This window comes from Megalobrama amblycephala, linkage group LG22 (assembly GCF_018812025.1).
Source record: "Megalobrama amblycephala isolate DHTTF-2021 linkage group LG22, ASM1881202v1, whole genome shotgun sequence".
In the NCBI taxonomy this organism is placed as follows: domain Eukaryota; kingdom Metazoa; phylum Chordata; class Actinopteri; order Cypriniformes; family Xenocyprididae; genus Megalobrama; species Megalobrama amblycephala.
The window spans coordinates 21811324-21883412 of NC_063065.1; the positions used below are offsets into that span (position 1 = coordinate 21811324).

A 72089-nucleotide genomic window follows, 5' to 3' on the forward strand; every position below is an offset into this window, starting at 1 on the left:
TGTTTCCATCCAGTGTTTTTTTTTTCATCCGATATCCCAAAACGCACATAAAAATATTGTGGAAACACAGCTTATGATACATGAAATCTTGTCAGCATGACAGCATTAAGTGTTACCTAGTCACTATGCAGGAACTACTAGTGATCTGGACCATTATTTTAAAGTGAAAAAGATGTTTTTCACTTTAAAGGTGCCCTAGAATCAAAAATTGAATTTACCTCGGCATAGTTGAATAACAAGAGTTCAGTACATGGAAAGACATACGTTGAGTTTCAAACTCCATTACTTCCTCCTTCTTATATAAATCTCATTTGTTTAAAAGACCTCTGGAAAACAGGCGAATCTCAACATAACACCGACTGTTGCTTAACAGTCGGGATTATTAATATGTATGACCCCAATATTTGCATATGCCAGCCCATGATCGAGGCATTACACAAGCCAGTATTAACGTCTGGATCTGTGCACAGCTGAATCATCAGACAAGGTAAGCAAGCAAGGACAACAGCGAAAAATGGAAGATGGAGCAATAATAACTGACATGATCCATGATTACATGATATTTTTAGTGATATTTGTAAATTGTCTTTCTAAATGTTTTGTTAACATGTTGCTAATGTACTGTTAAATGTGGTTAAAGTTACCATCGTTTATTACTGTATTCACTGAGACAAGAGCCGTCACTATTTTCATTTCTAAACACTTGCAGTCTGTATAATTCATAAACACCACTTCATTCTTTATAAATCTCTCCAACAGTGTAGCATTAGCCCGTTAGCCACAGAGCATATAGCCTCAAACTCATTCAGAATCAAATGTAAACATCCAAATAAATACAATACTCACAGGAATCGATGCATGCATGCAGCATGAATGACGAACATCTTGTAAAGAATCCATTTGAGGGTTATATTAGCTGTGTGAACTTTGTTTATGCACTGTACAACTGCACTTATAGTCGAGAGCTCGGGAGGGCAGGGAGCGAGAGATTTAAAGGGGCCGCAGCCTGAATCGGCGCATAGTTAATGATGCCCCAAAATAGGCAGTTAAAAAAATTTATTTAAAAAAATCTATGGGGTATTTTGAGCTGAAACTTCACAGACACATTCAGGGGACACCTTAGACTTATATTAGATCTTTTGAAAATATGTTCTATGGCACTTTTAAAATAATGGTCCAGATCACTAGTAGTTCCTGCATAGTGACTAGGTAACACTTGAGTAATTATGCATTTCATGATCACGTTGAGAGTAAAAAAAAAAAGACAATTGCTCACATCTCAGACACTTTAATGTCGTGATTAGTAATTAATTAGTAATTCTTTTTGTCAATAATTTGTCATAGTTACCTATAAGTTATTAATGATGCCAATCTCATTCTGTAATTATTGATCAGCTAATAAGGAACTAAATTTGTTATTACTTACTGATTAGTTAAGCTTGTTTCTATATTAGTTAATAGTAGGTAGCACTACTCATTTGTCCTGCATTACTTCCTGCATAGTTACTTATTAATGACGGACCATTATTCTAAAGTGTTACCATTTCATTTAAAGGCTAATTTAATTATCCTAAATAACATCCAGCATAATATGAATGTAGTTTGATTCACATTTCACATTTCTAGTTTGATGTTGATAAAGAGGGCAATAAAGCTGAAAAAAAAAAAATATCTAAAAGGCTGAAGTAAAAGCAGAAAGTGCATGTCAAAGTGATGTAACAGACTCATGCCTCCAGCACGTCATACTTTAACATTTCACAATCAGGCCATCATTATAAGGATGCTGATTCAAAGTGTTCATTCCCAACACAATCCACAAGTTCTTCAAAGCACATTAACAACAAAACGACCCAAAATGGATAGACTCAGTTTAAAGACAATGAACAAACCATGTTTTACAAGCTAAAGTAGGCTAAATATCGATGTTTTGTTTTGTTTTTTTTCTTTTTTGAGCACATGGTAATTGCATTCAGCTCAAGACGATCTATAGCTGACTCATTACATTCTGTGCGGCTCCAGCTGTTTCAGGTGTAATTAATGCAAACTCTCTCAGACCCTTTAAGAACTCTCCATGTGGAGCGAGCAGAGGTTTTGAAGGACTAGCTTGAGGATCGCCTTTCCTGCATGCTAATGGGGAGCATGCACTTGTTGACTTGAAAGGAAAGGCAAGCATACGCTAAAGAGGTAAACATGATCAATCCAATAAATGACCCCGGACCGGAGAGCAAGAGCCAAGTAATCTCAGACAACAAAAACCCAAGTGGTCCCACCGGTACCATCACTGTCTGACATGTCTGTAATACACGTCTTCCGCTCCACTGCAAGTGTTGAAGATATTAGGGTGGGCACCGAGGGACCTCTGACAACCACCCCCCTAGCGAAAACAGTCAAGCTGAAGGACTAAATCAATGTGAGAGATGCTGCAGACATATTGAGCAAATCATTTCTGGCTCATGCATCTTTCATACAAAATAGGATAAATCATATAAGATATGACAAATGATAATCTCCTGCTTTTAAAACACATAGAAAGCATGCAATGTACATAAAAAAACCTGTTTTTATATAAAGATCCTGATTTGTCTTCTAAAACCCCTTTATAAGCATGACAGTGCTCTTTTAATGAAACAGGTTCTCTCCTCCTCTCTGGATATAATGTGGTTCAGCTTGATAAGCCTTAATAGGGGCATGTAATTAGACTCTTTGCAGAGGCTGTCTCTGCACAAAGAGCTCCAGCAGGTTCACCACAGCATTTTATTAACTTGACAGGTTAACTTTAAGGGAGGGGGGAAAAAACAGCATCTCAGTGTAAGGCTCAAATTAGCCCAACAGCAGTAAACACAATTACCCACTTTAAAACAATACTGACACTAATTAGGCCACCGATGAATTACTTAAAGTTCATGCTTTTTTTCTAATAACACTGCAGCACTTAGAAAAAAATAAGACAGCTATCTGACAAAATATTCATTAAAATAGTCAATTAAATAATAATAATGAAAAAAAAAAAATTGTCAAACACTTAAATATATAAAAAAAAAATGTTTATGTGTGTTTGTTATCATCATTAATCAGTTTTTAATACCTACCCTCAGAGCAAGACACTGCTGTGCATGGGGGGGAAAAAATACTGAATTAGGTGAATAATTCAATGAAAATTATACAAACCCGATTCCAAAAAAGTTGGGACACTGTACAAATTGTGAATAAAAACAGAATGCAATGATGTGGAAGTTTCAAATTTCAATATTTTATTCAGAATACAACATAGATGACATATCAAATGTTTAAACTGAGAAAATGTATCATTTTAAGAGAAAAATAAGTTGATTTTAAATTTCATGGCATCAACACATCTCAAAAAAGTTGGGACAAGGCCGTGTTTACCACTGTGTGGCACTCTTCTTTTTATAACAGTCTGCAAATGTCTGGGGACTGAGGAGACAAGTTGCTCAAGTTTAGGAATAGGAATGTTGTCCCATTCTTGTCTATTACAGGCTTAGTTGCTCAACTGTCTTAGGTCTTCTTTGTCGCATCTTCCTCTTTATGATGCGCCAAATGTTTTCTGTGGGTGAAAGATCTGGACTGCAGGCTGGCCATTTCAGTACCTGGATCCTTCTTCTATGCAGCCATGATGTTGTAATTGATGCAGTATGTGGTCTGGCATTGTCATGTTGGAAAATGCAAGGTCTTCCCTGAAAGAGACGACGTCTGGATGGGAGCATATGTTGTTCTACAACTTGGATATACCTTTCAGCATTGATGGTGCCTTTCCAGATGTGTAAGCTGCCCATGCCACACGCACTCATGTACCCCATCCCATCAGAGATGCAGGCTTCTGAACTGAGTGCTGACAACAACTTGGGTTGTCCTTGTCCTCTTTAGTCCGAATGACATGGTGTCCCAGTTTTCCAAAAAGAACTTCAAATTTTGATTCCACTTTGCCATAGTCCATTTTAAATGAGCCTTGGCCCAGAGAAAACGCCTGCGCCTGCGCTGGATCATGTTTAGATATGGCTTCTTTTTTGACCTATAGAGTTTTAGCCGGCAACGGCGAATGGCACGGTGGATTGTGTTCACCAACAGTGTTTTCTGGAAGTATTCCTGAGCCCATGTTGTGATTTCCATTACAGTAGCATTCCTGTATGTGAGAGGGGCTCTTTTTATACCCAATCATGTTGCCAATTGACCTAATAAGTTGCAAATTGGTCCTCCAGCTGTTCCTTATATCTGTACATTTAACTTTTCCAGCCTCTTATTGCTACCTGTCCCAACTTTTTTGGAATGTGTAGCTCTCATGAAATCCAAAATGAGCCAATATTTGGCATGACATTTCAAAATGTCTCATTTTCAACATTTGATATGTTATCTATATTCTCTTGTGAATAAAATATAAGTTTATGAGATTTGTAAATTATTGCATTCCTTTTTTGTTCACAATTTATACAGTGTCCCAACTTTTTTGGAATTGGGTTTGTACTGTTTTCCAACATTTAAAAAAAAATACTTATTATAAGCATAAAATTTGATTGAAACATTAGCATGAATTCACATGAATTTCTGAATTTCCCAAATAATATAACTGTCACATAGTCACAACCATCACAAACACCAATCAATCCATCATCACCAGATCCGCCCACTCGTTCACTTTCTCCGGAGTTCTGATTTGTCACACCTGCACCTCATCATCAAGTCACTCCTCTGGTCTCATCGTTTATACATACAGACCCCTTACCTGCTACTCACCTGAGTACTTACCTGATCCTCATTGTCCCGTCCTCAGTCATCCGTCTTCTGTTGCAAGCCTGCTGTGTGTCCATTCTCCTCTGCCAGTGTGCACCTGCAAGGACATTTCTGTTAATTGCCAGCAAGTTACCAGTTGAATCTCATATGCAACTATACTCACCGTTTGCTGCATCCTGTTCCTGTGTTTTTCTACAACCCTGAGGCCTGTACCATGATGGTAGTTGAACAAACTCGGGGTTATAGGATTAGTTTTGAGTTGACAAAACCAAACTACTCCAATCTGGCTTTGTAGGTACCATGATGCTGATCATCAACTTTCTCTGTCAACTCAGGCTTTGATCCTGAGTTTGTGGAGCACATGCACATGAATGCATGACATCAGTGTTGAACAGCCAATCACATGCCTTGCAACAGAGAGAAACTATGATTTACTTCTTGCGAGAGAGCCAGCGTGATTCAAAACTCTTTTGCTGAAGGTTAAGAGATTGACGAAAATTAAGTATTTAAACTGATTTACACTAATGAAAATACTTGTCCATGAAAGAGGACAGATAAAATACATTTTCTTGCTCTATCAGTGCAAGTGAAACTTGTAAAGTTAGTTTATACAGTTGATGATATATAGCGATAGACTCAAACATGTAAGGTCATATCATATTTAAAGTTTATTTACAGCTTATTTATATTACATATGATCTGTATATATTAATATTCATTGAAACTAAATAATTAATAATAACTGTTAAACTAAAATTGCTTGTGTAATGGATTAATGGATTAAAGTAATTATCATTAAAGCCAGACAATTTCATTGTTAAATATTTTTTTTTTTTTTTACTATACAGTGACCTTTAATTTGGAGGAAGAGAAACTGTGGGAGTGACTTTATTGCACTGGATGTGTCAGTGTCACTTTGCTCACAACCGATTGGCCCAAATTCGGTTTAAGATTTCTGAACCAGAACATAACCTGCCCCAGAGCAGGTTAGCCATGGAGCGTAAGTTACTATGGCGATGAACACCACTAAAAGCCAAATCACTTTCATGGTACCTAAAACCCAGGATTGGCGCAAACTAATCTGAAACTTACCTGGCTAGCCAGCTAATCCGGCTTCATGGTCCCTGTATAATAAATGGTTTTTACTCTACTTACCTGTCTGTAATCTTCTGTTCTGTGACAATAACAGTGTTAATAGCCATTTTAACACAATTTGTCATATTATATATTACGTGATAAAATTCTGTGTTTATTCTTCTGTGAATATAACTCAGATGTGTAGATAATTTCACATAAATAAATAATAGAGCTCTCAAACAATTAATCCCAATTAATCACATCCAAAATAAAAGTTTGTGTTTACATTTGTGTGTGTACTGTGTATATTTATTATGTATATATAAGACATGATTAATCTTTTGACAGCACTAATAAATCAATCAATCCATAAATAAACCCTGACACTCTTGACTATTTCACATAAATAATGGATACACAGTTTAATAATACACAGCTTAATAAATACTTGAATGTAAGGTAATAAATAATCTGCTGCATAGCCTATTCAAAGTATCAAACCTTGTCAAAGTCATATTATGTGATGGTTGATGCACAACAAATGTGAATTTATTTATGTTGGCTATTTATTTCACGAACGATAGATAGATAGATAGATAGATAGATAGATAGATAGATAGATAGATAGATAGATAGATAGATAGATAGATAGAACTCTGACACACTCCTGTACATTTCACATTATACATAAATAATAGATAGCTATCACAATCCAGATATAGCCTACAATAAATACTTGAAAATAATGTAATCTGCTGCATAGCCTATTGAATGTGTAAAACCTTGTAAAAGTCATGGTTTGTAGCACAACAAATGTAAATTTCACAATAAATAAATAATACATAAATCTAGTCCAGACCACTGATCTATATATATATATATATATATATATATATATATATATATATATATATATATATATATATATATATATATATATATATATATATATATATATATATATATATATATATATATATATATATATATATATATATATATATATATATATATATAGATAGATAGATAGATAGATAGATAGATAGATAGTGGTCCAGACACCCTCCTCCCTGTTGTTATCCTTTCAGAGTCTTTTCCCATAATGCAACAGTCAACAAAGGAAGAGGGAGAGGAACGGGCTGTAGCCAAAGTGGCTAGCTAGCACAAAAAAAGAGGAAGAAAGAAATGGAGATGTCATGAAAAATTAAAGGAATGTTTCACTCATCAAACTGGCAAATACAGATGAGGAGAAAACAGCCTCGGCTCTTTACATGCATGAGATGATGACAGACCATGAGCAGTGGGTGTTAATGTAGTAAAGCAGCTCTTGTTCGGGTGAGGGAGCTGTTGCTGGATTAGCTTAGCAGCTAGCAGTCTATTATTAGCACGCTAATGCTAAATGCAACCCTCGTCGTCAGATTTACGGACACGTTCGACCCAGCTCCATCTTTCTGAAGCGAGAGAGGGGGATTCAACTCTGTTTAAAGTGGTAAGTGGACGTAATTTGGTGTATGTACGTGAATATTTACACTCTATTTTTGTCCGACACGATGAAGGTCCCGTAGCCTGCTAGCTAAGTCAGCTATCTCCAGGCCTGTTTATTTTGCGAGACAAAGTTACAGAGATTGATCAAACTAAAAAGAAAAAAAGAGAGAAGAAGATTAATCTTCAGTCTTTTGTTTTTTGCTCTATGTTGCTCTATAGTTAGTTATTAATTTAGATGCTGCTGTTTCATATTCAAGTATGCTGATAAGGCCCGTGACAGTTTAGCTGTAAACTGCTTATTTTGAGGAACACTAAGGATTATTATAAGTATATGCATTCATGACTGCTTTTAAATGTTGAGAAGAATGTGTTTGTAAACTGATCTGATAGTTTTATTTAAATCAATTATTTGTAACTGTCTGGTTAACAATTGAGAATCAACTCATGTTTATTTGATCATGGTAAAATTGAACAGATCTGACAGTATAACATTATATATAATAGTCTGTCTGAATACTCGATTCTGATTGGCTGGAAGGTGTGCATTAAGACCCTTTAATGCACAGGTAGTTCCAGTCAGTTTAATCAACATTCTATAATGCACTGCTTTTATTGTAGTACTGGGAAGATAGGATCATGTTACTGACTTGGATATTTGAATCTCTTTCAGCAAAATCTTTATTCAAGTCATTTTGTTCATTTGAGTAGAATTAAATTAAATGTTAGCCTACATTTTCAATAGCCAGATTCCCCAACACGCATACTCTCGCAAACTTTGATCATATTCCAAAAATGACAAATTATGAGAAACAGAAATGATTAATTCAGGGCCTGAGTCGTTCATTCTTCTGTCATGTGACAGTTGCATAGGCTAGTATGGGAAACAGAATTGAATATTTCACCTCCTGTGTCTCTTCTCCAGTGCGAGTCACTTTTGTTCATTTGTCATGTGACCGCTACTCATCTCTGTATATAATGAGTATAATGTTTAGTAAATAAATCATTGGCAAAATATGCATGTAATAATCATTTTTGTAAATAATTTGTTTTGGGAATTTTTAACTAATTTCGGTATCCAATACAGAATATATGCAACTTTCATGTCATGTGACAAATGAATGAAAGAGACTTGGAGGAGGAGGAGAGACTCGGGAGGTGAACTAATCATTTCTGTTTCCTGTACAGAGTCAGACTTGGAGTCTATGCAGCTGTCACATGAAGGAACGACTCGGACCAGAAGACTCGAGAGGTGAACTAATCATTTCTGTTTCCTACGGTCCTACCGTTCCTTCCAGTTCGGCATACATTCGCACCGTGGTTAATCTCACATCTGATGACGAATCTATAATATGGTTTGGTGAAAAAACAATATGACAGAGTTCTGCCAATGTTTCTGTTGATGAATATGCATGCGTTGCTGCATTACTTCATCTCTGTGTCTGAATTAAAGTGGGCAAGAATGCTAGACCTAATGAGCTGCATGAGGGCTTTTTTACCCTTCCATTCAAATATTGTGCTGCAAACATCATTAACAGTTTTAACTTGTCAGTGCTTGCAAATGACTGTGGTATAAGTGGGATAACTTATGGCTAGCTGTGCATTAAACAATTTGAATGCACTCTGTGGAGGCAACTATTTTATAAAAAAAATAAGAAATGCACAAATTTCATTTGTGGAATTGGCATTGCAAATTGGATACATAATAAGTAAAAAAAATAAATAATCACTTGATTTAGTGTTTTGTTTGTGTAATACTTTGGTTCATGGAAATCCTATAAATATTAGAGACTATATACAGGCCTTAAAAAAGTCATAGAAGTAAAATATTTAAAAGCTATGGAAATCTTTATAGTGATAAATATTCATTTAGTTATAAGTATCACAGACTAGTTGTTGACCAAATTTTTTTTGATGGCCAATATAAATCTGATGTATATGACATCACACTACTTAATTTAAATATAGTAAATAACACAAGCACGACAATTGGTGAAAATAATTTATTTGACATTTTCTAAAGTAATTATTTTAAAATTTGAATTGTAACTGTAAAAATAAACAGATTTATACTTTAAATTGGAATGTTTTGACTCTGTAATACTATTATGGCATTTTAAAAAGTAAAGAAATTGAAAATATAAAGACATGACAATAAAAAGGAAGTAAACACTATATCTAACTAACAGTGAACTCAATAATCTATGTCTGTGTGCACTGGGAATCATATAATCTCAAATATAGACCAGGCAATGATCATTTTTACAATACACAGAGAATATGACAGGAATATTATAGCGGGAAACTGGATATAGCTCAGCATAGTATTAAATTGCTTGCTCGTGCATGTCCACTTACATCCAAACTCTCCTTTCTGCATCCTAATCACATGGCTTGGATCATTCAATCATCACACACAGAGTATGTGTTTTTATATACGGGATATAATGCACTCTTCAGCTGAATTCACCAAAATTGGTGAGGATTGTGGATATAAATGCGTATTTTCTGAATGTCAAACTCAAAGGTATAGAGTTTACCTTTGTATTATTTTCCCAATTATTATTATTGTTGTCCAAAAATACCTTTGTATTATTAGACAGAACTGTTAAAGACATGAGAATGGGTGCTAATGTATGAATTTTGGTGCTGGGTTCTCAGCGCTACCAAAATAAAAGTCCCACCCTCTACACTTATCGGCCAAACAGGGAAAAAATGCCATGTATAGGTCAACCACAATCACAGATGACTTGAAATGTCACGATGAATCAAAAAGAGTGAGAACTCTGCATATTTAGTGGTTAGTTCACTTTTTCATGATGTCTTTTATCTCACCTTTTGCAGATGACGAAGACTTTGGCTTTCACATGATTGACGTTCCCAAGTCACATGGCCGGACTCTGCGGTTAGCATTCATCGGTCAGCAAATAGGACCGTCCCATGCCCTCACCTGGGGTGTACAAGGATGAAGAAGATCAGTCTGAAGACGATCAGAAAGTCACTGAACATAAAGGGCAAAGAAGATGGGGATTTTGTCATGCTTCAGCAGCCATCTTTAGCGGCTGAGTTCACCAAGGATGACTCTCTCTTTGGAGGCTGTTACACCAAAGGGCTGGTAGGTTGCGATCTTAATGGGGAGGATGAGAAGGGTCATAAGAACCGATCGAAGAGCGAGAGTCTTATGGGCACACTAAAGAGGAGACTGTCTACCAAACAGAAAGCGAAAGTCAAAGGAGGGTCCGCCGCAGTAGGCTCTGGAGATGATGATGATACTTTCTCTTCCTCGTCGGTCCCGATAAGCTTTAATGAAGTCAAAGCCCAGCGGCCCTTAAGATCCTCATCCCTCCGAAGCCATCATTACAGCCCTTCTCCGTGGCCTTTCCGGCCTGTCAGCTCCGAGGAGGCTTGCATCAAGATGGAAGTAAAGGTCAAAGCTATGGTCCACTCCCCCAACCCCAGTCCCTCCCTCAATGGCATCAGAAAAGAGTTCCATGACATCCAACTAGAAGGTCTGTTCCAGGATCAGAGCGAGTCTCTGAAGGACATGGAGACTCAAAGTGGCAACTTGCATTTGAACATTGAGGATCACGTGCCTATTGGACTTACACCTCAGGACTACATCCAGTACACAATGCCTTTAGATGAGGGAATGTACCCAGATTCGTCCCAGTCCTTCTGCTTGGATGGCCCCTCGCCAATGGAAGTGGTTGATCAGGTTGGATCTGATTCGCTGCACGTGGACCAGGGCCCGGATGACCACGATCTCATGCCGCCGGACATTCTCATGGAGCAGGCAGTGAACGGACACCTTCCCGGTACTCCGGCGATGGTCCTTTCCAATTCCAGAGCTGACACACCTTTATTTTCTCCCTCACTATCACCTCTTTCCACCAACGATATTCCAAGGACCCTCTCCGGGTTCAGTGGTGCAGACTCTCATGTTGTCGAGAGAGTAAGGCATCACCTGAACTTTGACCCCAATTCCGCTCCCGGTGTTAGCAGGGTGTACGATTCTTTCCAAACCAGCGGACCTATGGTTGTAACAAGCCTTACGGAGGAACTTAAAAAACTGGCCAAGCAGGGTTGGTACTGGGGACCTATAACACGATGGGAGGCAGAGGAGAAGCTCATCAACCTTCCAGATGGTTCTTTTTTGGTGAGGGACAGTTCAGACGATCGCTATCTCCTCAGCTTGAGCTTTCGGTCACAGGGAAAGACGCTTCACACCAGGATCGAACACTCAAATGGCAGATTTAGCTTTTACGAGCAGCCTGACATAGAAGGTCACACTTCCATCGTAGATCTCATCGAGCACTCTATAAAAGACTCAGAAAATGGCGCGTTCTGTTACTCCAGATCCCGCCTGCCGGGGTCCGCCACGTACCCAGTTCGGTTGACCAATCCCGTCTCGCGGTTCATGCAAGTCCGTTCGCTGCAATATCTTTGCCGCTTCGTCATCCGACAGTACACACGGATAGATCTGATTCAGAAACTGCCTTTACCAAACAAAATGAAAGATTATTTGCAGGAGAAGCACTACTGAGCGGACTGTAGTGGGACATGGTAGTAAATTGCACTTTTTGTTGAGTGACGCATTCTTAAAACAGTTTACAAATATGGAGGTCAAGCGATCAGTTGCGTAAGCTGACTATCCGATCTTCCCACAGAAATGAACAGTAAATTTGTTGTTGCTCAGATTCAGTGTTTTACATTTCGCAAGGCTGTTCAGAGTCACGTGGTAAGTCCAAAAACCAGTCAGGATTTTTGATACTTTTGATCATATTCGTATTGATTATATGAATATGTATTGCAGTAATAATGCTAATACTATTATCAAAGCTTGGATTTGAGGATTGGATGTTGCATTAATCTGCTTCATTCATCGATGACTTGCTGAAGTGTAAAGGTGCGGTCACATTGGCTGGTAAAAAAAGGTTCATTATCTATTGTCAGTAGTGTAGCGATATATGAAGCACAGCTTGCGCAGAAGTTACTTTCAAACCAAGATGGTTTTTTTTTTTTTTTTTTTTATCGACGCTGTGAATCCATTGCGAAATCAGTCTGGGGAAAGCTCTCGCCTTCTTACGAAATTCCCAATCGTGTGGATTCCTAGTAAAATGACTGGATTTCAATAATAACAATAATAAATGTGATCGCACCTTTACAAGGAATTTGCATTTTTTCTGGAAACATGATGTCAACCACGTTTTTGTCAGGTTTTGATATTTTTTTCTTCTAAAATCGGTACTTTTAATGAAACTTGCGAATATGCTGGACGACAGTTATCATGTCAAATGCGACAAGTATCAGCAGACAACTTTTGTAAGAGAATAAGTATTTATTTAGCATTAATATTCTACATTTATTAGAGGTTAACAGTAAATCATTTATTCGTCCATTAGACTTCTGCAGATCTGTGCAACAACAAATTCAGTCAGTCAGGTATGAGAAGGCCATAAAGGAAGGACTGTGAATCACATCTAAATCAAATGTTATAAAAGAATACATGCAGAATGCCACGAATCTGTGATCCTTTACAAAAAGGGAGCAGGTAAAGAACAAAAGAGGTTTAGTTTTTTTATTTATATTGTATAGTGTGGTTCACCCAGTATTCTGTTCTGTCTAAATCATTTTTGGCTCATGTACATTAAGTAAACATGTATTTTGGTTCACAAACCTCTTGCTTTTTTTGTTTAAACATTTCAAGTATTTCATATTCAAGTGCTGGAATGATTGCCATCAGTTGTCGTTGTTGTTGAAGCTCTGGTTAAGAGAGGAAAATAATGCCAGGAATTGTTCGTGACAACCTACCAAACCTAAAAGCACAGTTTTATAGAGACATTTCACCTTAAATGGCTTGTTTATACTTGAACCATAAGCAAACTTTCAATTAATCTGCAAATATCCCAAAGGAATTATGCATTCATAAGTTCTTGATTGAATATGGGAGATTTTTTTTCCCCCTTGCTGAACGACAGCAGGCTTTCCTCACCCTCTGCCCTCCATAATAGCAGCATGTCAGCCTGTCAATATTTCATAAACTCTGCTTCAAGCCAAAAATGTTGCATTTAGAGAATTCATACACTGTTGTGCATTGTTTTGCCCACACCACCTATCTTCTTTCTAGTCACCTGAAAGGGAATTTTGTGTTGCTTATCTTTTCTTTAATGAGGGCTTCAGATTTTCAGTCAGTGGAAGCTCATATTTTGTGAGAGTTAGTGGTTTATGTGCATTACTTAAATGATGCTGGGATAAATTTGACGTGAAATGGTTTTGCATGTACGCTGTCCTCATACAAGTCGGCACCGGTTGGCTTTAGACTACGTTGGGATAATCAGCAAATGGGAGCTTATAAATGTCTCTTTAGCTGGCATATTGAATGTGTGTGAATCAGAGCCAGAACTTTCTATTTGCGGTTTTCACACCACACATGGTCTAAGGCTTTTAAGGGCCTTTTTAAAAAAAGTGCCAACTGGCGTTCACAGAAACTGGTGAACAATGCCGCGCAAAGTATTCGTGAGACACCTTCGGGAGACTTTGAAGGTTAGCTGTCAAATAAACACAGTTTGCCATCTTTAATGTTCATTAGTGAAAACATAACCCGTAGAGTTCATTCCTTCAGTGAAAAATGTGTTTTACGTAATGCGTATGAGGGAACAGTTTGAGATGGAAATTGCTCCTTTACACACATGGAAGCTAATTTTAAATGCTGTATCTGTGTGTGTTTTGGTAAAGAATATGATCTTTGTTTATTTGCTGTATTTGAATGGGAAAAACTGCCATTTTCCCGTTAAATGAAGGGTTTTCTGCAAATCTGTTGTTGGATGTAAGAAGAATCATCTAAATTGTGTGTGTTTGAGAGTGAAAGAATGTGGATGAGTAAGCAACAAAAAGAGGAATGTCTTAGGCAAGGCACAAGATTTTCAATTCGTTGAAAATGCATTTACCAGAATGTGGAAGTTGATTAATGCAAAAAATAAATGTGAACTGAAGTGTTTGACCGAAATGTACTTTGAATTTTTGTTTTGTTTATTTTTTTTCCCAGATGTGTGGCATAATTAGATAAACACTGAAAATGTTCAGTGTGTGTGAGCATGTGTTTTGAAAAAGAAAAAAAGTTGCCGGGACTGTATCATGTTCAATATCATTTTCATGACCTTGTTTGTATGTCGTTAGATGTCGCTTGTTCGGATTGCTGAAGTATTTTGAACCGATGACAGTTGAGCACTTAACAAGCTTCACTGAAATATCTATTTTTCTGATCCATGTTCTGTTGTCCTTGTGCTGCGAATGAAGGTGAATGTTTACATGATGTTTTTAGTACAAATTAGTTTCTCTTTGTTTATATCTCTTTCTTAAACATCTTGGTACAGTTTTACAAATGTATTTCTTTAATGTGTCATACACATTTGTGCTGCTTTACGATTATGATTGCCTTTTTAATTACAAAATGGAGGAGATAGAATGTCACCTAGATATAGGCCTATGTATTCACAATGACTTTGGTATAGTCATGAGAAAGTCAGATGCAAAAATTGTAGTCAACGTTTTTAGTTAGTGATAATAATGCTCTGAATTCAGTCCTTTTTGTTCAAAAGGGTCTGCTCACTCCAGTTTACATGGTCAGTTTTCCAAAGTCAGTACTTGTATGTTGTTAATTTGAATTAATGAAAGTACCAATAGTGTTTTCTTGCACATTTGGATACGGTTAAAACATTTTTGTATCTGCTGGTATAAATTATGAATAAAAAAACCTATTCAAAGCTTTGTTTTGTACTGTATTTCATGATGATGATGATGATGATGATGATGACTTTTTTTGGTTAAAAATTATCCAAAATAAAGGGTTAGTTCACCCAAAAATGAAAATTCTGTCATTTATTACTCACACTCATGCCGTTCCACATCCGTAAGACCTTCGTTAATCTTCGGAACGCAAATTTAGATATTTTTGTTGAAATCCGATGGCTCCGTGAGGCCTGCATAGGGAGCAATAACATTTCCTCTCTCAAGATCCATAAAAGTACTAAAAACATATTTAAATCAGTTCATGTGAGTACAGTGGTTCAATATTAATATTATAAATCGACGAGAATATTTTTTGGTGTGCCAAAAAAAAAAAAGCAAAATAACGACTTGTATAGTGATGGCCGATTTCAAAACACTGCTTCAGGAAGCTTCGGAGCATAATGAATCAGCATGTAGAATCAGCGCCAGCGGTTCGGAGCACCAAAGTCACATGATTTCAGCAGTTTGGCGGTTTGACATGCGATCCGATCATGATTCGATATGCTGATTCATAATGCTCCGAAGCTTCCTGAAGCAGTGTTTTGAAATCGGCCATCACTAAGTAAGTTGTTATTTTGTTTTTTTGGCGCACCAAAAATATTCTCATCGCTTTATAATATATTGAACCACTGTACTCGCATGAACTGATTTAAATATGTTTTTAGTACATTAATGGATCTTGAGAGAGGAAATGTCATTGCTGGCTATGCAGGTCTCACTAAGCCATCGGATTTCAACAAAAATATCTTAATTTGTGTTCCGAAGATTAACGAAGGTCTTATGGGTGTGGAACGACATGAGGGTGAGTAATAAATGACATTATTTTCATTTTTGGGTGAACTAACCCTTTAAGTACATAGCCAGCCAGCGTTCAAAATTATCTCCTTATCTTAGCCAGTTTCACAACGGTAAGCTTGTAATAATGTTTTAATAATGTTTAATTTGTGTGGTACTGGTAGATTTCCGCGGGAAATTTGCCTTCGCGTCATTACATTATATCTGAACACATAAAGAAGGAGTCCCGGATGCTGCAGGTGGCAGTCATTTGTAGCCACTTTTAACAGCAGTTGGAATAATTAAACTTGTCATTTTGATGGCGGATTGTAATCAAGAAAGGTAAAAACGACCATCATATTGACAACTGGTGAATCATCAGTGGTAAAAAGCAAAAGAGTTTGGACTGCGGAGTGGCTACAGCAAAAAAGGGAATGCGACCGGCCCGTGCTTTTGGAAAGTGAACTCAGTGTTTTGAATAGGTTAAAACTGACGCACAGATTGCTTGGACAGGTAAGACATTTTAATGGTTTATTAGGTAGATGATGTTAATTAGATAAAGCTAATACACACTAACATAGTCATTTGAGAACAAAGTCTAACAATAATTATAAAACGGTTAGTTACCTGTCCTTGATTCTGATTGGTCAATAGCTGTGTTTTATTCACTATAAACAAAGCACGGCTATGACAGCTTCACCCAACGGTTCTGTGTATCACTACACAACACCCTTAGCAACTTAAACTGTATGTTCTCATTTGACATTGTACATTGAAGCTTACTGTATTATGTAGAAGAGTATTGTGAGAAAAAGATTGAGTGAGCGAGTTTATTTCCTGCATTCAGATTTAGCATTTTCCTTCAGGTCAGTCCTATGTTCATAATAAAACATCTGTTTATGTCTGATGTATTATCTTGTCCTTTTAACAGTTAAGGGGTTTTCCGTGACTGACAGCGCTAGTCAAAGTTGCGTCCTGTTCCGTGTTCACAACAATTCAGTCTTTTCAATGTAAAAGTCTTCGCTACTGACTGACACACTCATAAAGTCAGTCTTTGCCGCCATCTAATGGCGTAATAATGTAACTTCTGTTGCTGTTCACAGTCTGGGACTATTTTTTTCGGGGCGGAAGGAAGGCTTTTGGTGAAAGTTTAATTCATGAAAGTTGCATTGGCTTTAATATTTGTATTGTGTGGTAACTGTTATAAAAGAGTGGTAACTGTATAAAAGCAATAAGGTACTCGAGGCTAGTGCTGTATCGTGAATAAGTCACGCTGAAGGGGTTGCAGGCACTTCCCATCGTGCCTAACAACGGCCTTCAGCCATGACTTATTCACGATACAGCACAGCCTCTCTTACCTTATTGCTTACTAATAATTCACATGGTTTGACATGATATAAGCTAACTTTGTGATCATTAGATTTAATCACCATCGTCAGATTTATTGTAAAACTTTTTTTGTGGTAGACATGTTACTTCAGATGACATTTTCCGGTGAAACTTAATATTTTGGACTTACTACGTCCTGGAAGTATCTGTAATTCCAAATTACAGTCAATATCCACACTTCCGCAAATAACTGCAATTGCAGGTTTCAAACAGAGATGGCAAAACTTATGGACTGCAACTTTAAGTGCTGAGTAATAATAACTAACTACACATACTTACTATAGGATTAGGATTAGGGATTGGTTAGGTTTAGTCATATGTAATTATGCATAATTTTTACAACAGTAACTACATGTACCGTGTAACAAGGACACTGTAAAATAAAGTGTTACCAAACATTGTATTATGCATGCCAGGCCAGTAGTTGACGATGTCACTTTGTAAATAAAAACTACTTTGTAAATAAAAACTAGGTGTCTAATAAAATGAACAAATAATACGCATGTGCATGATGTCACCGTTTTCACAAATTCCTGTTTTTTGTAGTTTACACAGAGACGATTGTTTTCAAAAGTGTGCACTTTGAAACCTGTTTTCAAAAGTTTGCATTTTCAAGCCCCAAAAATGTCATTGTCATGTGATGGTATAAATTAGAAATAATAATAAATAAAAAACTATTCAAAGCTTTGTTCATGTACCATATTTTATTTAGGGCATGTTTACATGACAACAATACTAAAAACGGAAAAGTTTTTCCTTCGCATTTTTAAAGTTTAGCATCCGCGAAAATGACTAAAACGCTGTATTATGCATACTAAGCCAGTAGTTGGTGTCACTTTGTAAAGAAAAACTACACGTCTACACGTAATATTGTGTTTTGTAAATGAACGGACAAAACGCATGAACAGTTGAAATGAAATTGGCCCCTTATTTATTTATTTGTATGTTTCTCTGAAAAACATCATCATTGACAAATGCTTTTGGACTCTCTGCTGACTTTTGTTAGACGGACAATAGTTGGGGTGTATTTGTAGAGTTTGAGTTCCTAATCAGAAAAATATAGAATATACTTGGTTCTTGAATGTGGACTCTTAAGGAACAGACACATATTTATTCTTTTTCTGGGTGCAAGATGTTTTATTCATGGCAAGGTGGTGATAACTTGTCACACTAGGATGCCACCCTCATGAAATAGCACGTCCTTTTAAATGTGCCAAACTGAGTGAGTCAAACTTTTTGTGTGAAAAGAAGAGTAGGTTTGTTTTGATATACAGGGATATTCAGTTCTGCTTCAGGATATAATTGGTATTATGGATCCGTCATATTGTCTTTTCAAAGCCTCTGTCTGTTATCCTCCTATTGTTATAGGTATGAATTTCTTCAACACTGTTTAATATGTGTTTCACATATTACTGGTGGGTAAATTTTTGTCCTGAGTTCAAAATTCTTTGATTTAACTAAAAAATATTCATGACTTACTTCATTAGCTATATACTGTTGAAGCCCAAATTAAATATGAGTAGCTCCAGATTTGCTAGTGTTATGTCAGTTTCAATTAGAGAAATCGCTGTTTGGTTTGTTTTTTACCGGGAGTGTTTCTTTTTCTCATAAGTCATCAATCATATGTCTTATTTTGTAGATTTATGACTTAGCCTCGCCATCTGGTCCTCTGCATGAAGTTCCATTTGTCAGCGGATGATGAAGACAACTCAAATTACCCAGTGAACACAGCTATGGCTTTAAAATGACACGGCAGAAGGAACTTTGGTCTGCAGCATAATGATGAGACCCATAGTGCCTGCTGGCGCCAGATGTTTTTATTTGTGGGGTAGCCTACTAAAGGTTCACTTTTGAGAACAGTCTGTGATCCCATGCCAAAGGTCTAATCACCACTGAAGCTATAACCTGCACTCATACCTTATTTACTGAGCATAATTAATTAATCAATTAATCCCCTTTTTTTGGGGGGACAATGGGTGGTTCTGGGGTTACTGCCAGTTTGTTAGTTGTTTAATGTTTAATTTTGTTTCTATGCCAGTTGTATTGTAGCCTATTTGATGATTTTAAATGGGTATGTGCGGAGCCCTTAAAGGGACGTGGTGATGGGAAGAAAAAAAAAATAGTTTTAAAACCTTTGCGTTCCCTCGCAAAACGTTCATGTTCTTTGCAAGGGAACGCAAATGCTTTGTAAGAGAAGTTTCTCAGTGGAACACAAACATTTTGCAAGTGAATACAAATTTTCTTGCAAAACATTTGCGAGAGAAATTGCGTTCCCCCCCCCACAATTGTGTTTACATCTCACAATTCTGACTTTTTTTTTCAGAAATGCGAGTTATAAAGTCGCAATTGAGAGTCATAAAGTCAGAATTGCATGATATAAACTAGCAATTCTGACTTTTTTTCTCACAATTCTGACTTTTCTCAGAATTGTTAGATATCAACTCGCAATTACGAGTTATATAGTCCAGTTCTAAGGAAAAAAAGATTCTTCTCAGAATTGCAAGTTTATATAATGCAATTCTGCCCCCGGTTTCACAAACAAGGCTTAAGCTAGTCCTAGACTAAAATGCATGTTTGAACTGTTTCAACTGAAAGAAACTTGCTCTGAGATATCTGCAATTGTTTTGTCTCAAGATGCACATCACTAATAATTTTTTCTAAGACACGTTTATAAAAATGACTTAAATGCCCTAAATAAACTAAGGCCTAATCCTGGCTTAGGCTAAGCCCTGTCTGTGAAACCAGGCTCTGACTTTATAACTCGCAATTGCAAGTTTATGGGATATTGATGAATTAATTTTGAAGTTTTATTAAGCGTTATCAATGAGATTGTGTGTTTTATATATATATATATATATATATATATATATATATATATATATATATATATATATATATATATATATATCTTTTGTCATGTTTTACAAGATGGACAAAATTTGTCACCAAAAAAGTCATTCGGTTTAACCAAAATTTCGGTTTTACAGAATGACACTTTTGGTTATACCAAATGACAATATTTTCAAACAATGCTAAGAGGCTGATATCTAGCTGGCTACCTAGTAAAAGGACAGTCAAACATTTTATATTTAGTACAAGTTTTTAAAATATTACAACGTTTTCCATGTTTTATAGTGGTTGTACCGAATGACCTGATGTTTCGGGACATGCGTATGAGCAAGTGAAAACATGAATTTTTCAAATAGTTAAAAGAGAGTTAGTTACTTAGCTTCACGATCATGTGGTCCTTTGCAGGTGTCTGAATTATGTCACATCCTGTCACATAATAATGACCGCATGACTTGATCCAAAATGGTTCCTTTATATATTGGTTACTCCAAATGACATCAATGAAATTCATTTTTCCGGACATTCTTTCTCATAACAAAGCAACTTGACTTGATTTCTACACATAATTTTACCATTTTACACTGTTGATATATGATGTTATAAAATCATGCCAGAAAAAAAACAAAACAAAAAAACATTTATTTAATTTTAAGATATTTAAATCACAAATTAAATGGCTGTATTGGCCTTTGGACGGTTAAACCGAATGACCTTTTGACACTTCAAAATCTTTTTTACCTTTATATGTAGCAAAATATTCAATAAAAGATCTAGTTGTACTACCCTGCATGCTTTGGATGTCATATCTTTGTTTTTTATTATTATTATTAAGGCCTTTGACCCTTATATCACACAGTTCTGAGAAAAAAAGTCAGAATTGCAAGATAAGTAGCAATTACCTTTTTTCATTTTTATTCAGTGGCGGAAATAAACTTCCATTAATAACTGATAAATATTAAATCACATTAATATTCTATACTATTTTCTATAAATAAATTCAAAATTAAACTTGAAAATCAATTATTTTAAATGCTACAATTGAATTTAGGAATCTCAACATTATAATACAAAAAACGAATTTTGGAAAAAATGGAGAAAAAATCATTTTGAGATTTGTTCATTACAACAGTGTAAATGGTGTATTAGTGAAATTCATTGTGATATATAATGTCAATAAACACGAAAAGTTAGAAAATTAGAAAAAAACGATGTGTGTGTGTATATATATATATATATATATATATATATATATATATATATATATATATATATATATATATATATATATATATATATATATATATATATATATATATATATATATATATATATATATATATATATATAACCATCATCTATATCAGCCAATAACTAATATGAAACCAATATATTTGGATGATTAGGATACAGATTGCATAAAGATGACATTGCATGGAATATCTACACAAAATGTTGTCCTATTTTGAATGCCCCCTAACAATATTTTAGGAAGATCATTTTGTGAAAGATTAAAAGAAAGTACATTTAATGAAAAAAATGTAAGTGTATCTTGCAAAAGTCACCACCACAATCCTAGGAAGTTATGTGGTTGCTAAGGTGCTCTGAGTTGTTTTTAGCATGTTGCTAATATATGGTTGCTAGGTTGTTCTGGGTGGTTGCTAGGTGCTTGATTTCTTATCAAAAGAGTCCAAAGTCTCCATGTATTGAAATCTAGATATGGCTTGCTTCTTATTTCAACTGCTTTTGTACATGCAATGAAAGCATAGGGTCCAAAACAACATAGGACCCCACAGACATTATATAAATATTCTCTTTTGTGTTCCACAGAAGAAAGAAAGGCATGAAGGTTTTGAACAACATGAGTAAACATTGACAGAATTTTCATTTTTGGCAGGACTATCGTTTTAAGTATAAGAAACTAAAGTCATTCAGGCTGGAATCCCGCCAGATAGATTCCTAGAATATGGCCTTTATTGCACCAACAGTCACATCTGGTACCTGAAGGACAACAGGTGACAGAGAATAAAGAGAGTGAGTGAGTGAGTGAGTGAGTGGGTGGGTGAGAGAGAGAGAGAGAGAGAGAGAGCTCCAGCAGTGTTATGGTGACAATATTCTCTTCCCCCAGCGATCCGCAGATCCTCATGTGGCAAAGAGAACAGGTGGCGCCCATCAGGAAGTGGTTGGGGAGAACTCTCTGTAGCCATACTTCAAGGAAGAGCACCCCACTATTGGTCCTTTAAAATCCGAGCCATACTGTTAGAAGAGAAAGATAAAATCCTAGCAGGTGTTCCTTTGTCAGGTTAGTCTCTGATAGAGTCTCAGGAGCAGGTATCTTTGGCATGTGTTCCCTTTGCACCAATCCAAAGAGTTTCTTTCTCACCACACTGTTTTTAGAAGATCACTCGCAATCTATGAAATGCCATGTCGCACCAAAAAAAAAATACATTGACACTTTACATTATAGTAATCATTGTGTGAATATTATGGTTAATGCAGTTCATTAAATTAATGTGAACAATTTAGTAGTAGTGACAAATTAATTAGGTACTGAGGGATCGTTCACTTGAATTCTGTCATCATTTTTTCACCCTCATGTCATTCCAAACCTTTTTCTTTTTCTCAGTCTGTTCAGAAGACTTGAAAGCACACAAGTCATATATGGACACTTTTATGGTGCTTTTGTGTCCTTTTCTGAAGCTTCGGTGCTCATTTATTCTAAATGCATGGAAAAGGGTGAACAGTATTTTCAATTTTTGCTTTTGTGTTCCTCAAATGTGAAAATGAAGTGTGCTTAATATTAAATGTGCACTTGTAGTGTACTTCAAATATTAAAAGTATATTTTTAAACTGTACTTTGCAGATAATATAATAATAATAATAATGAAATAAAAGGCCACTTTAGTGTACTTGAAGAAGTACACTTTTCATGACTGTTTCTTAACAGACATTTAAAAAGTGCGCTTTGTAATAATGTCAAATTACAAGTTTTACTTTGAAGTACATTTTATACTATTATGAATTAAGTGTATGTATGAGTTTACTAACATACTATGTAAAGTACTTGATTGTAATTTTAACTGTAGTGTGTTTCGATATTACATTTGACATTATATATTTTAATATATATTGCAACTTTAAATCATTAAAGGTGCTAAAGAGGATGTTTTGTTTTATACATTTTTGCAATATTACTTGAAACTGTCTTTACTAACTGATAAAAGACTATTTATTAGGTGCACTGAAAGGAATAATATTAATATACATCATCTGTGCACGAGGTAGGGCCTTAAAAACATCAGCCAATCGCGTAAACGATTGGCCTTCTGGCTTGTCAATCACTGCCATTACGTTCCTTGTGAGAGACGAGCGCGGCTGCGCGCTCCAGTAACTTTCCACACTCTACAGGCACCGCATGCAATGTTTTTGTCAGGAGACAGGAGTAACAACTGCAGATTATGAGTTACCTGCGGTGAGTCTGACATAATAATCCACTAACACGACACAGCAAATGCCGGTGGTAAACACTCGTGTTCCAATACTCGTGCATGAGTTTTGGGAGCCGTTCCCTCGAAGGAGGGGGGTTGTTCTTACGCATGCGCTCATTTCAGAAACTTACTAACAGTCTTTGGTTTCTCAGTCGACGAAAAGATCCTCTTTAGCACCTTTAAATATGTCATTACAATTATTATACATGACATAGATATTTCAATAAAAATGACATTCAAGTATATTTTAGTTTATCATAAATGCTTGTCAGTACATTTGCCAGTACACTTTAACCATATTTCAAAGGCAGTAAAAGGAATTATGAAGTTACATATAAATATTTCTGCAAGTTCCATGTAAGTCCCCGGAGTGTGTATGTGAAGTTTTAGCTCAAAATACCCCACAGATCATTTTTTATAGCATGTTAAATTTGTCACTTTTTGAGGGTAAGCAAAAACGCTCCATTTTTGTGTGTGTCCCTTTAAATGCAAATGCGCTGCTCTCAAGAAGAGGGCGGAGTTTCAAGAGCTCCTGTTAGCATTAGCAGCTACGATTACCTCACGCAGACTCACTTAAAACAGCAGAAACTGTTTAGCCTTTTATGTTCAAACCGGAGTCGGACAATGATGGAGAGACTCAAGAAGAAGTGACAACGTAGAATGCAACAGGATGTTTCTGAACGGTTAGTTGATGAATTTATGTAGCTGATGTGGAGTTAACTATCTTAAAGTCATTGATTAGCATATTCTGTCATGATAATCTATAAATCGCTCTTGTGGGAACTGTTGTAAGATCCTACAGAGCTACAGAAGATAGAACAGGTATAGTTTAGTTTAATTACAGTTATAACTTATGTTGGCATCTTGCTTTTATGATATGCTATTGCATTTGTGTTATGTAATGCTAATGCATAATACCAAAAATCTTCTGATATAAGGTGTCCATTTGCTTTGTGCTTTAATTGCAACATCCTTTTATCCCTTATAATTTGGCCCCACCTGCTTGTATCCCTCACAATTTTTGTCCCAATAATTCCTTATCAGCATGTCACATACTTAACCAACAAGCGCCTTCACACCACAAAGTGTGCGTGAATCCTCTAGGCAGTGTATTACCTTTCTGCATCGTTGCTGCTTTGTCTCTACCGGCGTTTACATGATCCACAAATCTCTCAATCTAGCTACCAGCAATGCGGCTCTGATTAATGATGCTCTGAACCAGCAGACATTGCAGGGTGTTGCCCTGTTTAGCATGCTGTGCATTTGCCTGTTTACTGTTCTAAAGGTGGCTTACTATTTCTCTTTACTATATGCTTTCTTGTACAGCAAATGATAACAAATTATTGCGGCACGGACATTTAGCCTTACTCAAGCCATGTAGGCCTATATGTTGAATAAAAAATCATGTATGTTAAAAATTTCAACCCTTAGGCTAGAAGGGGCTTGATTTTTATGTGCATACATCATTGGGTTCTATGTAAATGACATGTCTTGCTTTGCTCTGTTTTGAGAATCCTAAAAAGTCAGAATGAGAAGGTTGGGGCTGAGTCTTAAAAAGGAAAAACCCTATCTGTCTTTTTAAAGGAACGCTTGGATGATGCATCTAAAGGGTGAGATGAGGAACTAGCTTTGCTTTTAAACTTACTTTTTTCTAGCTGTGGAAAATCCCTTGATATGGATATTTTAGAGCAAAAATAACATTCATAGAGTGTTTAAGAGATTACACAACAGGGCACCAATTAAAATGCACAACACTGTTCTTATACAATGATGAACAACATGAATATGCTGACCAAGAATGAAGGATTGCAGAATAGAAATGTCAAAAGCCATATTTTCTCAGCATATTATAGACATAAAGCATATTATAACTATAATGAGTCATTCAGATTTCTGCTGTTCTCTTCTGAAAAGCACCCTTGACAAACTCAAGCTCAATGTCAACAAAACAGTAAGGTTCAAGGGCTTCAGAATGGTGACTTTCACACTTCAGAGCTAAATAAATAAAAGTCAATACATCATCAATCCTCCTTCCAAAACATGTTTTTGTTTTACCTTGATTCACTATGGTATGCCTATTATATTTATATTTTTGGTTTTCACGGGAAATTGTGTACATACGCAACATGTTCTCCAACCAATGCGACCATATAGGTCGTTTGTCACTTCCCTGAAATACGACCCATAGGAGCGTTTGGTAAAGATGCGCCCCTCTCGAGAACAGTACACTTTCATTTTAATGCACTGTTCCCTTTTATCTGCGTCATATTTCGGGTTTCACGCAGCTCAATTGGCAGCGCATTGCAATAGCAATATGCAATCATGTGATCATGCGATCGTGGGTTTGATCCCAGGGAACGCATGTGCTCATAAAGTGTAAATGCACTATAAATCACTAAGGGTAGGTTTAGGGATGGGGTGGGTGTAGTCATTAATAAAAAAATGAGTTTTGCTAAATGGAAATAGGACAAATGGTGTAAAAAGTCCAAACGCATTTTGATTGGTAATGACAGTAATACGTCATTTCATTACGATAGACGTAACACAACAGTGTCGTTATTTTTACGCCAGCTAGAGGGTGCATGACTTTAAAGGTGCCCTAGAATCAAAAATTGAATTTACCTTGGCATGGTTGAATAACAAGAGTTCAGTACATGGAAATGACATACAGTGAGTCTCAAACACCATTGTTTCCTCCTTGTGTAAATCTCATTTGTTTAAAAGACATCAGAAGAACAGGCGAATCTCAACATAACACCGACTGTTACGTAACAATCGGGATCATTAATATGTATGACCCCAATATTTGCATATGCCAGCCCATGTTCAAGGCATTAGACAAGGGCAGGACGTCTGGATGTGCACAGCTGAATCATCAGACTAGGTAAGCAAGCAAGAACAATAGTGAAAAATGGCAGATGGAGCAATAATAACTGACATGATCCATGATTACATGATATTTTTAGTGATATTTGTAAATTGTCTTTATAAATGTTTTGTTAGCATGTTGTTAATGTACTGTTAAATGTGGTTAAAGTTACCATCGTTTCTTACTGTATTCACAGAGATGAGCCGTCGCTATTTCCATTTTTAAACACTTGCAGTCTGTATAATGCACAAACACAACTTCATTCTTTATAAATCTCTCCAACAGTGTGTAATGTTAGCTTTAGCCACGAAGCACAGCCTCAAACTCATTCAGAATCAAATGTAAACATCCAAATAAATACTATACTCACATGATCCGAAGCATGCATGCAGTATGCATGACGAACATCTTGTAAAGATCCAGTTGAGGGTTATATTAGCTGTGTGAACTTTGTAAATGCACTGTATTATAGTCGAGAGCTCGGGAGGGCAGGGAGCGCGAGATTTAAAGGGGCCACGTGCTGAATCGGTGCATAGTTAATTATGCCCCAAAATAGGCAGTTAAAAAAATTAATAAAAAAAAATCTATGGGGTATTTTGAGCTGAAACTTCACAGACACATTCAGAGGACACCTTAGACTTACATTACATCTTGTAAAAACTGGTTCTAGGGCACCTTTAAAATGTAAATATATAGGTCATAATAAGGTGGGTTTTTTTGGAGGACAGTCTCTACATACGTCACTAATCCATGCTTGTCTCATCATATCCTTAAATAGAGAAAAGTTGCTACAGCTACTTTGACGCATGTATAATGCGTTAGTTGTTGCAACGAGCAAAAAAGTTTGACATGGAGCATGCTCAATCTCAAACCACCGGGGAATCACCCGTTTAAAAAAAAAATGCAGAACAGAGAAGAGTCTGCTGGCAAAATATAACGAGAATCAACATTAGCTTTTTGGAGATGGTGAGAACTGAGGAATTTGAAATATTGCAAAGGTGATGCAGATGGTGTTTTTATTACTCAACCGGTGAATAAGGTATTTTATTGAACAGATACATTGACATATGTTGCCATATCATTGTAAAGCATTATCTATTGTGAAGGGTCATTTCATTATGGTTGTTGTAGTGCTGTGCTGGAATTTATTTTCAAGGAAGTACCGTGTCTATTAAAGGTGCCCTAGATTATGTTTTTAAAAGATGTAATACAAGTCTAAGGTGTCCCCTGAATGTGTCTGTGAAGTTTCAGATCAAAATACCCCCATAGATTTTTTTTTATTAATTTTTTTAACTGCCTATTTTGGGGCATCATTATAAACGCGCAGATTTTATGCTGCGGCCCCTTTAAATCCCGTGGTCCACGCCCACAGAGCTTGCGCTTGCCTTAAACAGTGCCTTAACAAAGTTTACACAGCTAATATAACCCTCAAAATGGATCTTTACAAAGTGTTTGTCATGCATGCGGCATGCATGCGTCGGATTATGTGAGTATTGTATACTGTTATATTGTTTACTTCTGATTTTGAATGAGTTTGATAGTGCTCTGTGGCTAACGGCTAATGCTACTCTGTTGGAGAGATTTATAAAGAATGAAGTTGTGTTTGTGCATTATACAGACTGCAAGTGTTTAATAATGAAAATAGCGACGGCTCTCTTGTCTCCGTGAATACAGTAATAACCGATGGTAACTTTAACCACATTTAACAGTACATTAGCAACATGCTAACGAAACATTTAGAAAGACAGTTTACAAATATCACTAAAAATATCATGTTATCATGGATCATGTCAGTTATTATTGCTCCATCTGCCATTTTTCACTATTGTTCTTGCTTGCTTATTAAAAATCTTGCAATTTTTCATTCGAGGGCACCTTTAATGGGTATAGCTACGGTCTTCAGCTAGTCAACTTGAGATCTTTTCCATCTAAACTGGTTATATCTCTAAAGCCTTGTAGTGGAAGTTTTATGGACAGCAGGGTAATCTCTCTCTCTCTTTTTTAAGTTATGAGAAAGATCCATATTCTTCTGCACAGACTCACGCAGAGCCAAAGCACAACTAAACAATTTTCTTCTGCAAAATGCATGCATTTTTTGTAACCTCTAGAGGGCCAAAAGTTACATAGTGTACCTTTAGCTTTAGTTTAAATGTAACATGAACTAACAGTGAGCTATATATATAGTCAAACCAAAATTTATTCAGACACCCAAGATTTCAGTACAATAAACATTCAGATTTTAGTTTTTCTAAGACAATGTTTGTTTGTTTATTTATCCATGTGTTTTTAGATAACTGGTATCAATCTCAGACAAAATAATTTGCCAGGTCTATGGAAACCCTAATTAGAGCTTGTTACACATTATTAAGCAAGTCACGGTTCTCATGCAATATTGTTGAAATTAACATTAAGACTAATAAATACTGTAACATTGTTCATTGTTAGTTTATGTGAACAAATATAGTTAACTAATGTTAACAAATGAAACTTATTATAAAGTATTACCAAAAAATCTCACCCTGACCCTGTACCAAACCTTTCAAGCTACAAACATCATGCAAAAAAATTAATTAAATAAATAAATAAATAATAATAATAATAAAAGAATTATTCAGCGAGAATGCATTAAATTGATCAGAAGTGACAGTAAAGACTTTTACATTGTCAAATTCTATTTCAGGATAAATGCTGTTTTTTTTTTTTTTTTTTTTTTTTTAAACATTCTTTTGATCAAAGAATCTAGAAAAAAAATGTATTATGGTCTCCACAAAAATATTAAGCAGCACAAGTGTTTTAACAATTGTTTGAATTGATTCATCAGTAATCTCTGAGCAAAGCTATTGCAAGTGTGTTGTGTCATATGGGATTGTTGGGTGTTACTTGCAAACAAACATAAAAAGAACATGACAAGTAAACAGTGTTCAGTTCATATTTTAAATGTATCACCCTGTGAAAAAAAAAGGGAAAAAAAAAAAACCTGTTTGCTGTGAGTAAAATATGAACCCATGTGAACATCATGCTACTGGTTTTGTGTGAAATGTTTCACTTCTAAACATTTCTCTTTTGGGTCTTTTCACCAGAGCAAACTGCAGCAAAACGGTCGATTATTAGTTGTCTCATCTTTTCCCCTGACCCGTAATAGATTGCTGAGTCCCAAACCTCTCTGAACTTTGCAGCAATACAGAAAAGAACATAAGAAGGAAACGATTCCTTGTTCTGCTGTGTATTTTCCCCTTGATCAGCTGTTTAAGTGCATTTATGTCTATTTCTGCCGTTTTTCTCACACACCAGAATCTTTGCTATGAAATTGTCTTCCCATTAGGGCCGTAAAGCAACAGAACACCATTCTGCAGTACAGAGACTCAGCTTGGGTTGTCCTAGATCTGTCCATTTACTTCCCTCTTAAAACAAATAGATGAGTTTAGGAAGTGCTGCTTCCTTAAATATACAATACCTCAACATGTGAGGTATCGTTATGTAACATGTGCACGAAGAATGACTCTTTCCATCCATTATGCAAACTGCTTTTTAACGGCGTCCCTGGCCTTGTATTATACTTTTCCCACAATTGTTTTCGGTTTGTAAATAATGTAATGCAGCCTTGATGAAGAGGAGTAGCCATAAGCTATGCAATAATAATGAACTTTGGGAGCTGGCTTGTGCAGAACTGAAATTATTCTGTTTGAGGATGACTGTTAAATATCTACAGCTGTCGAATTACATCTTCAGGGAGTTTGTTAGATAAAAGAATGCATGTGATTTATTTATTTCACAAACTGTCAGCTGCTCTGAAATACTCTTGATGCTTCAACTGTATTTTTGAGAAGAAAGGAAACTAGATAATGGGGGGTATGTAACCATTTTTGCATGCTGATGTTACATTACCAGCATTTATCTGAATCATTAATCCCTCTGGCAAAAAAATAAATAAAAAATAAAAAATGCTGATGAATTCATTTTACTGTGGAATTTGCACTTAAAAACAGAGGCTTCATGAGTTATGCATAACATTTTCTTATCAAGTTTGGGTTATTAGATTCAAAATGAGGCATAGCGAGACTGTTCTTTGGGAAAAAAGAAAAGAAAAAGACTTTGCTCTAAACGGAGACCTCTGTTTTGCTGTTATCATTGACTCTTTAGTAAAATTTTGACTGTTATTGACTAGAACTTGAGCTAAGCTGACATCTTAGTCTTTAGTCTCACATTTGATGTTGAAGCTCCTTTGTGTTTTGATTGACAGTGATTATAAGCTGTGAAAGTCTCTTATGCCACACATGTGGTTTTAACTAGGAGGATGATTTATTTTATATGTTTTTACCTTTTATTTAATAATTTTTTTTTTTTTTTTTTATCATTTTCATTTATTTTTCATTTAGTTTTTCTACTTTTTAAATGTGTTAAAGATTTTGGGTATAGATTTTATTGTTTTATCACTGTCCCAGACCCAACCTTTCAGTCTTACTGACACTTAACTTGACACTTACGCTGTGTTGAAAACACTGTAACACCTTTTGTGTCAAAAATGATCGGCCATTCAAAAATTGCTTCTAAATCTCTTGTTATACTATATTATCACCAAATATTGGATTCAATCTTTTTGTCAACTTGCTTTCTTTTAATTAGGACAGGTTTTGAGCTTATGCACCTCCATTTTTGAGTAGAAAAAAAACATTATCCTTGGATAATTTCGCATTTTGCATTGTTTATAACACCTAGTGTGCTTTAATGTTTAACCAGGAAATTTGTTTTGAAATGCTTTTATTTTGTACAAAATGGAACAAAGTCACACTTGTGTTCCTGGTCAAAAATGACCTAATGAAATAGCTTATAAATCATCTTGGTTACAAAGGTAACCCTCCTTCCCTGAAGGAGGGAACGGAGACGTACGTCGGACAGACCGACGAATGGGAATCTCGCTTCCCGCTCCCTCTTGCCTAAAAGGATGATGGGACAGGGCTTACACAGAGAGTGACCATCATTTCTGTTCCCTGATAACACACACAGTAAGAGTATTGGATAACACTGGGAAAGCGTGCCCACGCTGCGGAAGCCACATTCTTCCCCGAAGGAGTTATGTGAAGATGTACACATGGACTAACCCTGTATAGCTATACCACATATGGAAGTACTGGGGTGACTCCAACCTGATAAGAGACGGGTTCTCCCAAAGGGAAAGACACAGGCTTTGTTTAGGAGCAACCATGGAATTTACTCATATATGTGTGACCCTGCCGGGATCCCATGGTACCGAGCCAAAATCCGGTTTTCAAGGATGCAACGGAGTATAGGCCTGGTGCCGGACACTCCGCCATGTCCGGCTGCCAAGGGTGGTGGAGGACTCAACAGGGTCTGCCTTGTAGGGACTCTCTGGAGCAATAAGTGCATGTATAGCGCAGCAAGCCGACACTAAGCTGGGGCCTCACGGTGTGTCTGACCAACTGAGGTGAGAACACAGGAGGAGACCGGCTCAACATGAAGGCTATAGAATCTAGCAAATGTGTTAGGTCTCGCCCAGCCTGCAGCTCTACAAATATCTATCAGCGAGGCGCCATGAGCCAGCGCCCAGGAGGATGCAATGCCTCTCATAGAGTGAGCATGCAACCTGAGTGGGCAGGGCACGCCTTGTGCTTGGTAAGCCAAGGCGATGACGTCCACTATCCAGTGGACCATCCTCTGCTTGGAGACAGCCTTTCCCTTCTGCTAGCCTCCTTAACAAAGAGCTGGTCTGAGGTTCTAAGGCTTTGAGTTCTATCTATGTACAGTCACAGAATGCAGACTGGACAGAGCAAAGCCAGGGCTGGGTCTGCCTCCTCCGGGGGCAGCGCTTGCAGATTCACTACCTGGTCCCTGAAGGGAATGGTAGGAACCTTGGGCACATAGCTGGGCCAGAGTCTTAGTACCACGTGGCCGTCACCCAGTCCGAACTCTAGGCACGATTTGTTGACTGAAAATGCCTGCAGGTCTCCTACCCTCTTGATGGAGGCCAATACAATCAGCCGCAAAGTCTTCATAGACAAAATTTTTAAGTCTGCTGAGTGCAAAAGTTCAAAGGGAGGTCTGTGCAGTGCCGTGGTGAGCAAACAGGTTCCACTTCAAGGTGTAAGCACGTCTCGTAGACTGTGCTTGTGCCGAAGTGATGGTGTTACGTACCTCAGGAGGTAAGTCACCTAGAACCTCTGCGTCCCATCCAGGAACCAGACATGAAGTTTCCAGAGGTCTGGACATGGGTGCCAAAGGGGTGCCCTGTCTCTGAGAAAGAAGGTCCTTCCTCAGAGGGATGTGCCAGGGAGGGGCTGTCATGAGGAGCATGAGTTCTGGGAACCAGGTCCGGTTGGGCCAATAGGGCTAAACTAACAATACCTGCTCCTCATCCTCCCTGACTTTGCACAGGGTCTGTGCAAGTAGGCTTACTAGGGGAAATACATATTTGTGTAGGCCCTGGGGCCAGCTGCATGCTAGTGCATCTGTGCCGAGTGTTCCCTCAGACAGGGAGTAAAACAGCTGGCAGTGAGAGGTTTCTGAAGAGACAAACATGTCTACCTGAGCCTCCCGAACTCTCTCCAAATCAGCTGGACCACCTAGGGATTGAGTCGCCACTCTCCCGGGAGCGCAGTTCGACTTCAGATGCTTCTGACTCCATAGGAGGAGATGGCGGGGGAGTTGCAACATGCGACGGCAGCGTAGACCACCTTGTACTTTGATGAACACAATGGTCGCAGTGTTGTCTGGACGGACCAGCATGTCCTTGCCCTGTAACGGCCTCTTCAGGCGGCTCAGTGCAAGACGTACTGCTAGCAACTCAAGACAGTTGATGTGCCAATGTAGTTGGGGCTCCGTCCATACCCCTGACACTGCATGCCCATTGTACGTGGCACCCCAGTCGGTGGCAGAGGCATCGTGAACACCACAGCATGCCTGGACACCTGCTCTAGGGGCACTCCTGCCAGAAGAAACAAGGGGTCCGACCATGGGCTGAAGGCTTGGTGGCACTCCGGAATGATTGCCACTCAGTGTGTGCCGCGTTGCCATGCCCATCTCGGGACTCGGCCGTGAAGCCAGTGCTGAAGCAGTCTCATATGAAGCAAACCAAGCAGGGTTACTGCCGCTGCTGCTACCATATGTCCCAAAAGCCTCTGAAAGAATTTCAGTGGAACCGCCACCCTGCCCTTGAACGTATTCAAGCAGTTCAACACTGACTGAGCACGTTCTTCTGTGTTCTTTGTGAAGACTCAGGGAGACAGAGACCGCCCGAAGGGCAGGACCTTGTTCTGATATGCCCGACCCTTGAACGCAAAGCTCAGGAACGGCCTATGTTGAGGGAGAATCGAGACATGAAAGTACGCATCCTTTGGGTCAATCGCTGCAAAACAATCTCAGGGACGGATGCACTCAAAAATGCATTTCTGCATGAGCATTTTGTACGGTAGCTTGTGAAGGCTCCAATTCAAAACTCACAGGTCCAAAATCGGTCGTAACCCACTGCTTTTCTTGGTACAATGAAGTAGGGGCTGTAGAACCCTGACCTCATATTGGTTGGAAGGACCGGCTCTATTATGTCCTTCGCCAGTAGGAACGCAATCTCCGCACGCAAGACATGGTCATCGACTGCTTTCACTGAAGTGGATGCCCCTGAACCTGGGGGGATGCGAGCGAATTGAATAGCATAGCTGAGCCTGATGGTCCGAATGAGCCAGCGAGACAGACTGGGTAGTGCTAGCCAGGCTCACAGAAATCATACAAGCGGGACCAAAGGGACTGTAGGTGTACCCGCAGTAGGGCAGTGAGGTGGAACACAGGGACGCAGCTTGGCAGTGGCCTGCTCCACAGGAGGGATGCCCGTGTAACCCTTCGCCCGCCCCACAATCAAGGGTGGTGAGGGAGGAGGAGCCACTGGAACGGTTTCGGGCAGTAAAAGGTCCACAAACCCACGAGCTCCTCATGCACCTCCGGGAAGAAAGAAACCAGGGTGGGTGGCTGAGAACCAGCATGCGCCACCCCGAGATACCAATCATCCAGCCTCGAGGGCTCGGTACATGGTGGAGGGTTCCACACGAGCCCGACCCTGTTGGCGGCCTGGGAAATCGTAGCCATCATCTCCAGATCTGTCGCAGACAATGCTACAAATCCCAAAGGCGGCAACACAGCCGAATCATCATCATCATCGTCACCCCCAGAGAAGTCTGGGGCCAGTTTTGGACCAAGGTATTCGGTGGGCCAAAGAAACCTGGCCGTTGGCCTCAAGGAAGCCCTGACAAGGCCCGATCAAACCCCGGAAGTGACAGTGGAAACGCGGCCGGCCCTGGCATGCACTAGCACATCTGCCTTTGGCCTGACAGTGGAAATGCAGCTATTGATCTGAGGATGAAGTGAAAAAGAAATCATCTCTGTGAAAAAGAAAGCCTGCAATACTCAAAATAGTTTGTTTGTGTATATGAATGAGTGTGCATGTATCCATGCATGCACAGGTCCGAGGCCTTTAACTTTGCAAGCACACATGAACATATGTGAACATGAACATGATGAACAAGCTCCTGAACACTAAATATTTCTCTTATTTTCGAGCTCCCCCATTCATTTTCAATGGATGGTCATTTTTGACCAATATAAGCTCAGATCATTGAGGCCTACAATCAGTCAGTTTAAAAAAATAAACTCAAAACCTGTCCTAATTGAAATAAAACAAGTTAAAAAAAGACAATCTATTCTCAGCAATGAATCTTATTAAACATAATTCCTCATAAATCAGTGCTAACGCATGACAATATTCTAAAGCATTTTTAGAGACTAAAATGAGAAGATCATTCAAATTTCTTTATTTTTTTTATACATTTTTCCGTTTGTTCCATTACAACAAAACATTTTCCTTGTTCCTTTTTCCCCAACAGTTAATGTACATGGTTACCAAGGAGACAAGAATGTCAGTAAAAAGCTGAGACAATGTGAGACATGCATGTGAAGAACAAGAATAATCAAGGTAAATGTCAAGAGCAGATTTTTTTAAATTTTTTTTTAATTTTTTTTTTGTTAATTTCCAGTAAAGCTGTAATTTTGAGTTATACAAAAAGTGTTAAACTAATTGTGTGTATTTATTATACATAAAATACTAGCTATGAAATATAGCCTGGTAAGACTGCAATTTTATTCCAGGAGTCTGCCATTTTATTGCAAAAATGTTTAAAATATAATTTCCACAACAGCCATTTCCACCACAGAATGATAATAATACAAAATGCGTATTATTTAAATGTGGTAGAAATCTGTTCAGAAAATTGTTCAGAAAAAGTAACTTCAGAAAACATGACAAAAAGGCCACAAAAGTGAGTACACCCCTAAGTGAAAATGTTCAAATTGGGCCCAAAGTGTCAATATTTGTGTGGCCACCATTATTTTACTGCCTCAACCCTCTTGGGCATGGAGTTCACCAGAGCTTCACAGGTTGCCACTGGAGTCTTCTTCCACTCCTCCATGATGACATCACGGAGCTGGTGGATGTTGGCTCCTCCACCTTCCGTTTAAGAATGCCCCACAGATGCTCAATAGGGTTTAGGTCTGGAGACATGCTTGGCCAGTCCATCACCTTTACCCTCAGCTTCTTTAGCAAGGCAGTGGTCGTCTTGGAGGTGTGTTTGGGGTCGTTATCATGTTGGAATACTGCCCTGCGGCCCAGTCTCCGAAGGGAGGGGATCATGCTCTGCTCATTCATAGTTCCCTGAATAAACTGTAGCTCCCCAGTGCCGGCAGCACTCATGCAGCCCCAGACCATGACACTCCCACCACCATGCTTGACTGTAGGCAAGACACACTTGTCTTTGTAGTCCTCACCTGGTTGCCGCCACACACGCTTGACACCATCTGAACCAAATAAGTTTATCTTGGTCTCATCAGACCACAGGACATGGTTCCAGTAATCTATATCTTTAGTCTGATGTCTTCAGCAAACTATTTGCGGGCTTTCTTGTGCATCATCTTTAGAAGAGGCTTCCTTCTGGGACGACAGCCATTCAGACCAATTTGATGCAGTGTGCAGCGTATGGTCTGACCACTGACAGGCTGACCCCCCACCCCTTCAACCCTTTTACTTAGGGGTGTACTCACTTTTGTGGCCAGTGGTTTAGACATTAATGGCTGTGTGTTGAGTTATTTTGAGGGGACAGCAAATTTACACTGTTATACAAGCTTTACACTCACTACTTTACATTGTAGCAAAGTGTCATTTCTTCAGTGTTTTCACATGAAAAGATATAATAAAATATTTACAAAAATGTGAGGGGTGTACTCACTTCTGTGAGATACTGTGTATATATATGGGTACAGTATATAAAAGAATAAGCAACATTTCCTCGAGCTGCATAAATCAAGAGTGCAGCTTCCAAGAATTAGCATTCTGTCTAACTACTCTGGAGTCTACTGTCATATTTTTTTTTAGCCTCCTTCAGTTGTTTATTTCTATATCTTTGCAGCTGAAAAGAACCAAGCTGTAGGGAGAAAGGAAAGAGTGAATGCTTATACTTCCTGTCAGACGTACTTTTTCTTTTCTGCTTGACAAACTTGATTTTACAATGCAAAATATGCAATATGTGCAGCATTTGGATCCATGAATCACTACGGAGAAGAACTGTCATCTCGCACCACGAGCGCCCGCAACCGCTCCGTGGAAGAGACAGAGAGAGAAATAGATGCAAAGAGAAATAGAAAACGAAAAGGAGAAAGAATGGAAATCTGGAGCAGGCGTAGGTGGTGTTTAGAGGAATAAATAATTCAGCATAGAGCTGATAGATTGTATATTTCTACAGTTACAGTGAAAAGGTAGCAAAGTAAGAAACAATGATTTTCAAATAAGAACTAATATTATCGGCCTTTAGAAATCAAGACAGTGGTTTCAAGAAGCAAACATTTCAAAGGCCATTCAAATCTCTAAACTGACGAAAGCTGAGGTTTTGAAGAATGACATGAAAATGGTATGAATAGTGGACTGATAGGTAAAATAGAGTCATGAGTTGCAAATACAAAACGACTCAGAGTGACTCACTGCCTTCTATGAAACACTTACGTGAAGCACAAAAGTGCTTTTGAACAAATTATGAAAATTGATTTCAGTCTTTGGATGGTTTTTGACAAAAACTGTTCATTTTCTATGCAGCACTTTCTTTTTATTCAAGGGTTGCATTCTTCTTGGTAAGTGCTGATAATGTTCATTTCCACTTAGTGGCTTGGCAGGTCGGAAAGCATTGATACCAATGGAGGGAGTATTGAAGTATTGTACTCATGTCATTTAGATGTTCAATGGCTGATTACATTATAGCCCGATGTGAAGGGCTAATCTTACATTGTACTTTGCCTACTTCACCTCAATAGCAATGCAATGAATTATGTGGCCTGCTGCTATTTACCTCCACTTAATTAAAAACACTTTTATGGCTAAAATATCTCCATTTTTGGAATAAATATATTTTTAATGGAATTTTAACCAGAATGGTATTATAAAGTGAGTGCTTTACAGGATGCCTTTATCCAACAAGTACACAACATTAACAAAACAACAACAACAACAACAACAACAAAAAAAAACAGGAAGATGTAATGTACTCAAAGAGTTTGCACTTGAACATTTCTGAAGATACAAACATTTATGTTTTAATACAAGACTACGGTCACAGAAATATTGCAGGCAAAAAGGGTTCATTGTCTATGGTCAATAGAGTAGCCTAAATGATATTTGTACAGCACACAGAAGTCACTTTCAAACCAAGCAGCTGTCTGTTGGTCAACATGGCAAATTTGCATGACCAACTGAACTGATTTCCAGTTTTGTGGATTCCCATTAAAAAGTAAAAGGTTCCAAAATGGGATTTTCTTTGTGATGCCATGGCATAGAAGAACCATTTTATTTTTGTAAAGAACCTTTTTTCACTATAAGGAACCTTTTGTGCAATAGAATGATTAAAAGTTTGGTATGTTAGTTCACAGAGCATTAACTAATGTTAACAAATACAACTTTTGATTTTAAAAATGTATTAGCAAATGTTGAAATTAATATTAACTAAGATTAATACTGTAGACATCTTGTTCATTGTTATTCATTGTTAATGTTATATAGTTAAAGGGTTAGTTCACCCAAAACTGAAAATTCTGTTATCATTTACTCACCCTCATGTTGTTCCAAAACCGTAAGACTTTTGTTTATCTTTGGAACACAACTTTTTTGTGAAATCTGAGAGCAAAATATTCCGCGCGTTTATGAGAGCACCACGACTTATGTGTGTTGTGTTGACACGAGAGCAGACGTTGTCGCGTTGGAGATTAATATTTTGCAAACAAAGCACTTGCGTTGCTTCATAAAACTGATGTTAAACCACATGGATTAATGATGTCTTTACTACCTTTCTCAGGCCTGAAAATGTTTTTGCCATAGGCTGTAATTGGAGAGACAAAGTTCTCAAATTTCATGAAAAAGATCTTCATTTGTGTTCCAAAGATGAATAAATGTCTTATGATTTTGAAATGACATGAGGGTGAGTAATTAATGACCAAATTTTCAGTTTTTGGGTGAACTAACCCTTTAAAGATGCCCTAGAACTTTTTTTTAAAAGATGTAATATAAGTCTAAGGTGTCCCCTGAATGTGTCTGTGAAGTTTCAGCTCAAAATACCCCATAGATTTTTTTAAATTAATTTTTTTAACTGCCTATTTTGGGGCATAATTAGAAAAAAGCCGATTTCAGGTTGCGGCCCCTTTTAAATCGCGTTCTCCGCCCCCTCCCGAGCTCTCGACTCTATCACAGCATAAACAAAGTTTACACAGCTAATATAACCCTCAAAATGGATCTTTACAAAGTGTTCGTCATGCATACTGAATGCATGCGTCGGATTATGTGAGTATTGTATTTATTTGGGTGTTTACATTTGATTTTGAATGAGTTTGATAGTGCTCCGTGGCTAACGGCTAATGCTACACTGTTGGAGAGATTTATAAAGAATGAAGTTGTGTTTATGCATTATACAGACTGCAAGTGTTTAAAAATGAAAATAACGACAGCTCTTGTCTCCGTGAATACAGTAAGAAACAATGGTAAATTTAACCACATTTAACAGTACATTAGCAACATGCTAACGAAACATTTAGAAAGACAATTCACAAATATAACTAAAAATATCATGTTATCATGGATCATGTCAGTTATTATTGCTCCATCTGCCATTTTTCGCTGTTTTCCTTGCTTGCTTACCTAGTCTGATTATTCAGCAGTGCACATCCAGACGTCCTGCCCTTGTGTAATGCCTCAATCATGGGCTGGCTGGCATATGCAAATATTGGGGCGTACACCCCGACTGTTACGTAACAGTCGGTGTTATGTTGCGATTCGCCTGTTTTCCGGAGGTCTTTTAAACAAATGAGATTTATATAAGAAGGAGGAAACAATGGAGTTTGAAACTCACTGTATGTCTTTTCCATGTACTGAACCCTTGTTATTTAACTATGCCAATATAAATTCAATTTTTAATTCTAGGGCACCTTTAACTAATATTAACAAATGAAGGTTAATTGTAAAGGATTACCAAAAGTTCTTCATGGAACCATAGATGCCAATAAGGAACCTTTATTTTTAAGGATAAGAAGAAGAAGAAGAAAAAAAGGATTTTCTGATTTCTAAATAAAATAAAGGTTATTGGAATACATCTTACCAGAAAATACTGTTTCAGTCTTTCTACTTAGTGTAAATGTTTTATTTACACTAAGTACTAATAGAGATAGATACTATTTATACTTAATGCAAATAGTGGCAGATACTATTTGCACCATAGTGTATTGTAGTATGTTAAAAAACATTATGCAATAATAACAACACATTCAGTGTGTTTTATTATATTTATTAAAATTATAAATAGATTTTTTGGACATTACTTGTCCCTGTCCCAAAAGACCTCCCCCACACATACTCCTATTCGTTACACACTTTATTCCCACTAATAAATACCCGTCATGCACTTTATTTCCACTACTTGAATGTTTTCTTAATTTTTATTTAAAATAAATACCTTTCCGAGTTGATATGCAATGGTAAAAGGGACAAGAATTATATCAGGAAAAGGCAGATTCGAACTCGAGTCGGTCGTATTAAAAATTAATGCCACCTGCCTACACTGTAAAAATAATTGTATGTTTAACTTAAAGTAAGTTACCTGGTTGCTTTCAAATTTTGAGTTAATACAATGAAGGTGATTGGTTTAATCAACAGAAACTCAAAATATTAAGTTGATTTGACAAAAGAAAAAATGTTGTGATAACAAATCATGAAAATAATTTCTCTCCACACCTCTGATCCTGTTATCAGCAGGAGTTCTTTTGTAATTTTGCTTAATCAGACAATGGGGGCGGAGTTACTGTAGCCTCTGCCAACATGGCAAGCTATTTGCATTTGGTGTAAACAGGCACTCCGATAATTCAGTGTGTTACTTTCCATTTCTTTGTAATTAATTGTGAAATTTACTAGCAATTTCTGAGTATAAATTGTTTCTATTCCAAATTGTTTCCAGTGTATATACTTACTGGTTTTTGCCTGTGACAATTCACAGAACAATAGTAAATCTGACCGCACCTTAATGCTTTCTAAACTGTATATCCATTTTGGAGCTCATATATAGTGCACCATGGTGAAAGGTATTGGTATTACATTTAAACAGAACTGAAGTGTTGTTTATTGGTTGCCCCTGTGCAGACAGAGCTATATGTGTGTTTTATTGCATGCTGGGAACATCAACTGTCAATGCAATTGTCCCTAAGACTTGGCAGGACTTGATTTTGTCCATGGGGAATTGACTGGCTCATTAGATCGTTGTCATTTGCTAATTGCTGTGATCTCATTTGAGTGACCGGTTGCCGAAAACACGTCATCAAAGAAAAGAAGAGATGTCAGAGGGAGAGATGTTATTTTGATTTAAGATTACGAGGGCACATTATGTGCACAGATAAATCATTTATAATAAATTCTGCAACATCCCATTAAAAAACAGAATTGTCAATTTTGATTTCATGGTGACTTTACAAAACATGAGTAATCGTTCTCAAATCCTATTTGGCTGATACACTTTAAAATGTATGAATTTGCTTTTGGATGACATTTTTACCCAAAGCAACCCATAATTTTCAATAATAAAAAAAAAATCAGTTATCCTTAGACATGCTGCTATTTTACCAACATTGCCGTATTCCGTCATGCGTCCCTATCCCATAGGAGTACATGATATCAGAAGCTTTCTGCTCTGAAAAACACTGACCCACTGACTTTGCATAAAATGTCTCTTTATTAATTTATTATAGATTACTACACAAATCCCTTTCTTAACCATGCTCCACAGGAATCTAGCTCTCCTGCAGTGCTGCAAAGGCAAAAGCTGAACTTTTTTATTCCACACTTGCATACATACATAAATATACAAACAAACAAATAAATGAATGAATAAATAAATATACAAGTCCAAGTAGAGAACTAGCAAACAAAAGTAAACAGTTCCCCCAAATGCAGCCCAACTTTTACTTATAAATTCTCACTCCGTGCTGGTATTACGCTAGCTTGTTCACTTGAGCTGATGTCAGAAACTCGTCTTGCCTCCCCTTTGTTAATCTGCAGTAAACAACACTGTGTCTGGGGAGTTTGCATTGCGTGGGGACATATTTTTACTCCAAAAAAAGTAAAAGAAAGAGAAAGAAAGCGGGGGAAAGAGCGAGTGAGAGCATGATTAAATATGATGCCTCTCACACTCTACAGTGTGCACAATGATAAAAGCTGTTATGACATCCTGTTGACAGGTTAAACCCGCAAATCCAGTTAATTGACGTTGCCTCAGATTCATGTTGCCGTATCAGAGATTTTGCGAGTTTCATATCGTTAGCGTGCGAGTATCTTCTTCCCCGGAGTGAGGTCTTGCGTATAGCAATGTTGCCAGCAAAATCTCTATCTTTTCTGATATCGTGAGTAATCACTCAGACCTTGTGTAATTCATTTGTTCACATTATGTTGAGTGATTACATGCTTTTCTTGTACATGCTTCTCTTTTCATTTCAGAAGTGGTGGCATCCTTGTGAATTATACATGTAGATGTTTGAATTTTATGCTGTGAAATATATTATTTGTCGTATAGAGGAGACCTGGGTTAATTGTCACACGGTTGTTTACTCCACTGAATGTTTAAAAAAAAAAGAGAAAAAAATCAGTATAGGCACATTCCTTAAAGTCTTACTGATCACAACTACAGAGCGGTGCAGGGATGACGTCAAAACCCAGAAGACTAATTCGCCACTGGTCCCGTTGAGATTTTGCTATATGGGGTTTTATAATGGGGTTTTTCAATTTATGAGTGAAATAAAGCTTGTGGTAAATATAACTTGTTACTTTGAGATTTTGTTCTACAACGTAAATTACACACACCCAAACCGAAAACTTGTAATTTGAATTATTATTATTTTTTTCTTAAAAAAAACATATGTTTATAGTTTGGGGTGTTAGCAGTTTTCGCACAGGCTTTATTTCACTCATAAATTGAAAAACTTATAAATCCCCATAGGAAAATCTCAAGGGAACCAGGGGTGAATTAGTCTTCTGGGTTTTGTTGTCATCCCTGCACCGCTCTATTAGTGCCTAGGGAAAAATATACAGTTAATTTAACACACATTTACAATAGTGGGGCATGTTGTCACATTGAGAAGCTGCTACTGGAATACTAGAACATACAAAAAACCTGCATACAAAACATGCATTTGTTTAATTAGACTTTTGATTTAGAATTGTGTACAGTACTGTGCCCCAGTCTCCTCGATAGGTTGTAAATCTCTTTTTCACATTATGGCAAATTTATGCAAAATCGTGTATTGCATTGGAGATTTTTTCTCATCTAATAAAATATATTTCAGTCGTAGGTACTGTCCGTCACAGGTATGACAACCTGATGTAATCTTTTTAGATTTTTCTTCTTTGAGGGATCGACTGAAATGCAGATGAGAGATATCTGAAGTGGGAGAGATTTTTCCCTCTCAACATCATATTGAAAGACACACTGCCTTACACAGTTTACAGGTGCATGTTGCATTAAGAATAATTCATTATTTTGACTAATTCTTTTTTTTTTTAAATTGTTTTTCAATTAGGACTGTTAATTAACAACAATTTATTTCTTAAAAAAAATATTATAAATGATATTATGAAATTATGAAAACAGCATTTAAATAATGATTCAATACATCATCAATCTTTCTTCCAAAACATGTTTTTGTCTCATGCTGATTCACTATGGTAAGCCTGTTATAAGTGTTTATATTTTAGACTTGACGGGATGGTTTTTGCAGTAAATTTCGTATTCATCACTTGTCCGTGCGTGTCTCGTCATATCCGGGAATCACCCGTTTTAAAGGTGCCCTAGAATCAAAAATTTAATTTACCTTGGCATAGTTGAATAACAAGGGTTCAGTGCATGGAAATGACATACAGTGAGTTTCAAACTCCATTGTTTCCTCCTCCTTATGTAAATCTCATTTGTTTAAAAGACCTCCGGAAAAAGGAATCTCAACATAACACCGACTGTTGCGTAACAGTCGGGGTCATTAATATGTATGACCTCAATATTTGCATATGCCAACCCATGTTCAAGACATTACACAAGGGCAGGCAGTATTAAAGGTGCCCTTGATTCAAAAATTGAATTTACCCTGGCATAGTTAAATAACAAGAGTTCATTACATGGAAAAGACATACAGTGAGTCTCAAACCCCATTGTTTCCTCCTTCTTATATAAATCTCATTTGTTTAAACGACCTCCGAAGAACAGGCGAATCTCAACATAACACCGACTGTTACGTAACAGTCGGGGTGAACGCCCCAATATTTGCATAATGCCAGCCCACGTTCCCAACAATTATCAAAGGCATTACACAAGGGCAGCCAGTTAATGTCTGGAGCTGCACACAGCCGAATCATCAGACTAGGTAAGCAAGCAAGAACAACAGCGAAAAATGGCAGATGGAGCAATAATAACTGACATGATCCATGATATCATGATATTTTTAGTGATATTTGTAAATTGTCTTTCTAAATGTTTCGTTAGCATGTTGCTAATGTACTGTTAAATGAGGTTAAAGTTACCAAAGTTTCTTACTGTATTCACGGAGACAAGACTGTCGTTATTTTCATTTTTTAAACACTTGCAGTCTGTATAATGCATAAACACAACTTCATTCTTTATAAATCTCTCCAACAGTGTAGCATTAGCCGTTAGCCACGGAGCCCAGCCTCAGATTCACTCAGAATAAAACTTTTAACATCCAAATAAATAATTTACTCACATAATTCGAAGCATGCATACAGCATGCATGACGAACATCTTGTAAAGATCCATTTGAGGGTTATATTAGCTGTGTGAACTTTGTAAATGCGCTGTAATATAGTTGACAGCTCGTGTGGCAGGAAGCACGCGTCTTAAAGGGGCGGCGTCGAGTGTAAATCAGTGCATTGTTAATGATGCCCCAAAATAGGCAGTTAAAAAAATGGGGTATTTTGAGCTGAAACTTCACAGACACATTCAGGGGACACCTTAGACTTATATTAAATCTTGTGAAAGAACGTTCATTGGGCACCTTTAACGTCTGGATCTGTGCACAGCTGAATCATCAGACTAGGTAAGCAAGCAAGGACAATAGCGAAAAATGGCAGATGGAGAGATAATAACTGACATGATCCATGATAACATGATATTTCAGAATCAAATGTAAACATCCAAATAAATACTGTACTCACAAGAATCGATGCATGCATGGAACATGAATGACGAACATCTTGTAAAGATCCATTTGAGGGTTATATTAGCTGTGTGAACTTTGTTTATGCACTGTATAACTGCACTTATAGTCGAGAGCTCAGGAGGGCAGGGAGTGAGAGATTTAAAGAGGCCACGCAGCCTGAATCGGTGCATAGTTAATGATGCCCCAAAATAGGCAGTTAAAAAAATTTATTAAAAAAAAATCTATAGGTTATTTTGAGCTGAAACTTCACAGACACATTCAGGGGACACCTTAGACTTGTATTACATCTTTTGAAAAGACGTTCTACGGCACCTTAATAAAACTCTGAACAGTAAATAGTCTGCTGGCAAAAAGAAAATGCTAGAAAATGCTTTTTGCTAGTTTTAGCCTAACGCAGTCATCATTTTCACATCCTGCGCCATGTTGTTTAAATAGCAACTGCGTTTGCACCCATTTGTGTGCCCATGGGTCTCACAACGAGGTGTGTTCAGGCGCCATTGACAGCTGAAACCTGGCACAATATTTTTTTGTTATTTAAAAAGCACTTTAGTAATATATGCCTATAGGCGGGTGCACAACGAGTGTACACTCTGCTTATTACTCACACAGGGACGTGCAGCAGCACACAAACATGCCAAATAATAAAAATAAAAGGATTACAATGTAAGAGATTTATTATTGTGTGCATAAAGGTAAAAATGCTTTGGTGGAATCCGGCTTTGTCCTGTAGATGGTCTGTTCACGTACTTTAACCTCAGATCCGTTTCCTCGGTAGAGAAGCGTTCAGTTTTTACGCTTGCAAATTCCGCCATATAAATAGCAAATCCACCATGGCGCGAGTGCAACTGGCTTTTAAAGGGAATGGGAGATGAGACTCTCATTGGTTTATTGCACATTAAGCCCAAAACACATCCATTACTCATTAAGAGAATAGGGGCAACCCTTTTAACCAACCATTTTTCCCGTCGTTAAACTAGCAAAAGTGGATTCAGACACGCCCTAAGTGCACTTGCACCATGCACATTAGACCATGCGCTTAGATCATTAAAATAAGTTTTTTACCGTGGTTTACCTTACCTTAGTTTTTTGTGACAGCACCACTAGCCAATTCTGCTCCAAAAGAGGAGACCTGATTCAAACTTCAAACAAACATATGCAAAGGCTATACCAAGGAAATAATTCATTTTTTATTATCTTTCCAGCTTATTTTTAATAAAAGAGCAGGCGTGACAATTTTAAACTTGAATGTGCAAGGCTTTCGGTGTCAGCAGTCTGCAGTTATTATTTAGCTGTGCAAAAACATTGTTCATTGTGCTGCTGGATGTTGTAAACTGGTATTTGTTTTCAAATTATTTTAATTTATTAACATAATAATAAACACTATATTGTAGAGCAATTGTTTTACCATTTATGAATTGAAGTCTTGCACATACACAGAAAATATTCTTTCTTTCCAAGAAAACTGAGTTTAAAACCAGAATATAATTGCTGATAGGTTAAATATTTCAAGAGGGTTACCAACGGGTATGTTTTGGGTTAGGGCTTGGTTAGGACAATATATCAGTTAAATGTATGCAATTAAACAACTAATTAATTCCTGAAAAATAAAACAAAACAAATACAGAACTAAATAGTAAGTGTAATATTGAATAGTACTGAATAGTAAGTGCAATAAAAAGTGTAAAAACTAATTCATAAAAAAAAAAAAAAAAACCTAGGGTCCTAGAAATGCGGTCCTGAAACTGCAGCCTCTGGTATTGCATGAATATTGTATCAGGCCCCATTGACCTATATGTACATTTCCCGATGAAATGCCATCCTTAAATATGGTGCTCATAGCATGAAAAAAAGCAATTGTCATAAAGTCTGTATGTGTAAATAAAGAAAAAAAATCTAAAAAAAATTGCACTGAAAATGTTCTGAAAGGTTTACTGCAAACTGATTGACAAACTTGGATTGGATTGCTGTGGACTGTAGGCCAGTGATAGGCTCTTTTTTATGTTTACTCAATGCTTAACACTATGGTTTTATAAGCAAATATTCATATACAGTTAATTGTGATTAATTTAAATAATTAACATATCATGTAATTAATTTGACTTTGACTTAAATAATTGTCTAATAATCTCTTATACTGCATTAGTTTCAAATTCAGTACAAATTGTCACTCACTAACCATAATGTTTCCTCATTGTACAGATGCTTTCTCATCCTCACCTACATCTATCCTTACACCTGACCAGAATGTTGACTTTGAGCCTGTGAGAAATGTTTGTGCTGTCTGCTAATTAAATATGTGAGTATTTAAAAACAACCACCAGCTGTAAATAGCATGAATGTCTGTCCCCGGGGAAGCTGGCAAGCTGTTCTCTTTCTCGTTTCTCACGAGTCACAAACAACAATTTCAAGGAGTCTCATGTTTCTGTTACAGGGGACCCAGTGTTATTTGTACAATCAGATTTTTTTATGAGATGCATAGAACTCTGCACTCAAAGATGCAAAGGGACAGTATCTCAGAAGGTCGTGTATGTACAGCTTTTAATTAATAAGGGCACCTTGCACCATTCTCAGCTGTTCTGTCTACATAGTTAAACGAGTTAAAAGAGAATAGTCTTACTTTACTCACTAAATGTTTCTTCATGCATTTTGATTCATTCCATTTCAACCATGCCATTTTAACTGCAATTCAAACATTAGATTCGAAATGAAGAGCATTTTTTTATATATATATTTCAATGGTGAACGTCCTATTAGTGCCACTGTCAACAAATGTAATTGCAAAAATAACAACCATTTTCAGACAGGTTTTTCTGAATGGTGGTGACCTTCGATGTTTGCATCTACACTAAAGGAGCGTGAAAACATGAGCATTTACCCTCCGCTTATCAATAAATAATCAAGAATAAATCTACCCGTACAGAACAAATGACAGACAATAGTTTTGGAGGGAATATATTATGAATGGCCTAAGGCTAAGACTCTATATTGGAGATGTGTAGGATAAACCATTTATAATTATCTCTTCAAGGTCATAGTTTTGATCAGAATACATTACATCAGTCAAATCACATCTGAAAATCCTGCATACACAGAGGTTCGGGACTCCACGAAGCCCCAGTGTGGCTTGCCATTGGAAATAACTGACTTCAGGTCTCTAGCTGTTTGCTGTAAGTAGTGAAAAGGTGGTTTAAATTGCTTGCTTATAGCTAAGATGGGATGGGAGAAAATATTTTAACATTGAAAAATTACACACATTACTTTTAAGTGGTTCTTTGTTTATCCGCTGTAGGGAAAAGGACAGATGGCATTTAAATAAGATTACTCAGTCTTAGTGTTTTTGTAAACTGTGTCTGCTTTATGGTAGGAACACACACACACAGAGAGAGAGAGAGAGAGAGAGAGAGAGAGAGAGAGAGAGAGAGCGGCAAAACTTTGTGGCTAAGATGGATATACTGTAAAAAATTGTTTTAATTGTAACAGGAAATAATGTTAAAAGTTTAATATATATATATATATATATATATATATATATATATATATATATATATATATATATATATTAAACTTTTATACTGTATAATTAGCTGAGAAATTTTGAAATTATATTGATATATTTTTTATGTAACTATGACTTTTTAGTGCTGTCAAGTGATTAATCACGTCCAATATAAAAGTTTGTGTTTACATAATATATGTATGTATATATAAATACTAGGGATGCACCAATACCATTTTTTTTAAGGACCGAGTACGAGTACCGATACTTTTTTCTAGTACTCACTGATACGAATGCTTATACATTTATTAATTTCTCTCTTTCTTTCTTTCTCTCTCTTTTTTTTTTTTTTTTTGGTGATGTGGCAGTTTTCCAAGCACAACACAGTGAGACTAAGAATGTAGGACAGCTTCTTTATTATTACTCTAATGAAAAAAAATAATAATTTTATGTGCTTGTCACAAACTTAAAGAACAAAAATTTCCTTCAAAGGGCATAATTACCGATAAATATAATTGTTGTTATATAAAAATAAATTTACAAACAATACAACAAATACTATAGAGATACAAATTCAAAATAAACTTGTTTTTCAGATACAGTAGGTTTATTTACCATGTATACTACATTTATTTAACATATTTTGTTGTTTTATATTAATGACAAACATAGGCTACAGTCCCTTTAAGACCGAATCCATGGATACTGACACATATCCTGTTTTCACCCAAATGTTTACGTCCACTTAAGCCATAACCAACTGTATTTACGTGAGATACTCCACACGATGGACATTTTGACAACTATGTGTGTGTTTAACATGGGCATCTGAACCATTGTATGTGGGTTGGACAAGACCCACCCACTTTTTACGACCAATGATATTGGACCCACTCACTTTTACCGTTTCTAATTCAGCATTTGTCTGTTCATTTTTCAGAGCATGTCAGTCACTTGTACAATATAAAAAAAACTTACTGTTAATAGGTCACAGCTCAGACACTTAGCCCTATCCATTAATTGGTGAGGTATTCCTTTGGATATGCAATCTCTTTATTCTTTTCCCCAAATCATTACCGTCTCGCCCTATATTTTCACAGGGTGATCATAGCCACGAATTTATAATTTACGAAATGATTATTTATTTAGTAGTAGTAGTAGTAGTAGTAGTAGTAGTAGTAGTAGTAGTAGTAGTAGTAGTAGTAGTAGTAGTAGTAGTAGTAGTAGTAGTAGTAGTAGCAGTAGTAGCAGTAGTAGTAGCAGTAGCTTAGGCTATAAAAAGTTAGGCCATTCTGGTTTTTCCTCTTCTTCTGCATGTCAGTTCGCAGTATTTCCCACGCGCCAGTATTCAGTTGCGCTTATCAGTGCAACATCTTGTGCGGAAGATAGGCGATAGATAGATAGATAGATAGGTGGCATCAGGAGCGGACATGTTCTAGAGGGCAGATACATTGCTCTAAGATGGCTGGAGCAAGAGGGCATCTTAAGAACTACCACTCCCAGGTCACCACACGTGGAAACTGGGGGGCAAGATGGCCAACTATTAAGGACTAGAAAACCCAGGTTGCCAGAGAGAGCAGCTGCAACTAATAAGACCAGCAGCAAGGTCTAATAGATGGTGTGGGAGAATGGTGAAATGTGCTTGAAGACATGTACCTGTGAAACAAAGAAGACTAAGTCTTTTTATTGTTAGCTGAAGTTGAAATCCTTCTGTTTGATTATTAAACCCACACCTGCAAAAAAGACTGTTGAAGCAGTTTTTACTGGGAAACTACACAAGCTAAAGATCCTGAACCTCTAAGGCTGTCACACATGGTGGAGAATGCGGGCATGTAGATAACTGCTGATGTTCTAGAGAGACGTGGATGACCTCACAAACCTGATTTCTAAGCTAAGTACACAGTCAATTAATTGTAAAATTGAGGAATTACTGAAAACAATGATAGAAAGTAGTAAAATCCCGCAGCAAATCCAAGCGGCCTTACTGGAAGAACAAAAGAGGGCTAATAACCTTAAAGTCAGAGAATTGGAATTGGAACTGAAAGAAGTCCAAGATGTTAGCAGGATACGGGCTAGTGACTTTATTCTTAAAATGGGAGAGCATAGTGATGTTGAAGCCCTATAGTGATGGTCCCCAAGCCAGATGGCAAAGTAAGGTTCTGCAACGACTTTAGGAAGTTAAATGAGTTATCAAAGTTTGTACCCTGTGCCCCACATTGGTGAATTGATTGACAGGCAAGGCAAAGCACACTTCATTACAATACTCAATCTAACAAAAGGCTACTGGCAAGTTTCCTTATTCCAGATTCCAAAAAGAAGACTGCTTTTGCAACACCAGAGGGGTTACCATTATACTCGCTTAGCCATTATACTCGCTTAGCCTTTGGCCTTCATGGGGCTCCGGCCACTTTCCAAAGGCTCATGAACCGCGTTCTTCAGCCTCATCAGCAGTATGCTGCTGCTTATTTAGGTGATGTGGTGATCCACAGTTCACACTGGGAAAGCCATCTTGGATTGGTACAGAAGGTACTGGATTCCCTCAGAGAGGCAGGCTTGACTGCAAACCCCCAAAAATGTAAAATTGCCTACAGCAAAAAAGAGTTTCTGGACTACACAATAGGCAGGGGTTTAGTACAACCTCAAGAAGCCAAAGTTGGGGCAATTCAAAACTGGCCTAGACCACAAACCAAAAGACAAGTAAAGTCCTTCTTTGGCCTAACTTTTCAAGTCTTGTTGCACCCATCGCAGAATTAACCATTAACAGACACTCCAGAATGGTAAGATGGAACAAAGAGGCCTTCTCCGAGTTAAAGAGGATGTTGTGTTCCAGACCGATCTTGAGATCCTCAGACTTCACAAAATAATTCCTGGTGCAGACTGATGCCTCTGATGGTGGGTCTAGGAGCAGTCCTTTCTCAAACACATAGAGGTGAGGAACATCCTGTACTCTACATCAGCAAGAAACTGGCAAAGCATGAAAACAATTATGCCACAATTGAGAAAGAGTGCCTGGCTATTAAATGGGCACTAGAGACACTCAAGTACTACTTACTGGGGAGGAAATTTGTACTAATGACAGACCATGCACCACTGCAATGGATGGTCCAGAATAAGAAGAGCAATGGCAGAATAACTAGATGATTACTAGATGTCTACAAGCATTGAACTTCTCTGTTGACCACAGGCCAGGATGATGCCACGGAAATGCTGATGCCCTCTCTTGCATAGATGTCCTCTTTACAGCGGCCTGCCAACTAAGAACCTCAGAGTAGAGGAGGGGGTATGTGGCATCAGGAGCGGACATGTTCTAGAGGGCAGATACATTGCTCTAAGATGGCTGGAGCAAGAGGGCATCTTAAGAACTACCACTCCCAGGTCACCACACATGAAAACTGGGGGGCAAGATGGCCGTCTGTTAAGGACTACAAAACCCAGGTTATGCCATAGTATATCCATACAATAACAAAAACTAAAAAACATTAAAAAACTAAAAAACAATTTTTTTTTTTAACATGCTGGAACCATCATAATTGTTTAGTCAGTTTGCTAGCAGTTATGTTTATTGCATTATTGTACTCCTGATGGGGTTTTGTGTTTGAGTATACTGTGCTCTGTTGATTATTGGCCAAAACTGCCATATAGACAATTTTTTTTTATTATTATTGTGGATACTTGCTCTTGAAACAAGCATAAAATGGGATTACAGACGTTTGTGGCTAAGATGAGGGGTGTGGACATCAGAGTAAGTGAGAACAGCTTTAGCTCTATATTTTACCATGATTTTGGGTCTGATGAAGATCATTAAAAACCTAACACACCCAGAAGCTCACATGCTCTCTGACAGTAAGAGATTTGCATATCCCATTAAACATACACACTCAGAACGAGCCACTCTCCAGCTTTGAGGAGTGTTCAAGTCGTGCAGCGAGGCGCACTCCGCAAGCTGAGCCTCCCACTCTCCGGCACTGCCAAGTGCGTCATCCCCTCTCCCCTCTCGCCCTCTGGCCCTGGAGTGGCCCCACAGCCCCACTGGCTCTGGATTCATCCCCACAAGAGCCTGTGTAGGACTGTTTAATATACACTGTGACCAATTATCTCCATTCGATTAGCTTCCATAATAATTGATTCTGTAGAAGTCAGAAAGCACCAGGCGGCGTGTCAAGAGATCCAGAAAAAAAGGAAGTTATTTTTCCTACCGCACCGCCACAATTTTTTTGTTCTTCTGTATTAATGTGGCAGTCAGACTAATTTATCAACTGCAATTTTTGAAGTGCCCTTGGGAAGAAAGTTGCTCGTCATCGCATACTCCCGCATTATTAGGCGGATGGCTCTGAAAATGCAGCATTGTTTGTTAATATTACTTCCAGTAAAGATGGTTTCATAAACACACACCAATTTATCACAGAGGATAGAATAGCAGAACACATTTTCGTTTTATTATTTGAGCTTGTGTGTTCTGTTTGCAACATTCATCTTCTGTGTGTTCAGGTGTCACTTAGCGCTGTAACGTAGCAGATTGCTGATGGCACAGATCCTGCTGATGTGGACCTCTTTTACTGAGCATTTTAGATCTTATAAAACATTCCTGTAATTCCTCTTCTCCTCTATCCACCTCCAGTTCTTGATAAGCCATTTTAAGCCCCTCTCCAGGGTGGCATTACCGGGGATAGTGGTTCATTTGTTCTGTTTATGGCAGGGATGTCCAAACTTATATACAGGGCTCCAGACTAACATTTGAGACCAGTCCAGTGGCACCAGCACTTGATTTGGTAGTACCGCTCCGCACATGTAATATTATTAATATTACGTTTTGTCTCTTGGAAATGCACATTTAACAGTAGCTTGAGTTGACGGTACCAGTAGCTTGAGTTGGGATGCAGACGTAAATATATTTTCATTAAAGGGTTAGTTCACCTAAAAAGGAAAATTCTGCCATTAATCTCCTCACTAATCTCCTACTAAGATACTGCTTATAGTACATTTGAACCCATAGTGTACTACAAGTGGTAACTAAATTTATTTTTTAAATACAGAGATAGTATATTAAAAGCACATTTTAGTTCATATTTCATGTTGTCTCAAAATAGCAAAGTTGAGTACACATTGAGATGTTCTTAAGATTATCTTAAGAAGTACTAAAGAAGAATTTTTAGTATATTAAGTACAAAATTAGTGCTCAAAAATAGAGCACTTTAAGTACATTATTGAAATGTACTTTTTTCACCTGGGCAGACTGAAACAGATTTTCAGAAATGCGATTTCAATAAGATTTCCAACCACATATGAATGTAGCTCGAAACGGAATTGTTAAAATCATATTTTATGTGATCCTTTTTTTTTTTTTTTTTTTTTTTTTTTTTTTTGCCATTCACACTTGCTAAATATGAACAAAGATCAAATTTGGACTGGCAATCTGAATGTAGCCCATTTTTCCTGCATCCGTTATCGAATTTTTGTCACTCACAGTTTACTGCTACAACTGGCCTAAAATCTAGTGCTGTTGCCTTGTGTTGACATTGTAAAACTGCATGGTTTGTATATTATGCATGGCAGGCCACGTATAATATAATTTAATAAACAAGCTGAGGGTCGTTTGAAAATTCATCCCCGGGCCGGACTTTGGTTGCCACAGGGTTACGGTTTAGCTCTGGCCTGATACAGTTAATTTCACAGAGACCGGAAATTTCCTCACCCCTCTTCTGTACATTCTTGTTGGGATAATTATCGAGAATTGTACTGTAAACAATTGAATCTGTATTTCTTGGGCTTTACATTTAGGAAATCAAGGAAATACTTGGTGCTGATTGTTATTATTGAGATCTTGAAGCCAGCTGGAGATTATTTTATGTGTATAGTCAATAGACATTTACATGAGCAGAATCTGTTTATGAAATATTCTGGCTAATTTTTACAATGCTTTTGCAGATTTTTCTTGCAAAATTAGTTAAATGAAATTTGGGCCTGATTTTGAGTATAGCAGTTTATATAGACAAATCTGTGATACATATTGTGCAGTGACTCTCAAAATAGGTCCTTTCAGTTGTGTCTTTCGATTAGAGGGCCTTTGCCACTGTACACTTCTGTTCAAAAGTTTGAGGTAAGTAAGGTTTTATTTTTTTGAAAGAAATTAATACTTTTATTCAGCAAGGAGGCATTAAATTAATCAAAGGTGGCAGCAAAGACTTTTACATTCTTACAAACAATTTTTTGCTTTTTGATCTTTCTATCCATCAAAGAATCCTGAAAAAATATCACATTTTCCAGAACAATATTAAGTAAGCAGCAGTTTTCATTATAGATAATAAGAAACATTTCTTGAATGTTTTCTCAAATCAACATTTGGTAAGCCTACTCAAGTTTGTGTAAAACCTAATGATCATGTTCTCCAGCATGATGTTGAAAATGGTCCAAAAAGCATCTTGTGCTTCAGTGGAAAAAGATCTGACTGACTGTTCAGAGTCACATGATAATTGTCACAAATTTGCTTATATCATCAGTAATCTAATGGTGCAGAATCTGACAAAATATCAGACTTTTGGACCTTTACTTTATAGTCCAACCAAGTTATCACAGATATCCAAATCATAGGTCCAGCATTTCCTTGAGTTGCTTTATGAGATCCACTTGTACTCCATGTCTTTTCTGCTGTCACACATCAGTTACGTTCTAACCCAGCTGTTAGAATCAATGCCGTCTTGGACCAAAGGGTGGATCCACAGCCCATGGCCCCTCCTTTCAAATGCATTTAGCCAGCATCCTCTCCTCTTCCTCCTTCCCTGCTTTACCTCTTCTCACAGCATCTCACTGATCCATTCCTTCCCAGCTTGACTTCATCCACTTCCACAGCCTGGGATCAATCTATTTGAGATAAACCTTATATCACCAACTTCCACAGCACACTGACGGATAATTTCTCTTCATAAGCAATTCAACAGTAATACCACAAATATTCTTTTTGAAAGAGAAAGAGGGTGATTGCATCTCTTTTAAAGGGACCCTATGCTATTTTATATGTTCTTAATTTTGTTTTGGAGGCTTTTACAATAGCTTTACATGCACCCAAGGTCAAAAACACCTTTTTTTACAGTGTCTGAAACTGCTTGATAAATGATCTAGTCTAAACCCCCTTCTTTCCCGAGAGCCCACTCTGCTCTGATTGGACAGATGGCCCAGTCTGTTGTGATTGGTCTACCACATACAGCTTGTGTCAGTAATGAAATGCCTATTTTACCATATCTGAAAATTAAATGCGGATAATCTAAACGAACAGTGAAATAAACATAAGATGTTTAAGTTTTTATTATGTAAAAACGTATATCAATTTTTTGCACAATTTATGACTGTCCCTCAGTTGTACCATCATTTACATCGCAACCAACAAGTTGGTGTACTTGGTTATCAAGGAGAAAACGGTCTCAGTGAAGAGCTTGAGATGAAACAGAATATTTGTATTGTGTATCATTTCTATAACCGCATGACATTCTGAGATAAAAATGACATTCTGAGATAAAAATGTCTGGTGATAAAATGATAATAAAATGACAAAAATTACAGAATGTCATACAAATAGGACATTTTTGGTGGACAAATTGCATAAACTAATGAGAATGTGAAAGCTGTTTTAAATGAGTTTAAAGGAGTCCACAGGGCCAAACATGGCTATAGTTGAAGAAACATTCTGTCTGATCAGATGCCATAGAAATGCTTTGTTCAAGACTCATAAATGCTGCCAGAGATTCTGCTCTCTTGTGTCATTAAACAAACCCTTGACATTGTAGTCTTTATCACTGGTAGCGGTGATGCCATGTAGGACCCTACGGAGGAAAGCTAGTAGTGATTGTTGTGGGGAAACAAGGGCAGCTCCCTCAGAGATCATAAAAAAAGAACACTTAAAACTTGATGATAGCTTTTTTGACTTTTGCAGCAAGTTGGTTATTTTCTCTCTCACTTCATCTCTCTCTCTCTCACTAAATCTCTTACTTTCTTCTTTTACGGTTATGTTGAGGTCCAAACTAGTGCTCGGTTTCACAGACAAGGCTTACGCCTAGTCCCAGACTAAAATGCATGTTTGAGCTGTCTTAACTGAAAGCGACTTGCACTGACATATCTTAAAATATGGCAGATCTAAGTGCAGGAGTTTTATAATAATCCAAACAGAACAACAATCAGCAAACATTGGGTGCACAAAAGACTGGTACAAACAAGAAACACCAAACATCAACTAACAAACACTGACTAAAACATGGGGCTATTTATACACAGAGGAGCTAATAAGATAACAAGGAAACAAGACACACCTGGGGATACAATTAAGGGAGTGGCTTCCAGATGCTCCCAGGCCAACAAAACCCCAAAACAAAAGTCCAGGTAGGTGGTGGAGCAGAGGTGGATCAGAGAGAGGAATGGAGGGCCAGGACCGTGGAGTGGAAGAGAGCCTGGAGACCGAGGCAGGAGCATAGAGCCAGGCCGAAGTTGAAGGAACAGGGAACCAGGGCTGAGCCGGCAGAGCGGAGGGCCAAGGTGAAGCCGACTGTACAGAAAATGCCCAAGGTAGAGCAGAAGACCACCTAGGTAGAGCTGGAGTCCACCACAGCAGAGTTTGAGACCACCATGGCAGAGCAGGAGGAGCTGGAGACCACCATGGTGGAACCAGCGGAGCTAGTGTCAGGGCAGAGCAGGTGACCAGGGCGGAGCTAGAAACCACCACACCAGATTAGGTGGAGCTAGAGACCACCATTGCAAATCAGGTGGAGCTAGGGACCACCACAGTGGAGCAGGTGAAGCTGGTGACCAGGGCGGAGCAGGAGACCTCCATGGTCATAACAGAGCAGGCAAAGAGTTCAGTAGCAGATGCCCCCGTCTTGGGAGGAGAAGGAGAAGTGTGTGCTGCTCGTGCCGACATCAGCAGAGGATCTGCCACACTGGATACCAGTCTCCTCCACCCTGAGATGGATCCACTGGCAGGGATTGTACTGGTGTCTGCGATGGTAACTGTGGTGGATCGAGCTCTACAGCTGGAGCATGGGCCGTGTAGCCCCCCCAAAAAAACTTTAAGGGGATGGCTAAGCCGGGATGGTGAGATAGTCCTCCACTTCTCCCACAGTGAAGGGTGAGCTGCTCAGCTGCAGAGGCCGCTCCACAAAATCACAGAAACTCCCTTTAGGACCATATATGGAAAGTTGTGCTTTTTGATGTTCGTTGACTTGCAAAGTTACTTACAGTCAGTAGAATGTCTGTTGGTGGACCATAAAAATATTAAGATATTTTATATATAAAATATTAAGCTAATATTCAAATAAGAATTAGTTGACATGTAGTTGCAAAGTTACTTACATGACTAAAGTGGACCATTGGAATAAAGTGTTACCTAAAAAACATTTTGTACAATGTACTTATTGTCTTCATGTTGTATTGTTATATTTTGCTGTTACTGAGGTGGGATATGGGTAAGATTAGTGGCAGGTTTGTTGGTATGGGTAGGTTTAGAGGTGGGTTAAGGGATAAGAGAAGGGTCAACAGTGTAATTATATATGTAATTATAGAAATGATCTACAAATGTAAATTACATGCAGGTATTTTTTTATTTTTAAATATATACAGTAAGTGCAATGTTAAAAAGTATACAATAAGTGCATTGAATCAAAAGATTCATTTAAATGTTGGTACTTAAATACAATATAAATTGGGACAAAATATTTTGACATTTTGTAATATTTTTCTAAATATATGTATTATATAATTTTCTTCATTCCAAGTAATTTCCATTTGAGGAAGTCCCCAATAGGAGGTTTTGTTTTCAGTAAACTTCTGGGGATGATTTAGTTCCCAATCTATAGCTAAATAACACACACACACGAGTTTCCCAGAGAAATAAATTTGTCCACAAACCCTTTGTGTGTGAAAACAAGTGAACTTTCATTATTGCCGATTCTGTCTAACCCACAAATAACTTCACATGCGAGACAGGATGATTGATACTCTTCATCACCCGGCCTCTCTCTCTCCTCCCCCTAATTTAATTCCCAACAACTGCCATGCCCCGTCATCCATACCAAAGTGTCTCACCAATGGAGCAGCCCCTATTGATCGACAGTAATAACACAAATTCTCCTGATACATCCATGCTCAGTGCTGACGCAACAACACCAGCTCACAAAAAGAAGGAAAACAATTCATAAAAGTATTAAAAAGCACAAATTGATTTTCTGATCAACAAATCAATCAGTTTTTCTCTGAAAATGTGCTTTATTTTAACAACTTGAAGGAAAAGCAGGCTCGCTGATCAGCTTGTAGCAGAAAGCAGCAAACAGCCCGTGATGAATGTGTGCTGTATATCTCCTCATTAGAATGTCTATCACCCCCATGGCCTTCCTCCCACAATGCCCCGTCCCTCTTTTGGAGGTTACCACGTCAGCATCCTAGTTTTGCTCTTTAATAGTCATCAAATTTTCTATCCACAGTGGTGTAATCGACGCAGATGAAGATGCTTTTGGTCTCTGATCTAAGCAGTTTTTTGTGCGAAAGGAAGCCCGGTAGCAAACTCCAGCTCTGTGTTTTCTGCCGTGGAGCAGCCTTGATCACTCTTACCCTGCAGTCTGTATATTTTTCAGCAAGGCCTTATATTTACCACATCAAAGACGTTGCAAATTGCTCTGTAATTCAGTTTGGGAAATTCTGCCAATACTGCAAAAAATCAAAAACAGTCTTAATTTCCCAAGAAAGTGGCATGTTTATCTTGAATTATTATTAACGGAGGGCCTTGTTTGTATTTAAATAAAGTTTTTGCTGAGGGTGTTAAAAATGGCTCTTAGTCGATTGTGCTCCCTCTGTATTGGACATCTGATATTATCTTTGCTCAGTGAGATGTCAACCCCCATGATGCTTTTCTTAAACTGCTTAGCTCAGCTGGTACCCTATGACATAAATCAGCACACAGAGTTGGGCTCATTAGAGCTTTTCACACTGCACTTAACCCCGGGTTATCATTGTTCTAAACACTGCTTTTAACCACGGGTAAAGCAACATTTTACACTTGCAATTTGGAAGTGGGGTTAGCAACGCATTTTACGCAGGGTTATGAAACCCTGCTCCTGGAGCAGGATTAGTGCCACTTTTGCGGTGTTAAACCTGCATTGGGTGTCAAACTTGTGAAAGGTTCCGGTGTTAGAATGTTACAGCTAGATGATTAGATTAAAATTTGTTAAAGGTGCCCTAGAACCAGTTTTTACAAGATGTAATACAAGTCTAAGGTGTCCCCTGAATGTGTCTGTGAAGTTTCAGCTCAAAATACCCCATAGATTTTTTTTAATTATTTTTTTTTTAACTGCCTATTTTGGGGCATCATTAACTATGCACCGATTCAGCGCGCAGCGCTTTAAATCATGCGCTCCCTGCCCCCCAAGCTCTCGACTATAATACAGTGCATTTACAAAGTTCACACAACTAATATAACCCTCAAATGGATCTTTACAAGATGTTCGTCATGCATACTGCATGTATGCGTCGGATCATGTAAGTATAGTATTTATTTGGATGTTTACATTTGATTCTGAATGAGTTTGAGGCTGTGCTTCATGGCTAAAGCTAACATTATACACTGTTGGAGAGATTTATAAAGAATGAAGTTGTGTTTATGCATTATACAGACTGCAAGTGTTTAAAAATGAAAATAGCGACGGCTCTCTTGTCTCCGTGAATACAGTAAGAAACGATGGTAACTTTAACCACATTTAACAGTACATTAGCAACATGATAAAGAAACATTTAGAAAGACAATTCACAAATATAAATATCATGTAATCATGGATCATGTCAGTTATAATCGCTCCATCTGCCTTTTTTCGCTATTGTTCTTGCTTGCTTACCTAGTCTGATGATTCAGCTGTGCTGCTCCAGATGTTAATACTGGCTGCCCTTGTCTAATGTCTTGAACATGAGCTGGCATATGCAAATATTGGGGGCATACATATTAATGACCCCGACTGTTACGTAACAGTCAGTGTTATGTTGAGATTCGCCTGTTTTTCTGAGGTCTTTTAAACAAATGAGATCTACATAAGAAGGAGGAAGCAATGGAGTTTGAAACTCAATGTATGTCTTTTTCATGTACTGAACTCTTGTTATTCAACTATGCCAAGATAAATTCAATTTTTGATTCTAGGGCACCCTTAATAAATTATACAAAAACTTAAGTTTGATTAATTGCAGGTTATTGCAGGTTTACAATTTGCCATTTTATTTATCCTCAGAAGTTCCATTAATCCATTTAATGGCAGTATCATATTGGTATTGATAATGGCCTTCATATATGGGGTCAAAATGAATATAAGTGCTATGGCCCATCCCTAGTGCACAGGCTTTCATGGTGTCTATAAATAATCTCAGCACACAGCTCACAAGGGTAGTTTCCTAGCCCTCTCTCTGATATTACTAAACCTTGATTCTACACACACATTTGTTAATTGTGCAAATTTTGCAATGTCTGCATTTAAGGAACATTATCATTTCCCCTGAGTCACGGGGTGTTATGAATATGCAGATGTCCACAGAGATGATCTTAATACATCTGTGACTGTGCAAATTAGGCAGACTATGGCTGTTTCATTTTAATCATTTGCAGGTGCAAGTAGGTCCTTGGCACTTTAATTAGAAAATGTTCTGGGCTTTTTTCATGCCAGTATTGTGGGATAGAATCTGAATGCTGTGGCTTGTTTAGCATTGTGAGATCTGACAGTGCCTGTACTCAGAGTATGTTGTCAATAGTTTGTGCAGTGTGTAAAAAGACCGTATGGACATAATAGAAAGTATAAAGAGAAAAAAGAGAATCAATGTAGTGATAAACTGTATCCATAATGTCTGAAAAGTCAGATACAGAAAAACAAGAAAGCAATGCTGGGGGAATGTATTGATATTAGAGTGGGTGGCTTTCCAGGATATCGTGAATGCATAATGAGCAATGACCTCTGACTCCATTGACTGTTGGCTTCAGAAATACGCACAGGGTTTCAGTCATATATATGCCACATTTTCCAGGCATGTCAACAGCACCGCAGTGCGCTGAGTTAACTGTATTTGGAGTTCGCTTATGCTTTTCCAAGAGAAAGTTTTTATAAGAGAAATCATAAGAATTTTGCAACAGGAAGAAGTTTTATGATGTGTTTTGTTTTAAAGGGGACCTATTGTGCCCCTTTTTACAAGATGTAAAATAAGTCTCTGATGTCCCGAGAGTGTGTATGTGTGTATTTTAGCTCAAAATACCCCACAGATCATTTTTTATAAGATGTTAAAATTGTCACTTTATGGGGGTGAGCTCATGCTCTGACATAATGGCAACAACAAAACAGGACAATCTCACGCACTGAAAATGTCAGAAACTGTCAGTAGTGCTGTTCAGTCTTGTATGTTTCAGAATTAACCTTTGTGAAAATCTAGCATTGGAAAGACCCCCGTATATAAAGCAGTCTGGCGCAAAAAGATTGCCGCCAATGTATAAGACTTTACCGATTTGTTTCGGGACATTTCCTTTGAAAATGAAATTTAACCACAGTATCCTCAGTGATGGAGTCTATGGAGACTCTTATGTGCATTGGTACATCCCAGAACACAACACTTGTAATGCCTCTTTGGTGCAGACATTGTACAACTCCAGCTGCTACAGCGAGGATACTCTTTGTTTCTAACTCAGGGCTGTGTCTATGCTAATAGGGGCAGATCATCACCAGCTGTGGGCGGAGCTTCTCCCTACGTCATCGTGGAGGGAAACTGAATCTGCTTGTTTGAAGGGACTGCTTTTGATTTATGGGAATTTTTTACCATTCTAGGCTGGTTGTTTTCAAACACTGCGGACACACATCGGTGTTTCATTTACATTATAAATGTGAATTTTGCATATTAGGTCTCCTTTAATTTTGCATGGTAAGTTTACAGCATTTACAGCTTTGCTGTTTCCCAGCTAACATAAATGAAATGAATATTTTGCAGATGTCCCCATTAAGTTCTAAAAACAGTATTATTGAATGTATTTTGAATGTTTTAAAATCACTTTCTTTGGTAATGCGAATGGGAATATTTCAGAATTTTCAAAGTAAAAGATTTAAAAAAAAATGTTCCATGAATGATGTATAAATAACGTCTTTGTTTAAACATTATTAAAGACCTGATAACTTTGAAAGAACTTTCAAGAGTTCACACTTACATATTATCAAATAGAGTAAAGAGTATGTGTATTTGGCATGCTTTCCGAGGGGAGGGCTCCAAGCCTGGCATGTGGACCGAACCCAGAGTAACCCCCAATCCCCCCCCTCCTTGGTTAGGATAGGAAGAGTTGAGAATGAGGAGTTGGGTTGGAGGAGGGATTCTTGAAAACTGTCGTGGGACAGGAGGTGATTCGACTATTTATATATTGGCCTCCCCGTGTTAATTGGGTAGATTATCTGAACATGCTCCACCTGAACATTGTTAATAAACCATCATTTCTGTTAACATTACTGCAGGAATTTTTGTTCATAACTTTGAGAGAACCTTAGACCAGACATTATCCAAAGTTCTGAGAATGTTCCCTGTTAGCTATGGTTGCACAAATTGGCTTTAGGGACATACTCAGAAGTATTAATAACTCTCTTGACATCTCTTCAATTAATATGTGATTATAAATATTTTCTTGTTTTATTTGTCAGCTTGTTAGCTAATTTTCTGAATGAATACATCATATCATATTAAAGTTGTGTGAGAAATTGTGACTTTTTAAATTGTGATGACAAAATGTAACTATGTTATATAAATAGTTACCTTTCAGCAAATTTTACATAGTTTTGGATACAGGTGTTTAGATAGGAAAGTTTATTATGTGCGGTTGTTAATCAAAGGTTTAAACTTTTATATTTTTAAGAACAAAGCGTCCATTTATTCCAAACAAGTCCTGATGAAAACCATCCCTTCTTCAACACAATTCACTTTCCTCCTTTCAGATAAAACTCCTCAGGCTTGAAGTGCTTGCTACATACACGTGTACTGCCACGAGAGTACATTTGACAAATTTCTCAACCCAGGCTGCCATTATCCATCTCTCTCATAATATTTCTGTTTTGGAAAGTAGTGAAAATTTAATGTTTTTTGTTTTGTTTTGTTTTTTTTTGTTTTGTTTTTTGCTATTGCAGCATAACAGGAATGCTGTAATAACATTTGCTATGATCTATCATACTACTATGGAGAAGCAACTGTTTTATTTTTTTTTATTTTTTTGAGATACTATCATTTTTATTACTTTATTGAAGTTATTATTTTTATATTTTCCATTTTAATTTTAATTTTATAGTTTTAGTAATTTAATTTTGTGTATTTTTTAATTATTTTTTTAAATGTCTAATAAAGTTTTTATTATTTCTTATTTTATGTTTAGTTATTTTACATCAAGTCTAAACTAAATGAAAATGAGAAATATTGCCTTTGCAACTAGCAAAATAAAATAATTTATATATATATATATATATATATATATATATATATATATATATATATATATATATATATATATATATATATATATTTCAATAATAATATGTTTTAATTTATAATAATATAATTTAATTTAATATTTTAATAATATATATTTTTATTTCAACTGTTTATTTTATTTCAATTAATTTTTATGGTTTTAGTTTTAGGTGTAACCCTGCATTTCTGTCAGTTCACTTTAATGTGTTTACGGGTGAATATCGACCTTAACAATGTGGTGAACGCACATTTTCAGAAGCAGTTGTGGCTGTATACCTCTTCAAACAAAATTATTTTCCTCACAAATGACCAAACTGTAATTTTAGTCTATTTCAGCATTTACAGCTGAAGTGTGCATTTTTTACACAACTGGCGTCACCACACTGCAAAAACTGATTGTTTTCAAACAAGTTTTCTGAACACTCTCTTGTCTGTAATTGGCTGGACAATCAGACACACGCTATTGGTTGAGCCAGTGTTGCTATGCTGAACTGATCGGGATTCTTAAACAAGCAGCAATGTTTTCATAACTCCACAGAGACTTTGCAGAGGAATTAGCACACAAAATGACTTACTAGTAGTTGTCTCTGCATATTAAATTGTGATAGGAGAAAGTAATTTAACATCCAAAGTACAACTGCAGTATAAATAATATAAGAGTTAAAATGTTTGAAGTTTCTCTTTTGTCAGCTCTGTCCTTTGACCAAATAGAGCATCTTCATTTCTGGCTGCCATGTCAATTTCCATTTCCCAGAACTGTCCAGATCCTTCATTCTGAGCATGTGCGTCTTAATCACACCATCAGCTTCATTTCAGAAGAAACCTGAGAAAGACGAAGGTAAAGAACAGGAAAAGGTCAATCCTTCATCACAGCTTACAGCCGATAGGGTGATTGAAAGACATGATATTTTCGCCGGAACAAGACAGGGTTGTTGGATAGCCTTCGACTTTACATAAAGCAATTGTGTCACCATAAAACAGAATGGAACCTTTTTTTTTCTGTATAATTTGACAAACACTTTCAAGTACGTGCAGAGCATGTTCATTGTAGTGCATGACCTTTTTGCTCTGACCTAGAATCAACTTTCTGCATGATGATTCTCACCTTATTCACAGTGTTGAAATAGTAATTCCAACCTGCTTTAACTCAATAGAATACCAATATCCTAACAAATTGTTATTCAATTGTACCTTTGTACAAGACAGCTCATAATCACTTCATTTAGACAGAGCGTTATGGTCAGTTCATTCAGGAAGAAAATAAAGAACAGAGACAAAAAAAAACAAGGAATCTGGACAGAAACAAGACTGCTATCCATAACCTCAGGTGCTTACCAGGATGTCACTGTGTTTTTGCAACGATTGTTTTCTTTAATCAGAAGCAAATCTTGTTTACAATAATTAGCAGACAGGTGAAAAAAGGGAAAGTCATTTTCTGAGGAGTTCATGCATTCATAGATCAATATAATGAATTTTAATGCCACACTGTTTACCACTTCCAGGAAGAAGTTACTGCAAATGTAAAGTCTTGTCACTTCATCAGCTCAGTGTTGTTTTATTTTGTTTTCATTCTGTTTTATAATGTCTCAAATTAGAAGTCTTGAGTTCTGCCATCATTTACTCACCCTCATTTTGTCCCAAGACTGTATGACTTTCTTTCTTCTGCAGAACACATCATATTTTGAAGAATTTTGGCATCTAAACATTTTTGGTGACCATTGACTTCCATTGCATGGACACTGAGACATTTTATTTTATGTTCCACAGAAGAATGAAAGTAATACAGTTAAATGATGACAGAATTTAAATTTTTGGATGAGCTATTCCTTTAATCAGTATTGTGATTTTTCTTGTTCTCTTTCGAAAGGGAACTCAACACTGCGTTTGACACGCTTTGGGGAACGCCGGCGACAGCTTATGACATCATCATTGCGCGACCCGGAAGTATATAAGGAGTGCCTAGAGAAGCAGTCAGTATCTTTTTGTCTTCAGGGACTGTTTTGTTTGAAAGCAAGCGATATCAAACCGGTATTAAGGTAAGACAAATTATGTCTGACAAACGTTTCAGGAAATGTGTGCATCTGTGTCCCATAGTGTTGACATCTGATCACACACATAACTTATAACATTGTCTTTTATGAGAACAAAAAAACATGTACAGACAGTTCTTGTAGAGTTCCTGTCTGAGAAGGACTGACAGCTGCGCCTAATGATTCAGGTCTTACTCTTGCTGAGGCAGAGTAGAGACTGGATCATGGGGTTCTAAGCTGGAGCTTGTTGAAGAGTTGAAAGGGGTGAAATTCCCCGCGACCTCCGACGGCTGACGGGAGAGAGCTGTGGGATTATGATGATGCGTTGTGAAAGAAACCGCTCGCAGATTGTTCGACGAACGGTTCCTTTTTTTCCATAATCCTCCAGCCACCGTAAGCTTTCCATTCCTTCTTGATCTTCATACTGAGATTGAGAAGGCATGGAAGAACCTGTATTCAGCTCGCATTCATCAACATCAGCAGGTTAATTCGCTAAAGCGGGTGTTGCTTGACACACAATGTCTGTTTGTAAGCATATCAGTTGGACCTGCTGAAATTGGCTTGGTAGGTCTCTTTATATTTTAAAAAACCTTGGTTTCCTGTATAGGATGCGGTTTAACGGCCCTGAAGTTCCATTAGGTTGGCTGGAACGATATATTATTAAGGATAGTACTTTCTCCTCTGGTAAATGCTAGAGTTTTGAGATTAGCTTTCACTAACTTCAGATAGATCTATGTTCAGCGTCGGCCTTACAGGGCGCCTGACATTGTGTGCTTGGGTTGAGCTCTGCTCCTCTGAGCTGTATTGTAGAAATATAGTATTCTCAGAGTTTGTCTCCTCTCAGTTGAGAGTCATTGGTAGAGGCTGTTGTTTCTTAGCCCTAGGCAGATCTATGCTTATGTGTTGGCCTTATAGGCCCACAGCTATAGCTGGCCTAGGCTAGAACTAGGATTTTAGGCGGTCTGCTAGAAGCATTTTTACACCCTTTTTATACTACCCCTGTTATGTGAGTGTAGTTTTTCCTAGTTCTGGCCTCCTCTTATCAGAGTTGTCAGGCCAAGGCCCATTGTCCCTTTGGTGTAGGTGCAAAATAGTTAGCAGCTAAGGTAGCAGTCTATTGCTAAGTCTCCCTGGTGCCATTTTCTCAGGCAGTGAATAGAAACTTCGTTGCTGTGGCCCCGTTCTCCCAGAACTATCTAGTGGTACTTTGACTTCAGTTTTTCCCCTGAACCCTTTGAACTATATTCAAGCTTTAGTGATATGCTTGTAGCTTTTTATGAAAGCTCCTATTCCCTAGGGTTTAGTACAGATTGTATCTGTTTTTGGTGAGAATTTCTGATGTGAAGTACCCACCCTGTATTTTTTATGGTTGGATTAATAGTACTCCCTTGTTATTCAATGTTATTGTACTTTATTACTTTAGTTCTGATTCCTGTCCTACATATGTGAGCTCAGTAAACTCTAATACTGCCACAGGCTAGCACCCGTGTGTTCAGGAGTAGTAGGCCTGACTTTGGCCTCCTTAAGATTATGGTGACGTAGTTTGTACTCTCCTTGCTGAAAGGGTAAAAGTGTTTTTTCTTGAGTATATTACCTGTTGGAATGTATAAGCTCAGGTTGTGTTTAATAAAGTTAAGCTCACTACATAGTTTGGTTTTCATATATGGCTCAAACTCTGCCACAAGCTGACACTCGTGTTGTTTGAAGTAGAAGGCTCTGTTTGGGAGCACAATAGCTTGTTGTATTACAAGGCTTGTTGGTAGATGTTTTAGTTAGAGTTTGCTCACTTGGAAACTAGCACTGCCACAGGTTTATGCTCGTGATCGTTTGAAGTAGTAGGTCTGTTTTTTAGCCTCCCTCAGAACATGGTAGCATAATCTCTTTACTCCCCTTACTTTAAGGGTTAATGGTGTTTTTACTGAGTACATTGCCTGTTGGAATGTGTAGATAAAATTAAGCTCAAGTTGAGTTAAATAGTTAACCTCACTGGATAGTTTGGTTCTCATATATGGCTCCCTTAGAGCTTAGACACTGCCACTAGCTGACGCCACATGTCTTTCTGGAGTTGCAGGCCCTGTTTAGGCCTCCTTCAGAGCATGATGACGTAAGTTTGTATTCCTCTTGCTTAAAGAGTAAAAAAGTGTTTTTACTGAGTACACTGCTTGTTGGAATGTGTAGCGCTAGACTGTTACATGGGCACTCTACAGTCTTATCTGCAAGTTAAACTTGGTTTCAATCAGAACGAGTTCCCATGTTTTGTGGGCTCTTGCATTATCAGCAATTGAGTTGCTTTAGGTGTGTGGCCTTCACAGGCCGCCCTGTAAGCGAATCCCCCACATCTGGGTGTCTTTTAGCAGATTAAACATGTAGTTTTCACATGGCTGGACTTTGCAAAGCTGCTGTGATATATTCTACATTGTGTAGAATTAGCTCATGTTGCAGGCTTGCTGGGAGCCTCCATGATTTTGTGCCTACAGTATGGTCTACCTGTTAGGTTGAGCCCAGTACTCCCCTCGTCTAGATGGTTGTTCTGCATAGTACTTAGCTCCCTAAGTCTGGTCAGTGGTTGAAGGCCTCTCTGAAGCCTCCCTGTTGAAGACCAGCCCCTAGGCTGGTTGTACTCCCCTTGTTTGGGTCCCTTTAGAGTGCACAGCTTCCTCAGTGCAAATAATCAAGCGCTGAGTAGATCCTAGGATTGAGCAGAGTTTTATTCACCTCACTGGTAAGGGTAAAAAGCACTAAGCTGAGTCATGCTCTCCAGGATGCCTGTCTCTACGATCTGGTCTGAGTTGGTTACTGCTTTTTTGCAGTCCCTCTTACTGGATATCTTCTCTGAAGAATGTGAATTGAGACTCTGTGATCAGACAGGTTGTTGGCCAAGACTAGGTTTCTGTTAGACCAGGTCGGCCTCCCTGGTGGCAATCAGGGACGAGTATGTTCCCCTGACAAGTGACTGGCTAGGGTTCCCTCGGGCCCAGTGGCTACATTCCCTTAAAGGTACCCTCTTTTCTTTGGAAAGAAGCTTGGTTCCAGAAGCCTTTGATCGGCCTTGGTAGGCCTTCTGTAGAGGCTAATTTGCCATAGGGAATGCTGTCACTGACAGCCTATGTATGACCCGTAGGGGGAGTGGTTCTGGCATTTCAGTTGAAACTGCTAGTTCTGATGTTTGTCTAGCCTTTTTTTTTGGCATGCACTCCCCTCAAGCATGATGGCGTTGGTATATCGTTCCCCAAAGCGCGTCAAACGCAGTGTTGAGTTCCCTTTCGAAAGGGAACGTCTCAGGTTACATATGTAACCATGGTTCCCTGAGAACAGGGAACGAGACACTGCATTACCTGCCATGCATCGGGGCTGCCTGCTGAACAGTCCCTTCAGACGATAAGGTACTGACTGCTTCCCTAGGCGCTCCTTATATTCTTCCGGGTTGTGCAATGATGACGTCATATGCTGTCGCCGGCCAATAGGATTGTTGTCATTTGATAATTGTTTTCAGACACCAGTTCACGAGGAGGCGTTCCCCAAAGCATGTCAAACGCAGGGTCTCGTTTCCTGTTCTCAGGGAACCATGGTTACATACGTAACCTGAGACGTTTTACAGTAAAAAAATATCAGAACATGCTTAAAATAAGATACCTTTACTTGAGAAGCGAAATTTCTTGAGATATTAAAGGGTTAATTCACCCAAAAATTAAATTTCTGTCATTAAGTACTGTCATTAATTACTCACCCTCATGTCGTTCCACACCCGTAAGACCTTTGCAGTGGTTCAACCTTAATGTTATGGTGAAAATACTTTTTGTGCTCCAAAAAAAACAAAATATCGACTTTATTCAACAATATCTAGTGATAGGCGATTTCAAAACACTGCTTCCTGAAGCTTCGAAGCTTTACAAATCTTTTGTTTTGAATTAGTGGTTCGGAGCTGCCAAAGTCACGCCCCCCAGTGGTGAACCATTGAAATTTCGAAACACTTATGAAGCAAGGAAGCCTCGTTTACTGAAATCACGTGACTTTGGCAGTTTGAAACATGCTCCGAACCACTGATTTAAAACAAAAGATTTGTAAAGCTTCATGAAGCAGTGTTTTGAAATAGCCCATCACTAGATATTGTTGAATAAAGTCGTTATTTTGTTTTTTTTACACACAAAAAAGTATTTTCATCATAACCTTAAGGTTGAACCACTGTAGTCACGTGAACTGTTTTAAATATGTCTTTAGTAGCTTTCTGGGCATTGAAAGTGTTAATTGTCCTCACTGAGCCATCGGATTTCATCAAAAATATATTAATTTGTGTTCTGAAGATGAACAAAGATCTTACGGGTGTGGAACGACATGAGGGTGAGTAATAAATGACAGGGTTTTCATTTTTGAACTAACCCTTTAATGACAGAAATTTAATTTTTGGGTGAACTAACCATTTAAGAATTGTTTTTAGAGATTTTGTTTACATCTTAAATTAAGTTTTTCTTTCCACATTTGCAAATTGCATTCTTACTTTAAGCATAAATCTAACTACATTTACCAGAGGTTTATGCGTAATACAAGAAAAAAAATTACTGATGTACTTAATTGTTAAGTACTGATGTATTAATTGTAGTGCATTCGTTCATTCATTCATTCACAATTCATTCATTCACAAGTTATCAGTATAACTCATATGACAGTTTGTCAAACTCAGTGAGATGCTGTCTTTTCACTGACATATCTTAGGTTCCTTGCTATTTATAACCCTTAAACCTTGCTGTTTTTGGAAGAATGCATTGTCACAGCACACAGCCCATGCCAACTCCATTTTCATTGGCTTTAGAGCAACCACTGTTGGGAGGCTAATTTAGCTACACGCTCCCCATAACCTACAGTAAATGAACTACAATCATCCAGTGGCCTGTACCGACAGTACATTAAATTACATAGAAGCTATGTGCAAACTCATTTCCAAGCATGAATTAGACTTTTTTCACATGATAGAGAGGACCTTTTAGGAGAGCACAATTGATCACTTAAACTCTGCATTAACATTATGTGCCAAAAACAATGTGACATAAAAATAGTACTTGAGCTAACAAGTAGCTTGTTTCTTAAAAATGATGGTTTGTACAGCTGAACTACTGTGAAAAATGTAGTTAAGCTGCCTTTAGTTAGTTACAGTCCAACACTGTCAGCAATGTATTTTGCAGGCCATCCAGAACCTTGTGTCATAGTACAGTAATCTGAAGCGTTGAAAAGTGTGTTTTTGATCATTAAAAGATTTGGATCTGCTTTATATTCTTGTGTCTGCTTACAAACAAGGTTTTCTCAGCCTAACAAATTCTGCATAATTCATAAATCACCTGTGCTGTCATCTTTCATAGCTGTCAGACCTCTACAAACGTTCTATAGCATCAGGGATTCCAACTATATAACTTTTGTCTCTTGACATATTCATGCCTCTGTGCTTAAATTTGTTTGTGTGGCTTTGACAAAGGCACGTCACACATTAAGCCAAAAGCCTCCAGACAGATCCATGGGTTGATGTTTCCATAAGCATTGTTATTCTTTATTAAAGACACCATCTCAGACATTATGGTAGCAGTGAATGAGAGCTGGTCTGCCTGAGTCTGACATGTGGGAAAAAGTGGAGTGATGAAGAGGTAATTAAAGACAGGGAGAGGTGAATATGATTTTGTGGGGATCTGTCTGTAATTGGACACATGAAAGACACAAGTAGGGTGCATCGCTTGTGCTGCTGCTCCTTATTAGCCGCTAATGTGAAAACCAATATTTCAGCCCACGTCAAGGTGCAGTGGGAGACGGCAGCTCTCACAGACAAGTGTAGGGTCCCC

At 37.7% G+C, this 72089-nt stretch overlaps 1 protein-coding gene and 1 long non-coding RNA gene across 4 annotated transcripts; both read left to right on the top strand.

The window, feature by feature from the left end:
• The first annotated feature begins 6914 nt into the window (after positions 1 to 6914).
• LOC125257775 (suppressor of cytokine signaling 6) lies at positions 6915 to 15068 on the top strand. 2 transcript variants are annotated; one of them, XM_048174463.1, is made up of 3 exons: positions 6915 to 7312; positions 8494 to 8557; positions 10150 to 15068. In XM_048174463.1, the coding sequence occupies exon 3, from the start codon at positions 10271 to 10273 to the stop codon at positions 11846 to 11848; it is 1578 nt and encodes a 525-aa protein (XP_048030420.1). In that variant the 5' UTR covers positions 6915 to 7312; positions 8494 to 8557; positions 10150 to 10270; the 3' UTR covers positions 11849 to 15068. The 2 variants fall into 2 exon arrangements, with proteins under 2 accessions (XP_048030420.1, XP_048030419.1); XM_048174462.1 differs by lacking the exon at positions 8494 to 8557.
• Positions 15069 to 15913: 845 nt separating this feature from the next.
• LOC125258244 lies at positions 15914 to 48640 on the top strand. 2 transcript variants are annotated; one of them, XR_007182558.1, is made up of 4 exons: positions 15914 to 16380; positions 35346 to 35434; positions 47449 to 47545; positions 48278 to 48640. It is a non-coding gene; the product is annotated as an uncharacterized LOC125258244 (long non-coding RNA). The 2 variants fall into 2 exon arrangements; XR_007182559.1 differs by lacking the exon at positions 15914 to 16380 and adding an exon at positions 24036 to 24274.
• Positions 48641 to 72089: the final 23449 nt, after the last annotated feature.

What these genes read in the sequence shown, in the direction of transcription:
- LOC125257775 (XM_048174463.1), top strand. Translation starts at nt 10,271, where the DNA reads ATGAAGAAGATCAGTCTGAAGACGATCAGAAAGTCACTGAACATAAAG.